General features: G+C 39.2%; 1 protein-coding gene and 1 pseudogene across 1 annotated transcript; one reads left to right on the top strand and one right to left on the bottom strand.

Annotated features, from left to right (window-relative positions):
- Positions 1-20,465: 20,465 nt before the first annotated feature.
- Positions 20,466-36,450, bottom strand: LOC137645249 (uncharacterized). The gene is made up of 9 exons (XM_068378070.1): positions 36,297-36,450; positions 35,064-35,892; positions 29,685-29,889; positions 29,316-29,510; positions 28,302-28,649; positions 27,848-27,986; positions 26,928-27,428; positions 23,108-23,204; positions 20,466-20,505 (listed from the first exon to the last, which is right to left on the bottom strand). Exons 1-9 carry the CDS (start codon positions 36,448-36,450, stop codon positions 20,466-20,468), a joined length of 2,508 nt encoding a protein of 835 aa, XP_068234171.1.
- A 5,328-nt stretch (positions 36,451-41,778) lies between these two features.
- LOC137645248 (piggyBac transposable element-derived protein 4-like) lies at positions 41,779-45,398 on the top strand (annotated as a pseudogene).
- Positions 45,399-72,089: the final 26,691 nt, after the last annotated feature.

Raw genomic sequence — 72,089 nt, 5'->3', positions numbered from 1 at the left:
TAGTAAGGTCGGTACCGGTCTCTGTAGATCTCTTAGACCGTTTGATGCGCATCTTCTCTAGACTCCTGGCGCATCTTTCTGCTGTGCTTTTAGCACTGGGTCTGTTACTGATGCAAACTGGAGAGGACCCAGTACTCTTTCCTGTTAGCATCTTGAGATCCTGTTGGATTTCAGTAGTCTTTTGACAGAACCCGCGATCTCTCTCCTCGCCTTTGGTGGAATGGAGAGACAGTGTGACTGCAAATTCCAATCGATTCCCAGCCATTGAAACTCTTGAGCTGGAGAGAGGTGAGACTTCTTGCAGTTGATCTTGAATCCCAGATGTTCCAGGAACTGGATCACTTTCTTGGTTTCCTGCCGACAAGCAGTCTTGGATGCTGCCCACACCAGCCAGTCGTCCAGGTATGCGGCTACCTGAACGTCTTCTAAGTGTAGCTGCTGTACGACTGCGTCCGCAAGTTTCGTGAAGATCCTTGGGGCTAGGTTTAGTCCCAAGGGCATGGCTCTGAAGACATACTTTGTCTTCTGTAACTTGAATCCTAGGTAGGAAGAGAGGGGGCAACTGACTGGAAGGTGCCAGTAAGCATCTGCCAGGTCTATTGAGACTGTACGTCCCTTTCGGTAACAGGGCCCTTATGTGTTGAAGGGTTAGCATCCGGAACTTGTTGTTCTCAATGAACTTGTTCAGTGGTGACAAGTCTAGAATGACTCAGAGTTTGTCTGAGTCCTTCTTGGGAACACAAAACAGCCTTCCCTGGAATTTGATGAACTGCTTTCCTTATAACCTTTTCGTTCAAGAGTCCTAAGGTATATTCTTCCAGTAAGAGGGTGGAGTGTTGGAAGAATTGAGGAAATGAAGGTGGAGATCTGTTCCATTTCCATCCTAGTCCATTCTTGATTAGGCTGTGGACCCAGGGATCGAAGGTCCAACAATCCTGAAAGCGGAGGAGTATCCCTCCTACCTGGAGCATCTCATTGCTTGGATGGTCCTGAGGGTTTGCCACCCTGACCACGTCCTCCCCTGCCTCGTGAGGGGTTTCTTGAGGAGCCCTGTCTAGATCCTCTTCCTTTCGAGCAAAAGGTAGTGGTGTGCCTCTCAAAGCCTGGGTTGGAGGCTGGTGACTGGGCTACCAGCTATTGAGGCCCCACTTAGAAGGTGGTTTATGGTTGAGCAACCACTTGGGGCATCGTGGTCATGGTGACCATAGGATGTTGTACAGTTCGAGAAGGTAGTCTTGGCTTCTTCGTCTTCCTCTTAGGCTGGGGACCAGCATCGGGGGAAGATTTTCTCTTAGAAGACATGCCCCACTTTGGAGAAGATTCCTATTCTCCATGGTGGCTTTTGCGACGACTTCTTGGAAGATTTCCTTTGGAAAGAGGTCCTTGCCACCGATACAGGAAGTGACCAGCTTCCTGGGTTCGTGTTTAACCGTTGCATTGGCAAACACAAACTCCCTGCAGGCCCTCATGGCTTTCACAAAAGCGTACAAGTCCTTGACTAGGGTGGCCAAGTGCATCTTGGCAAGGACTGTGTAGATATCTGGGGTGCTAGCAACGCCTGCACACATCTCCATGCAGTTCTAGAGGGAGAGAGAGGCGGCTAGTCTCTTCTTTGTCTCGTTTTTTCTTCTCAGGAGAAAGTCCGACAACTTCGGGAGGTTCTCACTGAACTGCTGTCTTGCGATGTCCGCATCGAGTTTCGAGACTGAGAAGGTTAGATGGACCTCCTTCCAATCCTTTTCATCTGTCGGTAAGGCCAGAGACAATGACCTACACTCCTCTAGCATAGGACATGGTTTGCCTGCATCATTTGCCTTCAGCACACTTTGGAGAGCTTTCGACGAGAAGGGGAAAGCTCTTGAAGAAGGAGCAAGAAAAGTAGGGTGTTTCTTGCTCAGTGCAGAAACTCTAGAGTTGGTTTACCCTGCCTTCTTCAGGCTACTCGTCAAGAGAGCCTGTGCCTTGTCGTGGTCGAAAACCATGACTTTCTTTGGTTCTATCTCTTCCTTAGACACCGGCTCACTCTTCAGCCAGATGAAACATTCCGGGTAAGCTGCAAAGTTTGGCCAGAATTGGATGTCGTCCAGGGGGATGGCCCCCATCTTCCCCGAAATGTAGTTCCCCATTTGTGATGGGCATAAACTCTGCATACCTCCAGGGATTGGTTTCGGAGCATGGTGGCAGTTCCGACACTTTAGGTCGCTTGAAAGACCCACCAGAAGTGACAATGTAGGTGGCTTCACGGAATTCCTTGCACACATCTAAGTTTTCCTTACGTAGAGTGTCCATTAGCATCGTAATCTGGGCCATAACTACTTGACCCAGCGGGTCTAGTGGAGGGGTAGGAGCCGAAGACGTTGACGGCACTGGCTAGAATGCCGACACAGACAGAAGGGGGTCCTCCGCTTCCGTCGACTCGAGATCTTCGTCTCCAGCAGGTGGTTGGGCCACCTCTTCTTGAAGGAGATCCTTTTTGGTGTCCGAGGACACTTCAGACATCCTCTCCTGATGGATGTCCATGCCTTTCATTGGTTCGTTGATGTCGACCTCAATTGTGAAGTGGATGCAAGGAGGCCCAGGTCGTGCCTAGGGTACGACGGCATCAGCTGTTACCTTCGGGAACAGCATGCCTCTCATAAGTTCACTGGGTAGGTACGGTCCCAGAGAATTCTTCTGGAACCCTCGTACCCATTTCGAAGCTTTTCCCTCGCAGCGTAACTGGACTCCGTCGACTTGGGATCACCGAAACCCTTGGTCATCAAGGCCAAGCAGACGTTGCAGTCCTTGGGATCCCAGTATCTCAAGGTTTCAGTTGTTATGGAGCAGGGGGCATGAGACATGCACATGGTGTGACCACAAAAGCTCTTACTCTTGTGGTTACAGTACATCACCTCACACTTCACCTTGGTCTCCTCGTGTAAAGAGAGGAAAGTGAAATGAGTATGGGGTAATTTATCACACTTGATAAATTTTTATATTTCTATATTCATGCATGAAATGGCACTACTATTATCATTATAGCTTAGGATAGTAAGCTAGAAAGAAAATAAGAAAGACACATATCTGTGTCTCCTATCCAGACAATTGCTGTGACCTCCCTCAATATTAATATTTAGAATGTCCTTATTAAGGAAAAGCTAGAGTGGAAGAGCTCTAATCTCTAGAGCTAAAATTAGTGTATACTAGCACTAACCCTTCCATAAAGGAATATTAATATTGTAGGGTAAGAATATTAAGTTCTGATGACCTATGGCTCATCAGGCTATGGAAAGAATACTTCACTTCAATATTATAATTGGTCTCAACAATGGACTGTGAAAGGACACACAGAATATGTTGGAAAATGTAAACTACTGCATATTATATACTATAGTTTTCTGCCTGCAGTATGGACTATACTGTAGAAATACTGGCTACTGTATAATCTTTTACTGTAGTTCTGACGGCATGCTGCCAGCTAGGCTAGTACCTGAGGGCACTAGCCGATAGAGAGAGAGAAAGCATGGAGAGCAGGGCTACCTTATTATTATAGTTTAGTACAATAAATAGGGTTATAGGGGCTACTGTCCCTACTGCCTTTTTCCAGAATGAGGGTTCAAATGGAAGGGGGGAATGTATCATTCTAGCTTCCATCCAGCCACAGAATATGTTGCCAGCTGCTCTGCTGGTTCCAGGGTTTGTGGATGGCAGTCCAAGAGAGGACTGTAGAACATTCAAAGTCATAAGGGTCTCCCAACGGAGCCTTGCGTTCGTTAGGGGGAAGGTCGACGTGGCAATCAAGCCGCCTTAGTAGGAGCCCAGCCGGCATCGCAATCCACCCGGCAAGCGGCGAGATTGTAGAATACCGGCCAAAGATATTGCGACGCCTAGACCATCGTCAAAGGACAGAGAGGGGAAGGGAAAAGGGTCTTGTGTTTCGTGTCGGAAGAAGGCGGCACAATTGCTACCCACTTTCGGTCACAAACTCAGAAACATCGTTTCTATACCGGCGTCATCTTGGGCGGCAGAAAATATCGATTCCTCAGCCCTAGACCTTACCGAAAACAAGACATGTCTTTTAGACCACAAGGGAGAAGGTGGCGGCAATGTACTACCACTTTCGGTTATGAACTAGGGAAGCCAGGCTTCCTATGTCTGCAACTGTAAACCGGCAGGGGAGTGACTATTCCCCTGGCAGCAGAGTTGCCGACATCAAGACTAAATACTCTGAGTTACTGTCGTAATTCAAAGCCGGGATACTCACTGGCAAAGAGGGAAGACAGAAAAACACTAGCCTAGTCTAGCCGGAGTACACTACTCTATGGCAAGACCATGATAGGGTTAGGGAAGGTAGGGTTTACCCTTAAGTCTCTAGAAGAGACGAGTATCGTATTATATAAATAATTCTAGGAGATAGGCCTATACTACCTCCTAATGAATTGATAAAACAATACGAGAGGGTAAACAGGGATAATGTACAAAAGTATACTAAAACGCATTTCATAGAAGAGGAAATATACGTGCATGGTCTTATCTTCACTAGTATAATTTTGCCTAAATAGCTATAATTCATTAAAGCTAATTACCGGGAACGTCGTTCTACTGACTAAATCTATTTTGGGATGAGATAGCCATGTCGTCTTGATGGAAGGTTCCTATTGGTAGCTTTCTAAGGGACATTTGGCTACAGTGATATTCCCAGAGAATTGACCTTTAGGTCTCCAGAATTCTAACTCCTGGCACGAATATACTTAAAATTTCTCTTAAGGATATCGCATAATATCAGGGGGCGTATATCTTGATATGACACATGGCAATCTTCACCCCAATTAGGGTTTTCGTTTCCAGGGGAAGAGTGGCGAAAAGAAGGGGAGCCGTTATCAAGGTTACCCTTCCTCCTGTACTACTATGAGTATCCAAGATGGCACTCATGCCTTGTAGCATTGAGCATGGTGCTACAGATCTTGTACTTTCGGGAAGGATGTTGCCTAAGCCTTTTCTATGGAAAAGGAGGGCGGGTCCATCAGGACGACATGGCTATCTCACTCAAAAATAGATTTTTCGCTTCGCTTCGAAATCCATTTTCTGGGCTCAACCCATGTCGTCCTGATGGAAGTTTACCAGAGAATTACTAGAAACTACTGTATCTGTCGATTTTTACAAGTGCCTTAACCTTAGGACAATTTTTCTATGGTCATCCTGACCATTGAGACATATGACGTTACCGTTATAAATCATTACCACTAATCATGGACAATGTTAAGGTTTCCTACCCCCTGCAGGGATGAGTCATACTAGACAGTAGAAAAGGGGTCTCAAGGTTTGCATATATTGTAGGAACAAACATAAGTATCAACTAGATATACAAAAGTCTCTCAGTTTTTATATATGTTTTCGGAACAATAAGTATCAACTATATTCAATGTTTGTAAGTATACAATAATATGATGTTTATTTACGTAAATAAGCAAGAGAATTCTGGCTACTTTTAATGTGCTAATTGTGGGACAAAATAAGACGCAATTACACTTTAATAAACATTTATTTACGATAAATGAGTAAAATTAGCATAACAAGTGTAATATATATTACAGGAATTATACATACAGTTTTAAACAGAAAATTTTTCTACCTAAAAGGAAAGGAATGATTAGTGCCACTATGAAATTTGAAAATTTGATAAAATATTCCAATATAATTTTCTGTAAACGTTGTATATTATCAACACTGTGTACAAGTACACACGGCACAAGTGTTATCTGTATAATTCCACACCTGAGATATTGAACAGTCTTTAGTGTCACCATGGTCAACACCTTTTCACCATACCTGATAGTCCCAATCAATTCACTGTTCATCGCAGTACTAGACGACAGGTTTTAATACACTACCTTCCGCCACCATATAATGCTTCATTTCATGCACTTGCTTCGCATAATGTTCGTGGAACATTGTGGATGACTTCCATCCAGTATATGAGCAAAAACGTCCAAGTCCATATATTGAAAAAAGTTCAGTGATGAAACAATTTTCCTTGGATCATGACCTGCGGGTGTACTGTCAGGATCCGCTCTGCGAATAAAGTAGGTGAGCTTCGCCCTCAGTTGTTTTAGGGATAAGTTTGATCCTGAAGTTTCTCCTTTAAAGAGCTGTCCTCCCGTGAAGTCTGAAGTTCTTTGAAGATAGACCTTTAGATATTTTACTGGACACAGAGAGACATCTTCCTTCAAAGGGCAGATTCTTCAGGGACTCCATCTCTTAGTGGGTAGCTGGTTTTTGGCGAGAGAGGTAGGATCAGGAAAAAGATTCAGTTCTCCCAATTCTGTGAACTGAATATGGCCCTCGTTTCAGGATAGGGCCGCTATTTCACTAACTCTAGCCCCTGAGGCTATAGCGAACAGGAAAATAAGGTTTGAGTTAGATCCTTAAGAGATCAATCTTCATTGTTCATGGTTGAAGCATAATGTAGGATCTTGTCCAAGGATCATGAAATGGGCTTCAGAGGAGCTGCAGGCCTAAGTCTAGCACATGCCTTCGGGATCTTGTTAAAGATTTTGTTCGTCAGGTCCACTTAGAGGGAGTATAGAAGAGGTCTAGCCAGGGCCGACTTACACGTAGTTATCGTGTTGGCTGCCAGACCTTGTACATGAAGGTGGATAAAGAAGGACAGACAAAAGTCTATTGAGATTTCTTTCGGTCCTTTTGCTTTAATGAAAGCAACCCACTTTTTCCAAGACGATTCATATTGTCTTCTGGTTGACTTGGACTTGTATTCTTCTAGGAAGTCTATACTGCCTTTTGAGATCCCAAATCATTTCTTAACCGCTAAGGTGAGAAAATCATGAGATGAAGTTTTTGGGTTCTCTGTGATGAAATGAAGACAGTCGACTTCTGAACCTGTTGAGAGAGTGCTGGGTTCAGAAGAGGGACCAGCCTCATCTTCAGTTCCATTATCAGAGGGAACCAGTTGCTCTTGGGCCACTTGGGAGCCACTAGATCTGCCGTTCCTCGGAAGGATCTCAGCCTGTTGAGGACGTCCAGCAGAGATTGGTCGGAGGGAATAGGTAAATCCGGGTCCATTTGTTCCAGTCGAGAGACATGGCGTCCGCCGCCTCCACTAGAGGGTCCTTGTATGGGGCTACATATCGAAGTAGTTTCTTGTTGTTGCTCTTCGCGAAGAGGTCGATCTGCAGTTCCGGGACTTGTTGTAAGATGAAGGAGAATGAGTCTGCGTCTAGGGAGCATTCTGACTCTATCGGCTTGAGCCTGGATAGAGCGTCCGCCGTCACATTGCGGAACCCTTGAAGGTGAACTGCTGATAAGTGCCATCTCTTCTTTCACGCCAGACGGAAGATGGCTAATATCACATGATTGATATGGGGCGATCTCGAGCCTTGTCGGTTCAGACATCTCATCATCACTTCGCTGTCCAAGATCAGCCTGATGTGGGCTGATCTGCCAGGGGGAGACTTTTTTCAACGTCAAGAGGACTGCCATGTCCTCAAAAATGTTGATGTCAAAGGTTTTTGAACAGAGAAGACCAAGTCCCTTGGACTTTCCTTTGATGGGAGTGACCTCTCCATCCTTCTGTCGAGGCATCCGTTTGGATGGTTATCGATGGTGGAGGTGGTTGTAAGGGTACAGTCCTCTTTAGGTTCTTGGCCTTCGACCATGGCTTGAGAAGTGATCGTAGTAAGGTCGGTATCGGTCTTTTTAGATCTCTTCGAGCATTTGATGCATATCTTCTCCAGGCTCCTGACGCATCTTTCAGCTGTGCTCTTACCACTGGGTCTGTCACTGCTGCGAACTGGAGAGAGCCCAGTACTCTTTCCTGTTGGCGTCTTGAGATCCTGTCAGATTTCAGTAGTCTCTTGACAGAACCCGCAATCTCTCTCTTCTTCCCTGGGGGGAATGGAGAGGCGGTGTGACTTCAAGTTCCAATGGATTCCCAGCCATTGAAACTTCTGAGCTGGAGAGAGTCAAAACATCTTGAAGTTGATCTTGAATCACAGATGTTCCAGGAACTGGATCACTTTCTTGGATTGTTGCAGACAAGCCGTCCTGGATGCTGCCCATACCAGCCAGTCATCCAGGTACGGTGCTACCTGAACACCCTCTGGGCGTAGTTATTGAACGACTGCGTCTGCAAGTTTCATGCAGATCCTTGGGGCTATGTTTAGTCCAAAGGGCATGGCTCTGAAGACATACTTTTTCTTCTGTAGCTTGAATCCTAGGTAGGAGGAGAGGGGACGGTTGACTGGAATATGCCAGTAAGCATCTGCCAGGTCTATTGAGACTGTGTACCCCCCTTTTGGTAACATGGTCCTTATGTGCTGAAGGGTTAACATCCTGAACTTGCTGTTCTCCATGAACTTGTTGAGTGGCAACAAGTCCAAAATGACTCTGAGTTTGTTCGAGTCCTTCTTGGGAACACAAAACAGCCTTCCCTGGAGTTTGATGGCCTTTGCCCTCCTTATTACCAGTCTGCTCAATAGTTCTAGGGTATATTCTTCCAATGAGGGGGTGGAGTGTTGGAAGAATTGAGGAAAAGATGGTGGAGGCTGGCTCCAGCTCCATCCAAGTCCGTTCTTGATTAGGCTGTGGCCCTAAGGATCGAAGGTTCAACGATCCTGAAATCATTGGAGCCTCCCTCCTACCTGGAGCATCTCATTGCTTTGGTTGTCCTGAGGATTTACCACCCTGACTGCGTCCTCCCTTACCTCATGAGGGGTGTCTTGAGGAGCCTCATCTGGAGCCTCTACCTTTGGGATGAAAGGTAGTGGTTTGCCTCTTGAACCCGGGGTTGAATGCTGGTGACAGGGCAACCAGCTGTTGAGGCACCACCTGGAATGTGGTTTGTGGTTGGGCAACCATTTGGGGCACAACGGTCATGGTGACAGTGGTATGTTGTTGGGCAGGCCGAGAGGGTAGTCTTGGCTTCTTGGTCTTCTTCTTAGATTTGGGACCCGCATCCGGGGAAGACTTTCGCTTAGACCAAATGCCCCACTTCTGGAGAAGATTCCTATTCTCCGTGGCGACTCTATCGACTACATCCTTGACCACTTTATTTGGGAAGAGATCTTTACCCCAGATATTGGAAGCTCCCTGTTGCCTGGGTTCGTGTTTCACTGTTGCTGTAGCGGATACGAACTCTCTACATGCTCCCCTGGCCTTCATAAAGGCGTACAGGTCCTTTACTAAGGTGGCCATGTTCATTTTGGCCATGGTCATATTCATGTCAGGAGTGCTCTTTAGGCCTGCACACATCTCCATGCAGTTCTGTAGGGATAGGGATGCCGCCAGTTTCTCCTTCGTGTCTTGCTCCCTACGCAAGAGAAAGTCTGACAGTTTCGGGAGATTCTCGCTGAACTGTCGTCCCGCGATATCTGCATCCAATTTCCCTACTGAGAAGGTTAGGTGGACTTCTTTCCATTCCTGATCCTCCATGGACAGGGCTAACGACAGAGGTCTACACTCCTCCAGTGTAGGACATGGTTTGCCTGTCTCCACTGCCTTGGCAATGGCTTTAAAAGCCTTCGATGTAAAGGGGAAGGCTATTGAAGCAGGAACAAGAAAGGTAGGATGCTTCTTGCTCAGGGCAGACACTTTAGAGTTCGTGTAGCCCACCTTCTTCAGGCTGCTCGACAAGAGAGCCTGTGCCTTGTCGTGGTCAAATACTATGACCTCCTTGGGTTCCGTCTCCTCTTTCGACGCTGGCTCTTGCTTCAGTCGGAGGAAGCATTCTGGGTAAGCATTAAAGCTTGGCCAGAACTGGATGTCATTTAAGGGGACGGCTCCCATCTTCTCCGATATGTAGAGTTTGCCGTTGGTGAATGGTATAAACTCCACATACCTCCAGGGATTGGTTTCAGAGCAGGATGGGAGGTCTTGGACTCTGGGTCATCTGTATGACCCTTGGGAGGCGGTGAGTCAAGCTTCACGGAGCTCTCTCTCAAGTTTCGTTTCCCTAGCTTCGCCTTGCTTGCGAATACTTCCCATTAGGGCCGTCAAATGGGCCAGTGCCTGGCTTATATCGCCTGAGGGAGGGGCAGAAGAGGAAGATGTTGAGGATAACGGCTCTGGTGCCGGCACAGATGGAAGGGACTCCGACTCGACATCATCATCTTCTTCCGGAGGTAGAGTAGACTCCTCCTCGGGATCATTCTTGAGTAGATCCTTTTCCATGTCCGTGGACACTTCAGACATCCTTTCCTCCGGGTGGATGTCCATGCCTTGCAACGCCTCACTGACATCCGTCTCGATGGCAATCTGGATGCAGGGAGTCCCGGGTCGTGCTTGGGGTACGACAGCTTCACTACCCGCTTTCAGAACTGCAAGTCGTGCATCCTTTCATTAGGCAGGTACGGTCCCATTGAGTTCTTTTTAACCATCGTAACCATCTGCGCAGCTTTGCTCGTACTGCATCCCTCGACTCCGTTGACTTGGGGTCGTCGAAACCTTCGGTCACCAAGGTCTGGCAGATATTGCAGTCTTGGGGCTCCCAGTACTGCAAGGTTTCGGTAGTCATGGTGCAGGGGGCATGAGACCTGCACGCTTTGTGACCACAGAAGTCCTTACTCCTGTGGTTGCAGAAGATCACATCGCACTTCATTTGGTCCTCCTGTAATGAAAGGAAAATTAAATGAGTATGCGGTTGTTTATCTCACATGATAAGAAAATTATGCAAAATATTAATATTAATATTTTAACCATTATAGCTTAGGATAGTTAAGCTAGAAGGGAAATAGGAAAGACACATACTTGTGTTTCCTGTCCAGCCAATTGCTGTGACCTCCCCCAAAATTAAAGTTATAGAGTTTCCATATCCAGGCAAACTCAAAGAGAAGGGTTCTAATCTCTAGGGATAGAATAAGTGTATACTAACACTGACCATTCTTAACCCTGGATAGGTACGGTCCTCGGACACCCATTTAAGGGTATACTCGGACGCGAACGACCCCGACGCCAAAAAAAATTCTTGAAAAATCAGTTTTTGCAGTAACCTCCTTTTTTCTTTTGCCAAAAAAAACTTCAATGAATGCTTAAAACAACTGTAAAGATAAATACTACTCATCTGCAGAAAAACTATTTATTATAAATATTTTAAAAAATTAAGTAGAAAAAAAAAGACCTGACAAAAATTCATAAAAAAAAGTTTATACATATATACACAAATCCTTTTAGGAATTGATTCTTGAATGTTTAGGACACATCTTGATGTATTTTGGATGAAGTCAGACCCATGGAGGTGAAGATCTGAAATGAGAAAAAAGGGTAACTTTTTTTGGCCAAAAAAAATTGTCCAAATTTCATGAATTTTTTTGGGTACCCAAATGAAATAGGAAGTGGCTAATTTTTTTAGGGAATAAACATATGTTATCCTAAAATAGAAATATGTAAAAAAATCTTCATTATTTTGTAAATTACATTTATATCAGGGGCCATATCTAAAGGTAATTTTTTGAGTACTTGGAAATTTCGTAAAAAAATACATATATTTAATATATAATATGATATTTATGCAGGTAAAAATATACCAAAATATCACAAATTCTATAGGGAACAAGAATATATATAGATAGGGCAGCTTACGCTTCGGATATGTCCACAAAATGGCCGCCAACCACACTGACTCAGACTCCCTAATCTGCCACTTGAAATGTAGGAAGGGTATGTCAATTTCAAGGTGTTATTTACTAATCTAATTATTATTGGATATGCATAAAAATTGTATGGTGGGTTGCTGGATAATTGTCGATTATTTTACGACTATAAAATTAAAATTCTGACCCAAAAAATTTTTTTTGAAGGGAAATAAAATCGAAAAAAAAATGTAAAACAATATTTTAGCTAAAAAAATTTGATGATATTCAATCAAAAAAAAAGTAAACAAAATTTTCCGACAAATAAACATCTAGAGGAATCATTACTCTGTGATAGTTCCTTAGTACGTAGTAATTTTGAAAGAATTGGGAAAAAACGAAAAAATGGCAATCACCGGAAAATCGAACACATACCTATATATACGCCATATCTGGCTAAAAAAAAGATAGGCATGGGTAGCCAGATCATCTAGAAACACTTTCCAACACTATAAAAATATAAGTTTTGCGACACTACTTGCCAATTCCTTACGGTAACATGACTAAGCAAAAAAATGCAAAACAAATAAAAAGGGGCACTCGTGGAAAAATGGCCATTCTAATATACGGCATTTCAGAAAAAAAAAATTTCAGCCACGTGCTAGGCAAACCATCAAGGCATATTTTCCGACAAATAAACATATAAATGAAATATTACTCTGTGATAGTTCCTTAGTACGTAGTAATTTTGAAAGAAATGGGAAAAAACGAAAAAATGGCAATCACAGGAAAATCGAACACATACTTATATATACGCCATATCTGGCTAAGAAAAAAATAGGCATGGGTAGCCAGATCATCTAGAAACACTTTCCAACACTATAAAAATATAAGTTTTGCAACACTACTTGCCAATTCCTTACGGTAACATGACTAAGCAAAAAAATGCAAAACAAATAAAAAGGGGCACTCGCGGAAAAATGCCCAACATTCTAATATACGGCATCTCAGATAAAAAAAAAAGACATGCACGTGTTAGCCCAACCATCAAGGCACACTTTCTAACACATAAACATGAAAAAAAATCAATAATATACGGCAATTCCTTACTACGTAGTAAATTTTTACAAATATTGAAAAAAAAACAGAAATTGGCAACCGCAGTTAAATACCCAATATACCAATAACTACGTCGTATCTGACAAAAACAAAATCACGCATGGGTAGCCAGATCATCTAGACACACTTTCCAACATTAAAAAAGCAAAAGTTTTACGACACTATTTCGCAATATCTTACGGAAAAATGACTTGGCAAAAAAATTTAAAAAAATTAAAAAGGGACACTCGCGGTAAAATGCCCGACATTCTAATATACGACATCTCAGATAAAAAAAAAAGACATGCACGTGTTAGCCCAACCATCAAGGCACACTTTCTAACACATAAACATGAAAAAAAAATGAATAATATACGGCAATTCCTTACTACGTAGTAATTTTTACAAATATTGAAAAAAAACAGAAATTTGTAACCGCAGTTAAATACCCAATATACCAATAACTACGTCGTATCTGACAAAAACAAAGTCATGCATGGGTAGCCAGATCATCTAGACACACTTTCCAACACTAAACAAGCAAAAGTTTTACGACACTATTTGGCAATATCTTACGGAAAAATGACTTGGCAAAAAAATGAAAAAAAATGAAAAAGGGGCACTCGCGGTAAAATGGTCCTCGTGGTGATGAACGACATTTTAACTAAAAAAAAAAACATGCACATGGTAGCCAAACAATCCACCAAGACTTTCCACAACTGATAACCTATACAAGTTGCACCATTCTACGACAATTTCATAATACGTAATAACTTTGATAATTATGCAAACTACCTCAGAAGGGTAAACTCGGACGCGAACGACCCCGACGCGTCTCAGAAATCGGGGAAGGAGTACAGCTACAGCAATGCACATCTGGACACTACTAGAGCGTGTAGGGGAGACACCTCCTGCAGGTCGATCACCCACAAATTCAGTCACAGGGGTGAGTCACGTGAGAAAAACCTGTTTTTTTTTGACGCTCGGGGTCGCAAACGACCCACCGTACCTATCCAGGGTTAAGTTTTTTAATATTGTGGGGTAAGTTGTTAACTGATTAACTATCGGTGTATTGAAGGAAATCTTTTCTTTCAATATAGGATTGGTCTCAACAATAGACTGTGCAAGATGCACAAGGTATGTTGGAAAATAACTGCTGTATAATATATACTATAGTTTTCTGTCTGCAGTATATACTATACTGCAAATATACTGGCTACTGTATAATCATATACTGTAGTTCAGCCGGCATGATGCCGGCTAGGCTAGCACCTGACGGCACAGTCTGGCCGGCATGACGCCGGCTGGGTAGTACCTAGCGGCACCGGTCCAGCCGGCGGCATACCTGACAGCACCGGTCCAGTAGTACCTGGCAGCACTAGCTGACAGAGAGAGAGAAAGCATGGAGCGAAGGGCTGCCTTATTGCAAGGTATGTTTACAATAAAATAAGGTTGTAAGTGCTTAGCCTTACTGCCTTCCTCCAGAATGAGGGTTCAAATGGAAGGGGAGAATACATCATTCAAGCTTCCACCTAGCCACAAGGTTCATTGCCGGTCACTGCCGGTTTCAGGGATGTGGATGTCAGTCCAAGGGAGGACTGAAGAATTTTCAACGGTAGAGGGGTCTCCCACCGGCAGTCGTCACAACCTTTCTGGGAGCCTTGCGTCCATAAGGGAAAGACTGAGTGACCATACAGCTGGTTATGTAAGAGCCCGGCCGGCAGCACAATCTACTCGGCAAGCAGTGAGATTGTAGAACGACGGCCACAGTATTGCGATAGCTCAGCCATCTCTAAAGTACAGAGAGGGGCAGGGTAAAGGGTCCTGTATTAAGTGTAGAAGAAGGCGGCAAGATTGCCGCCACCTCTACACGAGGGTGAAACCTTGTTTCAATATCAGCACCATCCTAGGCGGCAGAAGAATATCTATTCTTCAGCCTAGGGTCTGCCAAAACAGGACTAGTCTTCTAGACTGCAGGGGAGAAGGTGGCGGCATCATACTACCACTTCAAGTGCGGCCTAGGGAGGCTTAGCCTCCTATGTCGGCAGCTCTAAGCCGGCAGGGGAGTAACAACTCGCCCTACTGCTCGGCCGCCTGCAGAAAGACTGAAAACTCTGAGGTTTTGTTGAGAACCCAAGCCAGGGTACTCGCCGGCATGGGTGGGAGACAGAAAACCCTAGCATAGTCAAGCCGGAGTGAACTACTCTATGGCAAGACCAAGATAGGGTTGTCGCCTATGGCGGAGCTCAGAGGGAAGTAGGGATTACCCTTAAATCTCCACAGGAGACGAATATCGAGTTATATAACTAATTCTAGGAGATATACTATCTCCCGTTGAATTCATAAAACGATACACGAGGGTAAACGGGGATAATGTATGAAAGTATACTAAAGCGCATAGGCTAGGTAGCTTAGCGCGGGGCGATATCTCGGTTACCTAAATCGCCGAAACTCTAACGTATACGATCGACATAAGGAAGAGGAAATTTGTATGCATAAATATATCTTTATCAGTATAATTGGGCCTAAATAGCTTTCATAATTTATGAATGCTATTACAACTGGGAATGTCGTTCTGCTAACTAAATAACACATGTATATCGAACGACAGTGCCCAGGGCGCCTCCGGTGACCGGCCAAGCTCCATAACACATTAAATTACATTAATTTCACTGTGAAGCAGGAGCTAGAAATTATACACTGTAAAGAGTAAATACTCAACTTTCCAGAGGCAGAAGAAGCGGGAGATTGCATTATAATTCCTCTCAATAACGATAAAAAACGTTAGATATACAGGGAAAACCACCGTGTGAAATCGCTACAGAAATAGGAATAAGCGCCATCTTGGATACTCATAGTAGTATGGGAGGAAGGGTAACCTTGATAACAGCTCCCCTCCTGTTTCGCCACTCTTCCCCCTCGAAACAAAAATGCTATTCGGGGTTAAGATTGTCATGTGTCGTATCAAGATATACGTCCCCTGATATTATGCGATATCCTTAAGAGAAATTTTAAGGACATTCGCGCCATGAGTTAGAATTCTGGAGACCTAAAGGTCAATTCTCTTGGAATATCACTGTAGCCAAATATCCCTTAGAAAGCTACCAATAAGAACCTTCCATCAGGACGACATGGCATGAGCCCAAAAAAGGCATATATGGAGAATGACAGCGTCCAAAATGGTGCCTCCGGTGGACGGCTGAGCTCCGATAAACACATCTAAATTATGCTTATTTAACTGTGAGAAGGGAGCTAAAAATTATACGCAGGAAAGATTAAATACTCAACTTTTCAGAGGGTAAAGATGCTGGAAAATGTATGATAAATCCCAAAGATTAGTAACACAAACACCGAGAGCAAGCGGGAGATACACCGTGCTTAATTCGCTACTAACAAAGGAATGGGTCGCCATGTTTGGTGCTGTAGTAGTACGGGAAGGGGATCCAACGGGTAACCTTGATGACGCATCCCCTTCAATTTTGCCACTCTTCACCCTCAGAGTTAAAACTCTATTCGGGGTGAAGATTGCCATGTGTCGTATCAAGAAATACGCCCCCTGATATTATGCGATATCCTTAAGAATTTTTTTAAGGATACTCACGCCAGGAGTTAGAATTCTGGAGACCTATGGTCAATTCTCTGGAAGTATCACTGTAGCTAAATATCCCTTAGAAAGCTGCCTAAAGGAACCTTCCATAAGGACGACATGGCTGAGCCCAAAAATGACTCCATCATTAAAACTACAAAATCATACCATTCCAGTTGTGAAAAAATGTATGTTGTTCCGGGAAAGTCTCTCTACAACGTATATGTAGAGATCAGCAGGAGAGGAAAAGGAGCACTATCACTCAAGGCAAAAACACCCTGTTAATAACTTTGATGATGTAGTTCACATACCTTCACTCTAAATGCAAAAACCTATACTCTGTCAACAGGCCTAACAACTTCACACATGAAATAAAAGTAATTTGATGGCCTACTTTAGCCTTGTCAGGCCTAAAGCTATCCTACTCTTAGGCTCTGTTTTGGCTCCATCCCAGGGACCCAAGTGAGGGGTTGGCCGGGAATTTTATGTCCTAAAATTATTAAGACAATGACAATGGAGGGAGAAGTGGTGTATTTTAGTAGAGTAAAAGTTAAAGATAAGTATCTTTATCTTCAATGCATGGAATGAATACTAAGTCACTCGCTAACACACTATTACCTTCAAGTTATTTAGACTTACTCCTATCAATATAACGTTTATCCTATCCCTAGGGAAAATATTCATAATAGACATAATCATTCAAAAAAGGGAGTGGTAATACGAAAGGGTATAATTAACCAAATCAAGTTATTTTAGACACAAAATTTACATGGCTAAATTGGACATCTTAACAGCAGCAAAAGAAGTTAAACAAGCGCAAACCAAAATAAACAGATGCAACATAGCAAGATCAAAAGGCAATCAAAATATGACTCAAAGTCACTTGCAATGATAAATGATTATAATGAGGTCAAACACGTGGTCTTTTGACACGAGACTGTACTAGTCTCTAAAGCAAATGTTCTACAAAAAATTTGTACACCAAATTCCATGCACTCAGCCCGAAATATGTAAAAGCCAGTTAAACCTAAATCAAGTAAGAATGAATCTAAGCTAATATAAAATGGGGGAAATCTTTAAGTGCTCACATGATTTACCTGCACTCCTTACTTGAAAGACATACCTTGCTCTTAAATGGCTGTTATAGCTTGTTGCTTGCACCTTAGAATCCATCCATAGAATCCTCACTTCTTGGCAGATCGGGTATTGTTAGTACAGTTCCCAGTACTGTATCGTCTTCTTCCCTCTCTCCAGCCGATAGGATAGTGGTACTCCTATGTCCCGTCAACGTGAACGAATGGGCCTACCCTTAGGTCTTGTAGGCTCACCTGGGTTCATCTTCCAAACAGGTGAGGTTCATTGGGCATAGGATAACCCAGTTGAGGTGCCATAACAGGACTTTAGAGCAGGGTAATGTAACATTGTAAGGAGTGAGTAGGAGGCAGGATATTATGAAAAATACTTAGAGAAATCTTGCAGCTCTAATGGAATATGCATATATAATAATCCTACCTATTCTTGCTCACTAACAATTAATAATTTAAATGAGCAATTACAATGGGCTGTTGCGATGGGAATACATCTTAAAATCAATCAGACCTGAATAGGTACTGAGGGATAAAATAAGCTGCTTGTAAGTCAGCAGTACTAACGTTAGATTCAAAACCAGTGTAATGATTTATCTCGACACATATAGTTTAAGGAAAGAACTCTTGTACACAGCCGTAAGGCTTTTGTTGTGTTTTTTACACTATAACGTCATGAACATGGCGTGCGGTATCGTCACCAAGTTAAATTAGCTCAGTACTCTTGTGTTTCAGCAGAGAAAAAGTTAAGTATTGGAGTGAAAGTTTCAGGAGTGACTACAATACTGGGAGCAAGACCAAATTCAAGAGAAAAGAATGAGTGAAGAAAAATTCTTCACGTCTTTGGGATAACGAGAGAAAGAAAGGAGAGAGGAGTTAGTTCCAGCAAATGTGATTCATCTACTTGTTAGTATGTGCGAGACAAATCTACTAAATAAATAAAAAGTGAAGTAATTCTTCACACCAAGGTCTGTTTATAGTTAACAAGACGCTGTTAGGGTTAATCAAAATCAATCAAGTACAAGTTACATATGAATGTGAGTGTGGGGAAAGGTGAACTCACAGGTAATACTTCATGGAAGAGATAAATAAATGAGCAGTGTTAACTTTAAACGTACTATGCAAGGGTAATCAAATGATTAGAAATTAAAGTATACAATTCCCACGCAAATGGTAAGGATAGAGCAAACAAAACATGAACCAATAACAATCAAGTTCAGCATAAAGTTCAGCCAATGGCAAATTCAAAGTTCTGGGGTCGAATCCCAGTCCCAGTCTGACATCCAACGTTTAATATAAAAAGTTTTTACAAATAAAGGGACTAGTGTAATAAATATTTTGCATTCGACAAGTGAGAAAGGGAAAAAAGCTACTTCCTTCTCGATGTTAAAATGTAAACAATTATCTGACCATAGTTCCAATGATAAACAGAGACAAACTAGGTCCATGGCGACATAGTAATTCTGACCCCGATAGTCTTGGATGGCATCTTGAAGGGAAACATCAGAAAGTGAGGCATTGACAGTACACTTCAACAAAGCTATACTCTGTTTCAGAACGAGATGAAGGATGTCAGGGGGATTGTAGCAACAATGCGGTAACTTATCAAGGCAAAAATTAAATTAATGCTTTGAAACTAAAGCAATTGATTGACCGAAAAAATGCTGCTGAACGATTTGACAAAAACAATAAAAGATTAAAGAGGCTCCATATACAACTGAATGAAAATACTAAATTACAGCGTTCATTGTACTGTAGTCCTCCATAAAGGGTAATCATAAACCAGCCCTAATTGCTGCGCTAGTTCTACAGTGTGAACTTCGTTAATTCCGCTGTCAAGGCAAAGGGCGCCTTTCTGACTGCTAAAGTCTTAAGGTTAACCTTGCGTGGCTTGTCTTTTCTGACTGCTAAATTCTTAAGGTTAGGATTATGCGGCTAGTTCAGAGAGCGGGATTCAAATTCTGACGTGGATGGTATAGCGTCCCCGTGGGTTGGAGCTGTAGTTATGGGCATGAGAATGGGACAATCAGGCAAAGGGAACACAAGTCCGTGGGATGGTACGGGCTTAATGGAATAGTCTACTGGTACAAGCCTTTGTTGGCCTTCACGCACACAGTTAGGTTGGGTGGTATATGCGCTACCTCAGGGGGTCCACGTTGATACCGCAAATTGTATTTCCTCCCGGACACACTGTCAAAGGCGGTACAGTCAAAGGGGTTAGAGTTCGATCAAATGGCGACTTAAAGTTTGGAAATAGGACGGAGCAGCAGGAACTGACGTAAATTTACTAATCTTGTGCCGTGCTAGCAACATAGTATTGAAATGTGACGATTGAACCGTGGGTTAACTTATGAAAAATTATGAGCTTCATGCTTGACTGCCGAGACCTTAGGAATGTCAACTAAGGGACCGTTAATGACATTTACAATGGGGTACATCATTGAAAGTGTCACTGTCGAAAAACAAAACTGATTGGGTTTAATGAATAGATTAGGATGAGCCATTAGGCTAATAAAAGCAACTTAAATTTTCCTTGAATAGGCAGCAAGCACGTGATAATTTGCTTTAACAATAGGATAGTCCTAATGAAGTCTCCAAAATGCTTTGTAGTCATAAGTTCATCTCTCGCATTACCAATGAGAGTTTTAAAATGTCCCACGGCTTCAGGACCCATGCTCAGAAAATCCACCGAAGCAAGAGTGTGGAGAGCTAAGCCTGCGTTCTCACAAGCAGATTTAAATTTCAACTCCTGTTCCTTAAGCCAAACATTAATCTCCTCTGGTCTGGCCGTTTCAGCCTTAGGCGGTGGAGGGTTGTTTATGGTACGAGTGAAGTTATCCATCATTGATTGACCGCATGTTGAACGTAATCGACAAAAGCAAAACAAAGGGTAAACCTGAATTTTCAAAGTTCCATGGTAAATTGGAGGAACGGTAACATAAAACTTTATAAAGATACAGGCGCACTTGGGTAATAATTAAACCTCATAATTGTTCATAAAAAGAGTGATAGATAAACTTACTTAGAGATTCACACGCACCGGGCCAGAAAAGAAGACTATGCTCGGTCATGTGACATTAAACAATTTACTAAAGGGAATTATATTGGCACATAGCGATAACTTAATGAATTAAGCTACTCATGAGGAGCAAAAGCATATTGAAAAGTGCATGGGCTTATGAATATAAAATATACGTTAAAAGTTATAGCAACTAAAAAAGTTTGACACTTATTGTGTACAATTTCACAGTTGCGGAGGCACTGAGGCGACCGCCGAACAATTACAAAATAAATGGGTGCATGAAGCAACAACTTAACTATTTAAGTGCACTCTCGTAGAGGCTAAACAAATATAAAAATTTCCCTTACACGGAGGTAAAACAAAATCTTCTCGCTAAAAGGACAAAACAAAAATCTTCTTATGAAAAGAACAAAGGAAGTTACACTTACAAACGGACAAAGATTGATATATTCCCTCATGCGGAGGTAACAAAAAAATCTCCTCACACAAACAAACATTGCCTCTCGTAGAGGCTAAGCACAGTTTCTTTACGCAAAAGACACACCAATTTTTCCCACACAGGGGATGAAGTTAAATCTCCTCACACAGAGGATAAACGCAAATCTCCTCACGAAAAGGACAACACTATTTTCCTTGTAGAGAGGACGAACTACGTTTCCCAATGCGGGGGATTAAGTTAAATTTCCTCGCACAGAGGACAAACACCACACAGAGGATAAAAATTAAATCAATGTCGCACTTTTGAGTGTTAAATGATGAAGTTACAAATAAAACTACATAGTTAATTAATGGAACAACATGCAGTAAGTTACATATGGTAAACAGTAAATTGATACCCCTTATTATGGGTTCTAAATAAGATCAGCCATCTCAAGATAAACATGTGGAATGAAACGGACTTGGTAAAATTAAATTTCTATACTACTTGTAAGAAAACTTAAAATTGTGGTGAGCCAATTTGCTCTGTAGGACAATGACACGTATTAGGCATAACGGAAACAATAGCTAGAAAAGTCACGGAAGGTAAGTGACGCGAAGGAAGGTAAACCAAAGTACAAAGTGATACAAATAAAAGGATAATATAACAAAATTAGTTGACAGAACAAGTATGCCGGCACTCTCGTTGAGCAGTAAACACGGATGTCTGAACAACACAAAACCTTAGTTCAAGCAGCTTAGAGCTTTCTGGTTATGAGCAGAACCCTCCACAACTCGTGGATGAACAGATTCGAGACAATACCAACTTCCTACGTAAAGCTGTAGAGAAAATCCAAGGAAAAAAATAACCTGGTTACGCAGTTCTTTCCTCAAACTTGTAGTCGATACAAAAAGATCATAATAATTAAAAATCTCTTTTTTTTAATTCAAGTCTGGGCTTTATATATTCGACAAACTGGCTGATGTGTGTGAATTTAAGTGATTTAGCGAGGTACTGTATGCTTAATCAAACCGATTTACATTAATGCTTTTCAACACCAAGGTAAAGGATCCGGTTAGAAGGACCACTCATGTGGATAAATGTATTTTTATTCAATTGTTGAGTGGGAACTTGTTGTTCCAGGTAAGTCTCCCTACAACATATACAAAAAGATAGCAAGGGAGGAAAAGGACCACTATCAGTTAGGGCACAAACACCCTGTTAATAATTATAATGGGGTAGTTCACATACCTTCCCTCTAATTGCAAAAAACTGTACTCTGTCCAGAGGCCTGAAAACACCATACGTGAAATAAAAGTAATTTGATGCTCTACTTTAGTTTTGTCAGGTCTAAAGCTACCTCCCTCTTAGGCTCTATTTCAGCTCCGTCCCAGCGACCCAAGTGAGATGCTGGACAGGAATTTTATGTCATGAAATTATCAAGACAATAGCAATGGAGGGAGCAGTAATGTATTGTAGTTGAGTAAAAGTTAAAGATAAGGACCTTTACCTTCAAAGCATAGAATGAATACACTCGCTAACACTGTAATGCATTCAAGTTATTCAGACTTGCTTACTCCTTTCAATATAACGGGTATATTATCCCGAGGTTAAATATTCATGATAGACATAATCAATCAAAAAACGGGAGTAGTAATAAGAAAGAGTGTAATTAATCTAATCCAGTTATTTCATCACACAAAATTTACATGGCTATATCGGACATCTTAACATAAGCAAAAGAGGTTAAACAAGCACAAACTGAAATAAACAAATGCAACCTAGCAAAGTCAAAAACCAATCAACATATGCGTGACTCGAGGTCTCTTGCAATGATAAATGATTGTAATGAGGTCAGACACGTGGTCTTTTGACCCGAGACTTTATGTCTTTAAAGCAAATGTTATACACAAAATTTTTACACCAAATCCCACGCACTCAGCCCGAGATATGTAAAAGCCAGTTAAACCTAAATCCAGTAAAAATGAATCTGAGCTAAACAAAAATTGGGGAAAACTTCAAATGCCCACGTGATTTACCTGTACTCATTACTTGAAAAACAGCCCTTGTCCTTAAATGGTTGATATAGCTTGTTGATTGAACCTTTAGTTCTCTGGCCCACCCCTGGAATCCTTGCTTCTTGGCAGATCACGTATCACTGGCTCAATTCCAAGGATCGCCTTCTTCTCTCTCTCCAGCCGACAGGATACTAGTACTCCTATGTTGTCTGTCTGGTGGGAGTCGATAGGGGGTTAGCCAGAGCAATGCAAATTGCCCGTCAGGTCAGAACAGCAGTGCGTGAATGAATGGGCTGACCCTTAGGTCGCATGAGCTCACCTGGATTCAGCTTCCAATCCAAACATGGGAGGGTCATTGGGCGTAGGATAACCCAATTGAGGTGCCATATCGAGACTTAAGAGCAGAGCAGTGTAACCTTATAAGGAGTGAGTAGAAGACATGATTTTGTGCAAAATACTTAGCGAAATCTTGCAGCTCTAAGGGAATATGCATACATAATAATACTACCTATTCAGGCTTACTAAAAATTAATAATGGAAATGAGCAATTAGTAATGGGCTGGTGCAATGTGGCATATATCTTAAAATTAATCAGACCGAATAGATACTGAGAGATAAAACAAGCGGCTTATAAGTCAGCAGTACTAATGTTAGATTCAAAGCCAATGTAATGATTTATCTCAACACACGTAGTTTAAGGAAAGAACCATCATATGCGGGCATAAGGCTTTTGTTGCGTTTCTACGCTGTGACGTCATGAACATGGCATACGGTATTGTCAATGAGTTAAATTAGCACAGTCTACTCTTGTTTCAGCACTGAGAATGTAAAGTATACTAGCGAAGATTTTAGGAATGACTACAATACTGGAAGCGAGATCAAATACAAGAGAAAAGAAAGAGATTGAAGAAAAATTCTTCACACTAGTGATAAGGTTGGATCTAGGAGTGAAGAATTTCTCTTCACTCTTCTTTCCATTTGCATTTTGGTCTCGCTCCCAATATTGTAGTTACCTCTTAAACTTTCGCTCCCACATTTACTTTACGTTTTCTTTACCGGAAGCGTTGGGAGAACTACTCTAAATTAACTGAACTCGCTGACAATTGCGCACGCCATGTTCGTGACGTCACAGCATAGAAACGCAAAACAAAAGCCTTATTCCGGCGTACAATGGTTCTCTCCTCAAACTAAACATATCGTCATAAAGCATCACGCAGATTTTGAATATAATTTTCATACTGCTAACTTAAAAGCAACTTCTGTCTCTCAGTACCAATTCACGTCTATTAATTTTAAGATGTATGCCCATTGTACCAGCCCATTTAAATGATGAAACTCTAGTAAGCCAGAATAGGTAGGATTATTATGTATATATATTCCCTTAGAACTGCAAGATTTCTCTACGTATTTTGTACAAAACCCTGCCTCCTATTTACTCCTTACAACGTTACATTGCCCTGCCCTAAAGTCCCAGTATGGCACCTCCACTAGTTTACCCTACGCCCAACGACCCTCATCTATTTTGGAAGGTGAAGACAGGTGAGCCCACATGAGCTAAGGGTAGGCCCATTCGTGCATGAGCAGCTGCTATGCCTGGTTGACCGCTCTGGTCAGTCAATCTGTACATCTCTGGCTCACCCACCAACTGGACTCCCACCAACCAAAGGACCAGGGAGCTTTTGTTTCCTGACGGCTGGAGAAAGGGAAGAGGACGGGCCTGGGAACTGTTCCGGCAAGGCCCTATCTACCAAAAAGCGAGGATTCCAGGGGTGAGCCAGTCAACGGCAGATTACCAGCAACAAGCTGGAACAGCCATTTAAGGACAAGGGGTGTCTTTATACTAAGAAGTGCAGGTACTACGTGGCCACTCGTTTTCCCCATTTTAGCATAGATTAATTTTCACTTGATTTAGGTTTTACTGGATTTTACATATTTTGGGCTGAAAGTGTGTACAAATTTCGCTTATAATTTTTGCGTTAGAGACTACTAAAGTCTCGGGGTCACAAGACCGTGTGTCTGACCCCATTCCAATCATTAATCATTGCAGGAGACCTTTGAGTCATGCATATTTGGATTGCCTTTCGATTTTGCTAATAGCGTTTCTTTTATTTCTTTTTGTGCTTGTTTACTTTTGCTGCTGTTAAGATGCCCGTTTATTTCAATGAAAATTTTGTGTAATAAAATAATTTTAGGTTAATTATACCGCTTTGTATTTTTACTTCTTCATTCATTTGATTGTACCTATAATGAATATTTAATCTTGGGACAGTATACCGGATATACTGGAAGGAGTAAGTAAGTCTAAATACTTTAAGAGTAATAGTGTGTTATGGAGTGACTTAGTAATGAATTATGCTTTGAAGGTAAAGATCCTTATCTTTAACTTTTACTTAACAACAATACATCACTGCTCCCTCTATTGCCTTTGTCTGTTAACGTAAATGCCTGTCCAGCATCTCACTGAGGTTCCTGGGACCGGGCCGAAACGGAGCCTAAGAATGTAAATGATCTTAGATTGACAAAGCTAAGGTAGACCAATTAATTACATATTTACGTATGGAGTTTTTAGGTCTCTGGACGGAGAAGACTTAATCATTAGAGTGAAGGTTCGTGAACTACGTCATCAAAGTTATTAACAGGGTGCTTGTGCTTGAGTGATAGCACTCCTTTTCCTCCCCTGCTGATCTTTGTGCACATAACGTAAGGAGACTTTCCCGGAACCAGTTCACACTCATCAGTTGATCAACAAAAACACATTTTCCACGATAGGCTAATACCCTTGCAACTAATAATTTCTCTAATGGGGGCCACGATAGGTTAATATTATTGTTTAATTTTGCGACTCATCACAGTTCCAATGCAAGGCTAATATAAGAAAAAATTATCAATATTTCCATATCTAATATCTGGCAAGTATTCTGAGAAGCCTATTAGTCTAATATCAACCTTTCTAATGTAACATATCCTACAGTGAATTATCCTTTTTATTCCATTATTATGTATCGCTTTGATTTTCATTTTGAGGACTATAACAGGTGGGATTTTTTGCCATTATGGTCATATCAATATGCAACATATGCCCAATTTATATATCATACCAATATCTATTTGCATAATGCTTTGTGGTAATTTTTTGTTCTTTTACAAATGATTACTGTAGACAGTAGGTTTTTACTGAAAGATACATTTACATGTGTAGATTTACCTACCTTAACTCTTATTGTGGCAAATGGATTTGAATTGCTTGGCCTACTCAGTATTATAAGGTTTGCAAAAGAGACATTTGTTGTTTGCCCTACCCCTTTATACCAGTTGCCTAATAGAAATGCTACCCTTCACCTTATCCAAGTAACATTAAGAGATTTTAAATATTTGTTCAGTTTAAATTATCCAACTTTCCCTCATGTTGATTTTGGGCCAAAAGCCCCTCTTGGTGAGGCATAGCCTCCTCAATTACTCGTCACAAAACAAAAACAACTCGGGGAGAAAGGATGTGCATCTTCTCTAGGTTCCTCTTTATTCCTTTCTACTCTCACATACAAGATTCAAACAAAAGCCTGTTGGGGGGGGGGGGGGAGCGCGCAGATCCCATGGTTCTTTTTAGCAGAAAACTTCATAAGGAAAATAACATTGTGATACAAACAAGAAAAATACATTTAACAAGCAAATCATAAATTTCTCGCTTTTAATCTCTTTAGAGATTCCCAAAAGGGAAAAAATACATAAATACGTGGAGGAAAATGTGAGAGAAGTGCCAGATCCCAACCTCACGGGAATTAATACAGTTTTCACAATATGACTACAATTCACATTGATTACTCTTTATAATTCTAATGACCCAATAACAATAACATATCAACATTCCAAAATAAACATATATCGTTCAACAATTCATCTATTTCGATAATGTAAACAAAGAACTGGGTGCATTCTCATTTGACAGAACACTACACCTACCAGTGTTAACGAATATTGGGTGCGTTTTCATACGCCAATTAAAACAACATTTAAAATCCTCCCCACTATAGGAGTGTCTCCACACTCCTATCATCATCCGAGCCTCCCAAGGCTATCAATTACTCTAATCTACGAGTCAAGTTTAATAGGTACCTTGATAGGCCTTCCCTTTCGAGACTTACCAACATTAGACACTGAGGGTGATTCTGCAGGCTTCTGTCTAAGATTCTCATCCTCCTGGGAATTACGACCCATTCCTCCTTTCAAATCAGTTATTTCTAGATTATACAAATTTTGCACAGGTCTGGATATAAATCCACGTCTAGTTATAACTTCAACACTTAGAATAATCCCGTCCTTCCCATGGCACAACTTAGTAATAACTCCAAGAAGCCACATTAACCTTGACACCCATTCATTGTTTACTTGTACAACAGAACCTTCCTTAAGATTACAATTTGGCTTGAACCTCTTCACCATGCAAGGCAGGTTTCTAAGATACTCAGACTGCCATATTCTCCAAAATTTGTCTAACTGACATAGACATATAGCCTCTCTTACACACAAATCCTTTGAGGATACACCAGAGGCTGGATCATCTGCTAACTCTAACTGAAAACCTGCAGAACGGCCAATTAGGAAATGGGACGGGGTAAGAGGATTTGCTATGTCAGGTTCCTCACCTACAAAAGTCAATGGTCTAGAATTAATACAAGCTTCCATTTCATGAAGTGAAGTTTTTAATTCACTCTTGGACAAAGAATTAATGCCCAATGTTTTCCTCAGTGCAACCTTCACGGATCTAATGAGGCCTTCCCACCAGCCTCCCCACCAGGGAGCATTAGGTACAATAAACTTCCATTGTGGTGTCAACGAGCCATAGTGTTCTCTTAACAGGCTGGAGGCACTCACAAAGGTTTTAGCATTGTCAGAGTAGAACATGATGGAACACCACATCTAGCTATAAACTGTCGAATGGCCAAATTGCAGTCAACGACCGAAAGAGATTCAGTGAGCTCCAAATGAACAGCTCGAATGACAGCACAAGTAAAGAGAAGTATATACAATATCTTGGATGGAAAATGAACACAAAATAATGTACCAGCAAAATCCAGACCTTTAACCATGAACGGAGGGGCAGATTTAACTCCCAACTCAAGAAGTGGCCCCAAAGGCTGGGAACAAGCCATGGTATCACAACGCCGACAAGCCACACATTCTCTACAAATCTTCTTTGCAATCTGACGAAGGCGAATGATCCAATAACTGTTTCGTAAAGTGGATACAAGTGTAGCAACACCAGCATGCTTGAGCAACCTATGCTGGAAACGAACTAACAGTAAAGCAATGTGGGTACCAGGAATTATTATAGGATGCTTACTCTCAAAACTCAATTCTGCATTCTCTAAGCGCCACTTTATTTTCAGTAGGCCATCCTCATCTAGGTAAGGATCAAGTCTAATCAAGGAAGAAGACCTTGGGAGGGCTACAGATCTAGTCAGAGCATTTACTTCTTTTACAAAGGCCTCTCGTTATACAAAGCACAGCAGCTTTACCTTAGCCTTTGTCAGTTCTCCATAGGTTAAAGGTCCACCTAATTTGAGGGACGAAGGTCTGCAATTCCCAACAAATCTCAGTACCCAGCCTACTACATTGAGGGCCTTTGTAAAGGAACTCCATCGGGTGAATTCAAATAAGGGTGGGTCATTCTCAACTACAACACAAACTGTGTCAGTATCACATAGCTCTTCTGAAGGAATCTCTACCCTCCTGCCTTCCTGATTTGGGAGAGGGGAGGAACAGAGCCAAGGAGGGCCCCTTAGCCAAATATCTGATTGCAAAAGCTGCTCAGCAAAAACACCTCGAGATACAAGATCCGCTGGGTTGTCCTTGCCTGGACAATGCTGCCAACATGAAGGATATGGCAAATGTTGAATCTCAACAACCCTGTTAGCCACAAAGGTTTTCCATCTATTGGGGTTCCCTTTTATCCAAGATAGGGCTACTGTGGAATCCGTCCAACATTGAACCGAAACATCCCTACCCAGCTGCAAGGCGGACGTCACAAATACAACGAGTCTAGCACACAACAGGGCTCCCAGTAATTCAAGCCTAGGAAGGGGAACCATCTTTATAGGGGATACCTTGCCTCTTGCAACAACCAGCGATACCTTGAATTTATCCCCATCAGGCACTCTCACAAAAACACAAGCACCATAACCCCTTTCTGAAGCATCACTAAATGCATGCAATTGAACATTAGGAATTTCTTTAAAGGGTGTCTCAGAAAACAAGTACCAATCTATTCTTAATGACTCAAGCACAGAAAATCCTACAACCCATAATTTAACTCTACCTTGCATAGTGTCGGGTAATAGCTCATCCCAGTCTAAACCTAATCTCTAAATTTCTTGAAACAGTATTTTTGCTTGCATAACAAACGGACATATGAGCCGCAAGAAGTCAAAACATCGAGCTATGAGGTTTAACACATTTTTCTTGGTACAAACAATATCTCTAAAGGGGTCCAGGTTCTCAACCTTAAAGGTAAAACAGTCAGGGGAGGATACCCAATGGAGACCTAAGACCTTGACGCTCTCTTCACTAGAACCTTCAGTTCTAGTTAAAGTCTTACAATTAGAAGTACACTTTGACAATGACATACCAGCCTCCTGCAGGATATCATTGGCTTCTTTAAATCTTAAACCTGCTTCTGCGGGACTATCGGCCCCAGATAGCCAATCATCTACATATAGATTCTCATACTTTTCAGAAACCACATTTGTGAGAGGATATTTCATTAAATGAAATTTTAAGGTGGCATTTAATAGAAATGGACTACTCCTATTACCAAAGGGCATTCTTAAAAATCTATAATGTTTAACATTATTCCCATCTTTCAACAAAAACATACGAACATTGCGGTCCTCCCTTCTTACCTTTATTTGAAGGAGAGCCTTTGTAACATAAGCTGTTAAAGCCACCTTCCACCTTCTAAATCTTAACAACACTTCAACTAAATCAGAGTTAAGTGAAGGACCACTTTCTAAACAATCATTCAGAGATACTCCATTGCTGCCACGTGCAGACCCATCAAAAACAGGTCTCACCTTGGTGGTTAGGCTCCCTTCCCATACCACAGGCCTATGAGGCAAATAAAATAGAGGGTACCCACCTTCCCGTTGATGGGAGTAATTTCTTCAATTATACCCTATCTCTCGTACTCATTAAACACTTTATAATACTGTTCCTGCAGACAGGGTTTTCTACCTAACCTATTACAGAGGCTATCTAATCTTCTCAATGCAGGATGTTCATTATTAATTCATTCTAACTTCATAAACTCAGATTTCCATGGTAGGGCCACTTCATACCGACTATCTTTATAACTTACCAAATTCTCAAATGGAACAAAGACTGGTCAGGTTTCATTGCAGCAGAACGTAGTTTATTAGTTTTAATGCCAACAGACTCTAGATCCCAAAATTGACTTAAACTTTGCTCTTGTATATTATCAATTGCTAACAATTGCTAACAATTGTACATCTACACCACTATTACCTTCATACCTATTAAAGGATCCGGACAAAACTCAACCAAAAATTGTCTCCTGGGCCACAAACCCTTCATGATACAAAACATGGTTTGGGATCATCATCTTTCTATAAAAATCAAGGCCTTTTAACATATCAATTTGTAAATTTTGATTGGATCCATACTCATCAATTAAATTAAGGTGAGAAAATGGTTCTAAACACTTAAGGTCCACATTGGACGTAAATAATGGAGAACAAATTACATCAATCTCAGCAACCTTTCAACTATATAGGTGATCATTTGTCCCTAGACTCATTACTTCATATACACTACACAAAACTGCTTTTGAGGCCTTCCCTCCACTGAAGGCAGAAAATGATAAATACTCAGAAGTCAGCCACTTAGGCTTACTTACTTACTTTGATGGCTGGTTTTCCAGTCCCATGCTGCAGGGGAACCTCACTCTCTACAGGACCTCCACTGTCGTTTTACCTTATTCGTTCAGAGTATTTAACGTTTCATGTCTCATATTCTTCATTTACTGTTAAATCGTCACTGTCAAAAGACTCATGAAATAAGAAAGTCTTCAGTTTCCTCTTGAAAGCCTTAATATACTCAATCATTCGAATGTTCCGTGGGAACTTATTATATAGTCTCGGGGCCGCATATTTAAAGGCTCTAGAGCCTAAAGTAGACATATATCTAGGTTCTAACAGTTTGATCCCATCTGTAACTCTTCTCGTGTCGACACGATTTGTTGGCTGCGCAATATGTAGCAATTCTCTAAAGTATTTTGGACGCCCGGTTCTGATAACTTGGTGGGTTATTGTACATATTTTACATTCAATCCTCGCTTTAATAGGCAGCCAGTGTAAATCAATTAGTATAGGGATGATCCTTTCTCTAGGTGAGACGCCTGTTATCAGTCTTGCTCCTTTGTTTATTATGTTTTGTAATTTCTTAAGTTGCACTTTTGCTAAATTGTAATAGATAGAGTTGCAGTAGTCAATCCTGGTAATAACACTGTTTATCACAAGTTTCTTTACAGAATTTTTGTGTAGGTACTTTTTATAAACGCAATATTTCTTAGATGATAACCAGCAGTTTTTATTACATTATTTATTTGGGCATTTAGAGATAGGTTGCAGTTAAGAAATACACATAGATCTAGAACTTTACTAGATAACGGCACCGAGTCATTATTTATGCTCATTTGAATATCACCTAAGTTTCTCATGCTGTTTCTCTTGCCCACCACCATGAATTCAGTTTTGTTCTCATTTAATTTAAGTTGTTTAAATGTCATCCATTCTCTAACACCATCAAGGATTCGGTTTAGAGTTTCAGTAGTGTCATCTATATAATTTATGGAGAAGTAAAATTTTGTGTCATCTGCAAATAGTTTAAACTTCAAGCCATGCCTTTGTAGTATTTTCGATAAACCAATAGTATAGATGCAGAATAATATTGGGCCAAGTACGCTCCCCTGGGGTACCCCTCTGTTTAAGGGTTCATATATTGAATAGAGTTTCCAATTTGTACACAGTAATTTCTACCAACTAAGTAGTCTTTTAGGTATTCGAAGGCTTAGTCTTCAACGCTGATGGACCGTAGATAATTTAGTAGCAGTTCATGTACCACTGTATCAAAATCAGCACTAAGATCGAGCAGAATGAAGATACCCCATTTTTTTCATCCATCATTTCTAGCATATCATTCACAACAAAGCAGATAGCTGTCTCCATAGAGTATAGTTTTCTGTAAGCAGATTGGTTGTCAGGCAAAGCTTCTATTACTTCTAAATGGCTGACTAGTTGTTCAAGAATTACATATTCAAGCACTTTTGAGATAAAGGATTGGTTTGAAATAGGTCTATATGAGCTTAAATCCTGGTAGTCCAGCGCATTTTTCAGAACTTGTGTGACTATAGCCATTTTCTCAGATTTAGGAAACTTACATTCATCAATGCTTGCATTTACTATTCTCGTTATTATTTTGGCTAGACTAGAAAAGTCCCTCTCTCCAATTACTTTAGATATTGGCATAGGATCGATCGCGCAGTTTGTTTTCTTTGCTCTCTTGATTATTCTGTTGATGTAATCTGGTGTTATGTTGTTAAATCGTATTAATTTTGTCTGTGTGCCTAGGGTATCATTAATCTGATGTTGAGTATTTACGAATGACCTGGTTATATTTTCAATTTTGTTTCTAAAGAATAATAAAAATTATTTGCTAGTTCCTGATCACACTATCTATCAGGTAGCTTCTTTTCTTTTACATTCTCATTATACCATTCAGGAGAAGATATAACTTATTTATGTCTGTTGCTGCTTTCAGGATCTTTTTCTTATAATATACACCTTTTTTTTTTCTTCTTAATAGGTAGTTATATTGACACGCAGCAGTTTTGTATTCTACCCAAGTACTTTCAGTTTTTAACCTATTCCACTTTCTCTATGCCATTTTCCCTCTTTTTTTCCAAAGTCTCTCCATCAAACCAAGGAGATTGGTCTTTTACGGTTATAGTATTTTCCATCGGTGGGCACATAGTATCATATTCACTTTTACTCACTCTATTATAAGTGGTCATAAGACAGTTAGCACACTTATCTTGGTCATCATGATCACAGGGAATGTTGATAACATCATTTATTTTCTTTATAACTTTTTCAATAAATACAGTAAGAGAAAAATTTGATTTATGTCTAAAGTTTATTTTCTTTACTATTGTATGTTTCTGTAGAGGCAGACTAAACATAATGAGTTTGTGTATTTGGGCGATAGTACATTTCTCTTCGACTTTTACATCTGATACAATATTATTCATGTCATCATTTAGAACTAAGTCTAGCGTATGCCCAGTTAAAGTAGTTGTACAGTCGACATTATTCACTAGTCGATATGATTCTAGTAACTCACTAAATGCCAAAGCATCAGGATTTGATGCGTCATCCATCCAAAAATTGAAGTCTCCACAGATAACTAATTAGTTTTTCTCCATGGTAATCATCTCAATGAGAGCACCGAATTCTTCCAAAAAGATACTAGTGTTTGTTCTAGGAGGTTTGTAGATTTTTACAAAGGATATTCTTCCTTTTTTTGTCGTAAATTTTATTTCTATATATACAAAGCTTGTTACACTAATTCTTTTCAACGTTTTGAGGTTTGAGTAACTTTCATGAATAAAGAGTCCGACACCCCCACCAGACCTACTTTCTCTCGGTATATGAAAGAAGGCATGTGTGGGGGGCGTCATTTCAGTGATCATTACCTTGTCCAAGTTATTTGGTCATGTTTCAGATAATGCTAGTATATCTAGATATTTCTCGTTTATTAATTCTCAAATATGAACAGTCTTATTACCTACAGATTGTATATTTACATAGCCACAGTTTATGACATCCCTAGTAACCATGATCAGTATTTTCTGCTAGTCTTTTCAATTCCAAGTTAAAAGCATTGCAGTCACTAGAATTCACTGTGGTCACTTGGTCTGTTTAACTTTGTCCAGTTTATACACTTTGGCACTTATGAATTACACTCCCTGGTGGAGTGTCTCCCTTAACATTTCCCGCAGACTTTATCTTCATTCTTAGACTTGCAATCTTTTTCAAAATGTCCATACCTCTGACAGTGGTAGTAGGTGATCACGTGGTACCTATCACGTATGTTATAGATACCCCATCGTAACGAAACTTTGTCCCCATTATCATGAATAGCCTTCCGAACTTCAGGATCACATTTCAGCACATGGTGGGTGTTCCCCCCTCCCCCCCCCCCCCGACGCATTAATCTTCAGGACTATACTTATCTTACCTTCTATATTTTGGATTTGGTCCTGGCAGCAATTTCTTTGAATCAAAGCATTTACTATATCATCTTCATCATTGTACACATTGCATATCCTTATTTTGGGTTTTATTTTTTTTTATTTTTCTTGTTTGAGTGTCAGCCACCAATGTCTGAATTTTGTTTGCTGCCTTTTCTCTGATCATATTGTTTGCAAAGTTTACAACATTTCCATTCGCAGTTGACCTCGTGTTAAGTATAGGAATGTCTTTAAATGCTTGTTCAACCTCACTTTTTCTTTCAGTAATTTTAGTTGTTGTTGTCTTTCCGGTTTTGGGTTTATCGATGTTTGAAGTGTTGCTTTAATTGATTCCATATTCATGGCAAGAATGTCAACTTTCTCAGTGAGGTCAGTGGTCTGGGTGGAATTTGCTGCGTCTGTGCTAAGGTTAGCAAGTTAGTAAGTCATCTATTTTCGCATCTTGTTCGTTCAGGGCCAGATTTCTCATGTTTACATCTTCCTTTGATATTACTAAATTGTTTTGTCTGCGTTCACGTACGCAGTATGGGCATAACCAGTCTAGGTTAATCCGTTCATTCTCACTGATGGCTGTCACTATATAAACACATCTCTTAAGGTAGAGTCTTTTGCATTCATATACTATCCATTTGTTCTGATCTCCATCCGTTTCATTACATTTGAAGCAGATGTGGTGTACGGTTTCTTATCAATTAGATTTCTCCATAAGACTAACTAATATTTTTTCAATGATATTCTAAGCGAGAAACACAAAGCTAAAACATGACTCAGGCCATCAATAGCAGAGCTCGACACAACACGTCCACACTCTAGAACTGACCCGTTTTACCAGTTCCCTTGAAATGTAAGACCGATCTGACCCCGTATCAAACATTACAGTAGCAAATGTGATACCCTGATGGCCTACTACCCTGACTTGGGCCGTCTGCAATACGCAGCACCTTGAATTTACCTTGTTTTCACCTCACAAGGTGCTAACCCCACATGTGTCAAAGAATTACTCTCCTCCTGCACTCCTACTGCAGGGTTATTCTCACTAGCTGTTACAGAAGGTTTAGTTTCAGATTTCTGACATATAAGTGAGTTGTGACTCCCAATCTTGCAATTTGAACACTTAGCCCAACAGCCCTTTGCATAATGGACTGTCGATAAACACTTAAAACACAAAAGTCGGTTACGCACGGCTTCTTCTCTTTCTGAAAGGGGGAGCTTAGTTATACTAGTACACCTTTCACTGAGATGCAGCTTTCCACAGAGTGCACACAGCATCTTTGAAGCACTTTCCTCTGATGAAGGGTAGAAGGTGAACTGTGACTGTACCTTTTTTGTCCGTCGTTCTACACAGGGTTCCTCGGATTTTCCTAGGCCTAGCCTCTTGATAGCCTCTGCCCTCTCTCTCCCTTCTACTTCTTGTTGCAAGAACTTCAACAATCCTTCAAGATCTCCTCTTTTCCGTCCACTACACGACCATTCCAACCTTATGTCATGGGGTAGCAGAGCAAGGATCATAGGCACCAATATCCGCCAATACTGTCCACCTCCAACTCCAAGGGCCTCCAAACTGCACACGTGGTCCACTAAATAATTCTGTAATTTCCGCAAGGAGGACGTGTGAATTTCAGTCTTTGTGTTCCTAGACGAGCCAAGCTGCATTAAGGTCTGAAGGTGAGCTGATATAATGTTTTCTGGATCGCCATACCTTTCTTCTAACAACTCACAGGATATCTTGTAATTAGCTGTTGTTTGAGTGAGGCCCTGTACTACACCCCTAGCCTCACCCTCTAAAACAGATGGAAGATGCATAAATTTAGAAACAAGAGGCATAGGCTGGTCATCCACAAGAGCCTTAAATTGGTCCCAAAATGGTCGTCAAATTTCACTAGCTGAAGTTTAGACATTTGCACACTAAAACCCTCATTACAGGCTTCACTGCCTAAAGTAATATCTTCTCTGGACTTTTTAGCAACCATGTTTCTTTTCTTGCCTAGCCTATCTAGGGTAGCTGCTGCTTCATTACAGATTTTTTTTACCTCGTTCAGAAAACTGTGGTCCTCAAGTATTCTTCTCCGAAGCTCTTCACTATTCACAATAAAGTTATGCCTTCGTAGAATTATTTCATCTCAGTCGGCCTTCTTAGCGTCATACTCTTCTACTAGGCTAGTCATCTCGTTCCAAGTGGGAATACCTTGCATAGCAGCATTCAAATCATGTGAGGCACAATGCAGCCATATTGTGGCCCTCTGTTGCTGCAGGGATAATTTTCTAAGTTCATTATTCCTCGTCTGGGAATCCTGTAAATTCAACCTCTTTCTCACCTGATTCCCGGGTCTGGGCACCATGTTAATTTTGGGCCATAAGCCCCTCTTGGTGAGGCATGGTCTCCTAAATTACTCATCACAAAACAAAAACAACTCGGGGAGAAAGGATATGTGTCTTCTCTAGCTTTCTCTTTATTCCTTTCTACTCTCACATACAAGATTCAAACAAAAGCTTTGGGGGAGTGCGCAGTTCCCATGGTTCTTTTTTGTAGAAGACTTCATAAAAAAAATAACATTGTGATACAAACAAGACAAATCCATTTAACAAGCAAATCTTAAATTTCTCGATTCCAATCTCTTTGAAGCTTCCCCAAAAGGAAAAAATGCATAAATATGTGGAGGAAAATGTGAGAGGAGAAGTGCCAGATCCCAACCTCATGGGAAATTAATAGTTTTCACAACATAATTACAATTTACATTGATTACTCTTTATAATTGTAATGACCCAATACGAGTAACATATCAACATTCCAAAATAAACATATATCTTTCATCAATTCATCTATTTCGATAATGTAAACAGAGAACTGGGTGCATTCTCATTTGACAAAACACTGCACCTACCAGTGTTAACGAATATTGGGTGCGTTTTCATACGACAATTAAAACAACATTTAAAATCCTCCCCACTATAGGAGTGTCTCCACACTCCTATCATCATCCAAATCTCCCATTGGGTGCGTTTTCATACGACAATTAAAACATTTGGCACCCCATAACATGTTCCCTGCGATTGAGAGTGACTATCACCAAACTTTGCCGTTACGACGATTGCAACCTTTGATTGCAAATATGTGACTCGGGCATTATTGTTATGTGGGTGAATGTTCTAAGGGCTTAGAAGGAATACATGGAGGTGGAGGTCTTAGAAGAAAAAATGAAGAAGGGTAAAGATGAGTAGAATTATTAGAAGCTGTGCTACTGTCATAGACTTACACAGTTAGATATTCATATAATTTTGAGAAACATTACTTAAAATATAGTCCATCATATTGCATATGTTACTTCACGTTCCCCTGGGTAGAAATAAACACAATCAAAACAACTGCCGGCTCAGTCAGCTGGAAGAGAAATGCTGCCAGTAATGTGTTTCATTACTTTTTGTTTTAAGTGAATACAAGTCCCCAAAATCGTGCTAAGCTACATTAATTTATGAGAAATATAAATTTTTTACTTTGCTTTTTTTTTCTTTTGTTCTACCATATGGCATTTTATTAGTTTTACGTGATAGTATAGATCTAAGGGCATTTTTTTTCATTTCAATCAATTGCTAATTGTTTAGAATATATGATATCAAAGGTTATGGAATATTATTTATCCTAATTGGAGAATTCAACACAGAACGGGGCTGCAAATAACATAAATTTTAGAATGAGCCACCGTCTTAACAACACAATTTTGGGTAAGGAGTGATGACTCCAAAAATAGGAGACTAAGCTAACCTACATAGAAGACAGCGTGAAAAATATGCAAATAAAGAAAACGTTGAAAATCTACAAATGAAGACAAAATGGATCTCAGTGAACAAGAGAAATGTGAAGATCAACATCTAACCTAAGACGAAGAGCAAGACTTGCATTTTTCTAGACTAGCTCTTAGCATATTTCCCCCCACTGGTATGGGAGTGAGATTGCAATCAGAAAAAGGAAAGATTCATGATTTAGATCGTCAGGTTGAATGTGTTTAATGTAGGCCTTTTGAAGAATTTTTCCTCTCTTTTTAGTTTCTCTCGTAGTTTCTTCTCCCAATATTGTAGTTATCCCCTAAGCTACCGCTCCCATACTTTACGTTTTCTGTACCAAAAGATGGGAAGACTGCGCTGAATTCAATTGTTGTCAATACGCCATGTTCGTGATGTCACTGAGTAGAAAAGCAAGACAAATGCCTTACGCCTGCGTACGTTATTTTCTTAAACTAAGTATGTAAACATAAATTATTATCTTGGTTTTAAATGTAACTTTAGTACTGCTGACTTATAAGCCGCTTTTATCTCTCAATACCTATTCAGATCTGATTAATTGTAATAGGGATACCCATAGCATCAGCCCATTGCAACTTGCTCATTTTATTTAGCACTTTTAGTATGCAAGAATAGGTAGGATTACTATGTACTGTATGTATCTCCCCTTAGACATGCAAGCTTTCTCTTAGTATTTTGCACAAAATCCAGCCTCCTACCCACTCCTTACAACAATATATTGGCCTACCCAGAAATCCCGCTATCGTATCTCATCTGCGTTATCCTAAGCATTGTGATCCTCAACTACTTATTTAGAAACTGAATCCAGGTGATGGCCTTTGACCTGAGAGTCCTGCCATTCATGCATGCACCACTGTTATGACTGGCTGACCAACCTGATCAGTCAATCTTTGCATCTCTGGCTCACCCAAAGTCCCACAACAAGCAGAGGAAAACAAAGGATTTCTTGTGTCCTGTCGGCTGGAGAGAGGGAAGATATGAGCCTGGGAACTATTCCAGCTATATCCAATCTGCCAAGAAGCAAGGAAGACCAAAGGGTGGGCCAGACGAATGTCTTACTTGAAGTAAGGAGGGCAGGTAAATCACGGGGCTACTTAAAGTTTCCCCCATTTTTAGATAAGGTTAGAGTTTCATTTGTACTTGATTCAAGTGACTTGCTTTTACATATTTCGGGCTAAGTGCGTTGAATTGTGTGTGTAAGTTTTGTTTTTAGAGACTAATCCAGTCTCACATCACAGGACCATGCGTCTGACCCCACTTTAATCCTTTGCTATAGCAACATACCTCGAGTCATATATTTTGATTACCTTTTAATTTTACTAAGAGTTGCATTTATCTTATTACAATTTGCGTTTGTTTTAACCTCTTTTTCTGATGTGCTGGTGTCCGTCTTAATAATGAAAATTTTATAATAAAGTACCTAGATTAAGTTAATTATACCTTTTCGTATTACTACTTCCTTTATTGATTTATTTTGTTTATTAAGAATATTTAATCTTCGGACAGTATACCCTATATATTGAAAGGAGTAAGTCTAAATAACTTGAAGGTAATAGTGTGTTAGTGAGTGACTTAGTATTCATTCTATGCTTCGAAGGAAAAAATCTTTACCTTTAACTTGTACTTTACTACAACACATTACTGCTCCCATCCGTTGCCATCGTCTCCATTAATAAAGTAAAGTTACTGTTCAGCATCTCACTGGGATCCCAGGGACAGAGCCAAAACAAACTCTACAGTATAGAGGGCTTTAGTAATGACTAAGTTAAAGTAGGCCATCAGATTATTTTTACATCACATGTGGAGTTCTCAGGCCTCTGGACAGAATACACATTTCCCTTTTAGAGAGAAGGTATGTGAATTACGTCATCAAAGTTATTAACAGGGTGTTTGTGCCTTGAGTGTTAGGGCTCCTTTTCCACCCCCTGCTGATCTTTGCTGATATAATGTAGGGAGAATTTCCCAGAACAATAATTTCCCACTTAAAATATTAAATATTTCTCCACACGAGTGTTCCTATGAGACGGATCCTTTACCCTTGACTTGTGAAGCATTAACATAATTAATCCACTTGATTAAGCATACAGTACCTCGCTATATCACTTAAATTGACACTCACCAGCCAGTTTGTCAAATGTGTATAGCCCAGACGAGAGATTTGTAGTCATTATGATCTTCTTGTATCGACCATGAGTTTAAGGAAAGAAATGCGTAAACAAGTTAATTTGTCACTTTAAGGTTCGCTACAATTTGACGTAGGAACTTCGTATGTCTCAAAAACATTCACCCACATTTTGTGGTGGGTTCTATTCATAACCAAAAAATTCTAAGCTGCTTGAACTAAGGTTTTTGTGTTGTTAAGACGTCTGTGTTTACTGCTCAACGAGAGCGCCGGTGCACTTGTTCTGTCAACTAACTTTGTCATTTTAGCATTTAATTTTTATCATTTTGTACTTTGGTTTACTTTCCTTCGTGTCGTATACCATCCTTAATTTTCTAATCAACGTTCAATTCTCCGTATGCTTAGCAAGAGTCCTTGTCCTAAAGAGCAAATTGACACACAATGATTTAAGTTTTCCTACAAGTAATGTAGAAACTTGAATTCACGATGTCCGTTTCATTCCACGTATTTGTTCCGAGATGGTGGATCCTGTTTACAATCCAAACTAGATGGCTCTTATTTAATATTGAAATACTGTATGAAACTTACTGCATGTTTAGTTTCATTAACAAAATATTTTCACTGTAACTGTTATTTACCACTTATAAATGCGACATTGATTTAATATTTATCCTCTCTTTTTGAGGAGAACTTTGGTGTTTGTCCTTTGTGCAAGAAGATATAACTTCATCCCCTGAGTGGGGAAACTTATGTTTTCTTCGTAAGGACATTTGTGTTTATCCTCTGTGTGAGGAGATTTTGTGTTTGTCCTCTGTGCGTGGATTGGTGTCCCCTGCTGAGGGAAAATTGGTGTTTTCTTTGCATAAGGAAACTTTAAAACTAGCCTATACGAGAGACAACATTAATCCTTCGTATGCAGGGATTTGGTGTTTGTCCTTCGTGTGAGAAGATTTGGTGTATTCTCCGTGTGAGAATATTTTGTTTCGCCTCCGTGTGAGAGAATATATCTTTGTCAACTTTATACGTGTAAATTCATTCGTCTTTTTCATAAGATTTTGTTTTGTCCTCTTAGCGAGATTTCTTTTATTACCTCCCTGTAAGGGAAATTTTACGTTAGTTAACCTCTACGAGAGTGCATATTTGATAGTTAAGTTGTTGCCTCATGCACCCATTAATTTTTGAGTTGTTCGTAGGTCCCCTCAGCGTGCCCACAACAGTGAAACCGTTACAAACGTAAATTTTTTGTCTCAATGCCCATGTGCTTTTTTACACGTTTTTATGCTCTTCATGAGTAACTTAACTTATTCAGTTATAGCTGCCTATGTACTGTATATAATAGATTTTAGTAAAGTTTTTGTGTCACTTGACCAAACATTGTCCACTTTGCTGATACGTTCCGTTTTAATTTTAAAGTACTTTTGTTATTTACCTTTTGTTTTGTCACTAAACAATTTTTCTCTTATTCTAACTTTGCAAAGTTTTGTGTTAACTTTCCTCAATTTTGCCATGGGACTTTAAGATTTAAATTGAACTTGCTTTGCTTTCACCTATTCCATTCATTAAACGGGGTCAAACCAGGGTTGCAGACTTCACTTCTAACGTAAACGACCCTCCACAGTCAAAGGCTGAAACGTCAGCCCAAAGGGAGGTTAACGTTCGTCTTAAGGAACAGGAAATAAAGTTCTAATTTGCTTGTGAGGACACAGATTTACCCTTTCATGCTCTCGTTTCAGTTGATTTTCCGAGCATGGATCCCAGAATTGTGAAACATTTTGAAACTATCATTGGAAAAGTAAGAGAGGAATTTTGTTATTTCAAAACCTTTTGGAGACGTTATTACGACCATCCTATTGTTAAAGTAAACTATCCCATGCTTACTGCCTACTCAAGAAAGACTGAAATTGCTTTCAATAACCTCATGGCTCATGAACATTTAACTCTAAATTCTAGTTAGTTTTGTTCTCCTTTGTCTGCAACACCTTCAGTGATGCGCCCCATTATAAATGCCCCTATTGTCTCGCCAGTCCAGCATGAAGTTCATAATTTTGCATCAGTTCCCCCTCTGGTTTAATATTCACAATTCAATACTATGTTGCCAGCATGGTGCAAAATTAGTAATTTTCCAACAGTCCCTCCTGTTCACTCCTCATTTTCACACCTCAAGTTGGCACATGATCAACCCCAAGCCCCTTTGGCTGTACCGCCTTTGACAGCGCTTCTCAGAGGAAATGCTGTTTATAGTCTCAATATAGACCACCCTAGTGGTAGCGACGATGCTACCCAGCCCATCCATGTGTTTGAAGGCCAACAAAGGCCTGTAACATTAAATTCACACATTAACCCCTTGCCAGTTAGAAACGAGCTAACTCATTTTGACTGAAACTGTTTTTTCAGTTACTGCCGAGTTAATTTGTCAAAATAGGCCTCAAATGAGTTATCTTGTCAGCCTAGGGTGTTATTGAGTCTTCCTGAACGTAGCTAACGGTTGGTGTCAATCAATAATTTTTTCATAAATTTTGTACTTTATAATCCTATTTATGTCAATCTCAAAATAGATTAGTGATTATGAAGTTCCACTGGGAGGCATAGTTTGGAGAAATGTATTTTTACTTAATTGTTAAGTGGGAACTTGTTGTTCTAGGAAAGTCCCCCAACATCAGTTCCTAAAAGATCAACAGGGGAGGAAAAGGAACAATATCGCTCAAGGCACAAACACCCTGTTAATAACTTTGATGACGTAGTTCACTAACCATCACTCTTAAATGTAAAAAAAAAGAAATTGTACAAGTCCAGAGGCCTGAAAACTCCACACGTGAAATAAAGGTAATTTGATGGCCTACTCTAGCTTTTTCAGGTCTAAGGTCATCTATACTCTTAGGCTCTGTTTTGGCTCCGTCCCAGGGACCCCAGTGAGAGGCTGGACAGGAATTTCATGTTAAGTAATTATTGACACAATAACAAAAAATGGGAGCAGTGATGTAAAAGTTAAAGATATGGATCTTTACCTTCGAAGCAGATAGAATCAATACTAAGTCACACGCTAACACACTTATTTTAAGTTACTTATTTCAAAATATCGGGTATACTGTCCAGAGATTTAATATTCATGATAGGCATAATAAAATAAATAAAGGAGTAAAAATAAGATGACGTTTTATTAACCGATTCTTGATTTACTACATAAATTTACATTAAAAGAAATGGACATCTGAACATCACACAAACACAAAATATAATGAAAGAAATGCTAAATAATAAAAATATGGTTGCTTAGACTCGTGGTCTTGTGCAATGGTTAATAGTTGAAATTGGGTCGGGCACGTAGCCCTGTGACCCAGAGACTGTGCTAGTCTCGAAAGCAAGAATGATATGTAAAAATCTGTACACGCAGTGCCACTGCACACAACCCTAAATATGTAACAGCCAGTTAAACCTAAATTAAGTAAAAATTAATCTAAGCTAAAAAAGGGGGAACAACTAAGTGGCCACGTATTTTTACCTGCACTCCTTACAGAAGCCAGCCCTTGTCCTCAAATGGCTGTTGACCAAATAGTTGCACAGTTTGCCTAATGCACCCTTGACTGACCCACCCCTGGAATTCTCGCTTGTGATAGATAGGGACTCCCAGGCTCGTGTCCTGCCCTACATTCAGCCGGCAGGTCCCTATGTGAGTCGAGTTTTGGTAGTGGGGGGGGGGGGGGGGTGGTGTGAGCCAGAGGTCCACAGATTCACTAACCAGATAGGTCCGCTGGTCACTACTGCTTCTGGATGAATGGGCGAATGGGCAGACGTTTGGGTCGAGAGGGTTCACCTGGCTTCACCTTCCAAAACAGGTGTCGGTCGTTGGGCACAGGGTAACCCCGGTTGAGGTGCCATATCGAAACTTTAAGGTAGGGCAATGTATTGTTGTAAGGAGTGCAAAGGAGGCAGGATTTTGCACAAAATACTTAGATAAATCTTGCTGCTCTAAGGGAATATACATACAATTGCTAAAAAATTGATAGTTTAAAGATCAGTTAGTAATAGGATGGTGCGATGGGCACACATCTTAAAATTAACAGACTTGAATTAGTACTGAGAAATAAAAGCTGCATTTAAGTCAGAAGTATTAAAATTATATTCAAAACCAGTATGATAATTTATCTCGACCCACGTAGTTTAAAGAAAGAGCCATCATATGCCGGAGTAAGGCTTTTGCTGTGTGTATCTACTCTTTGACGTACGCCGTGTACGCTATTGTCAACCATTTTAGTTGATTTAAAATAGGTCTCCCGACCTAAAATACAAAAGGAAGAAAAAGCGTGAAGAAAAATTCTTCACACATAGATACTTCTGATGATAGTGAAAATTCGTCAGATGAATATTCTTAAAGTGAAGAAACCGATGTTGAAGAAGAGATAGCCGGAGGAGACTGGTATCGGCTTCAGTTATTTGATGATATAACTCCGTCACACGCACGTTTTCCTTCTGAGGAAGAATCAGGAGTATTTCTGGATGATAGTGATCCAAAGTCCATGACTCTTTTTTATTTTTTCAGTTTGTTTGTTGATGAAAGAATTATTAAACATATATTCATGGAAACTAATAGATTTTTTTAACAAACTGGAAGAAATGATTCATCTAGGCAACCTGTCACGGAAGCTGAACTTTATTTTATTTATCTTTTTTTTTCACTCTTCAAATGCTCATAGGAATAGTAAAAATGCCTGATCAAGAAATGAATTGGTCTAGTGATGAATTGCTTGAAAGACCAATTTTTCGTAAACTTATGACAGTGATGCGTTACAGGAAGATCAAACAGTATCTTCTTTTTGTGAGTAACGAGATTTATGATGAACAAACACACCCAAACCACAAATTATATAACATTTATGATATATATGTAATACTGAGCGAGAACCTAGTGAAATGTTATATGCCTAAGCAAAACCTATCAGTAGATTAGAGCCTCATGCTACTTAAGGGTAGGTTAGGATGGATACAATATATTTCAATGAAAAGGAGGAGGTTTGGAGAGAAATGTTTTTTACTCTGTGAGGCTAAAAGTGGCTATGTATGGAATTCCATTATTTATGTTGGAAAAATAACCCAGTTTCACCCGGAATATAATGGATTGCCAGCAAGTTCGCAAATTGTACTTACTCTGGTGAAACCTTTGCTTGGAAAAGGTTACTGTGTGACCACAGATAATTATTTTAATTCCCCACAATTAGCTGATATTTTGGTCAGCAAGAAAACTGACATATATGGAACTCTACGCATGGATAGACGGGAAGTTTCTGCTCAACTAAAAACAGAAAACCTAAAAAAAGTAGAAAGAGTCGCATTCCAAAGAGGCAAGGTTATGTTTCTTCGGTAGAAAGATAAAAATGGTGGCACATTGCATTCCACTATTCACATACGACGATAATTTTACTATGGGTGGTGATGATAAGGTGGACCAACAGATTGTAGACTATCCTATTACAAGGATAATGGGGAAAAAGTATTATAAAAAAAAGTTTTCTTTTATTTGATGGATATTGCTTTAAGCAATGCATTTATGATTTATATGTTAGTTTGCCAGGCAGGACAAAAACACTTCCCTCATCTGAAATTTCGTCTGACAAAGTATGCATCAGAATTACCACCAAGAAAGTCACCTGGTAGACCCATAACGTCTATTACATCTACAAGGTATACACCTGGACATTTTGCAAAGAAAAATCCACCAACAGAGAAAAAAGCAAATCCTACTAGCAAATGTGTAGTATGTTCTCAGAAATGTGACCATAAATGGAAACCAATCAGGAAAAAATCATGGCATACGTGTAAGCTGTGTCCTGTACCACTATGTGTAGTACCCTGTTTTGAAAACTATCATGCAAAATAATTCTGATCAGTAAAATGAAAAGAAAAGGAAATAAAGGAGTAAACAATTCCTGTATCAATTATTTTTTTTTTCTTTTTGTAACTGGTGACACATTCTTTTTTCAAGAAAATATTTCTTTATTATATGAACTTCGTTAACTTTTTATTTTTTTATTTATTTGTCTATCTCCTTTTTTTTGTGAAAAGAAAAACACATCTCCCGTTATTTTTGAAAATCTTGTTATTCGTTACTCTATTTTGGGAAGAAAAAATATATTTTTATTTTTTCAACGTCTATAACTTGAATTTCTTTAGACAAATTTATTGCATTTTTTTCTTGAAATCCTACAATTTGTGAATTATTGTCTATTTTATAAAGTGAATAATAAATTTAAAGTAATAAATTCAAGAGGCAAAAAAAAAAAAAAACAATGTTTCAGTGTTTCAGTATTCCTACTTATTATTGGCCAATATAATAGACAAGAAATAATTTTTACTTACTTTTGAAATTTGATTTTTTTTTCTTTGACTGTATAACAGACATGCATAATAACATATATTATGTATTCATATGTCAACCCTTCTGTAAATACATTTGAGTGCTTGTGTATGCTTCTATATGCATAATATATGAAAAAAGAACGTGATTTATGGAGATAAGTTAACTCGTTTTTGTCAAAAACCGTATTTTCAAATTAAAACTCCAAGATCAAAATAAAAATGAATGTAAAACAAAGAAAATATCACGACTGACATTCAAAACAAAACAATAAAAAATCATGAAAAATATAATTTGAAATGAAACTTTTTTCTTAAATTGATTATTGAGGAAGGAGTTAAGCCCGTATCGCCTGAGACTTGTAGTGACAAGGCAATGCACATCTCGTTTGATCGTCCCATCAACAAACATTTAATCACCACACCAATATGTCAGGCTGTTACCGTACTCTCCTTGCCTGATTGTCCTATCCCCAAGCCCGTACCTACAACTCCAACCCGCATTGTCGCTAAAACATCCAAGCCAGAATTTGAAACCTGCTCTCTGAACGAGCCACATAGTAGTAATCTTAAGACTTTAGCAGCCAAAAAGGACGAGCCACGCAAGGTTAACCTTAAGACTTTAGCAGTCAGAAAGGAGCCCTTTTCTGTGACAGCGGATTTAGCGACATTCACATGAGTAGAACTACCGCCATAACTACTAATTTAAATGAGAAAGTAGCAATGAACTGGTGCTATGGGTATTCATATATGATTAATCTTAAGATATATGCCTATAGCACCAGCCCATTGGTACTTGCTCATTTAAATTAGCATTTTGGTATGGCAGAATAGGTAGGATTTCTATGTATGTATAGTCAGCAGTATTAAAGTTATATTCAAAACCACTGTAATGATTTATCTCGACACATGTAGTTTAAGAAAAGAATGTACGCAGGTGTATGGCTACGTAGTAACATCATGAACATGGCATATTGATAACAAGTTAAATTCAGCGTAGTCTTCCCTTTTTTTTTTTTTTTTTTTTTTGTTATAGAAAACATAGTGTGTGGGAGCGAAAACTTCAGGGGTTACTACAATATTGGAAGAAAGACCAAAGTACAAGAGATAAGAAAGAGAGGAGAGTGAAGAAAAATTCTACATAGGCCTACTACAGGAAGTTGCAAATAAGGTTCAAATGAAATTAAATAATATTAGCAGGGCTTTCACTAATTAGAAGATTCAGAAAGGCAAGAAGTTGACATTGTAAAGAGTTTAGAGTATAATTACCGGGATATATCAAATGAGAATCTGACCAGGTTATTAGTGTTAAAAGAAAAAGTTAAACATGAAAATTTAGATATAATGTTAAATTTCTCTAAAAAAAAAAACTTAAAATCTTCATCTAGGAGGTCATATTGTACAAGTGTAGGTAAATTCTTACGTGTTTCTACTAAGAGAATAGAACTAAGCCCAAACTGACTAGGTTACGCACAGAAAAATCTTACCTCGAAATAATGGAAAGGGCTCGAGCATATTAAAGAAATTAGAAATTGATAAAGAATTGAAGCCACTAATGCTGATATAGGTGCAGTTAATAAAATCTTAGGTTAAGATAATGCAATAGTTCTATAGTCATGCTTGAGTTTCCCCGTTGGTTGAAAGTAACCGACCCAAAGAAGGTCTCTTGAGGATAGCAGAGCTGCAAAATATTCTTTGTCAAGTTCCAGTGTACAGAAATCTTTTCCTTTAGCAGAAGGTTTGGATAATATTGACAAAGATTTATATAAAAAGAAGGCACAAATAAAAGCATTGAATGATTTAAACCAAATGTGCAGGTGTTTAAATTTAAAAGCAATTTCATACCAATATGGAATTCAAAGCTAGACCATACTTATAATTACCAGCCCATAGGAAGTTCACATCCAAATAAACTTAGGCTAGGCCAAGAACGAAATCTGAACTTGGATTTCTGATTACCAAAATGAGATCAAAACGATTAAAAGGTATTGAATATGTATCCTTGTATCTTTCATACTTCACAAGATATAAACTATTAATTTTGCTTCCTATTATAGATATTCTTATATATCTGCATTGCCATCAATAACTCGTTCCAGGGTGGTCCTATGAAAATTGTTTTTTAGTACTTATTTGTTCTACATAAAAACATAAAAAAAAAATATATATATGAGGAGCTAGAAAGTGTTTGTATTTTCTTTAGCAATCGAAAAACTGTAAATAAGCCGCACCGAGTTTCACTTAGAAGGCCAATTGAAGCAGAATGACTTGAAGAAATTGCAAAGAACATGAGAACTTTTCCTAAAGTTGCCAGGATCCTACGGAGACTGATTCTAAGGAATGAAAAATGGGAATTCACAGGAAATTTTGAGGACTTAATGTGGCAAAAGTCATTCTGAGAAATGCCTGTCCTCTATTAATGTGGTGCAGCCAAGCACAGATGGATATGAGCATTACTTCAGCAAAACAAGATTTATAAAGCCTGCAGAAGGCTCACAGATTGTCACAGACAGTTTTTTATTTATGAAATGCTATCACCACGTCAGGCTTCCAATGTTAATACTACAAGTACCTACACTAATACACCCACAGTAAAGTCATAATTAAATTTTTGCATAGTTTTTGAGCTGCCATAGGCTATGACCGAGTTCATTGCTTAGAGATAACAACAAAGGTAGTGAAATCTATGGATGAATGTGGTGTAGCTTATGTTCCCTCATAGTTATTGAAAGGGAGACTTCTTTTATGTAGATGTAATATCCATTTTCTAAAGGATATCCCATACAGAAAAGGAACATTGCATAGCTCAGTTATGATGGTGTATCAAGATAAAGACGAATCGTATGTCCTCACTGCAATCAAGATATAAGGACCGTCATCTCTTTGCTCACTGCGTAATGCTCCTTTTCTGACGCCATTCCTTGTGAGACTCCGAAAGGAAGCAGACCAGAAATTCCATTTTTATGTGAAACATTGGTAACACATGCAAGAATGTCTTAGATTACTACTGGTCAGAGGATCTAATTTAGATGATGGTAGTAGTCCTGTCATTGAAAAGTAACCCAGATGTCTTAGAAAAGGTTTTGGCAGATACAAGGCTTAAAGCTCTGCATAAAGCCAAAAGTGATGAAAACACCAAAATATTCTGTGAATTAGCCAAGGCTGTTCCATCTTGGTCATCTTGTAATTCAGTCATGAATGAAGCAGGAAAAGGAACAAGTTTGTGTGTTACCACTTATAGAATCTGCATCCGCAATTCATCAGCATGTTTTTCAGGGTATACAATGAAATTATTCCAAAGAAATGAAATTTGTGTATAAGGAGCTTTAAAAATGCTGACATATTTGACCGTACTGACAAATGTGGAAGCATTCGAGACAAAAGAATCAGAGAACAAATCACCATCCAAAGTGACCCTTCTTTATAGTCCATGAGCTAGAACTCAAAATTTGGCATTTGACTACCAAATTAGTGAACAGATCCAATCAGGATTTTTGGTTACCTTGATGTCTGAAGTATCCAAAAACAGGGCTTGGACATTTCAGTTCGGTAGCTTAGTGCCCCAATGGCGGCCATCTTTAAAAATGGCCGCCGTTTTCGAGCTCTATGGTCTATGTTCAGATATTTGGCCATAAATTCACCCTATATCAACCAATTTTCATGGAATTTCTCTGATTTTACTCAGAATCAAATTCTCCAGATATTCATGTATAATTCACGTAATTTCATTGCTATGCTCTGTTCCAAAATGTACCTTTTTATGTCAAATAATGTGTTTTTTGACAATGTTTATCACACGCATCCCAGGAAGTTTGCCTCAGATTAGGAAATTGCCACCAAATGATGATATTTTCTTGCTTGAAATATCTAGAGAAATTAGAATTTACCAATGACTATATTATAAAGAGTTTCTTTCGTGAGGGAGGAGGTATTCCACCCTGATATCCACACCCTCACATTTTCAGAATTTCACTGAAAATAAATATCTTGGGCATCTTAAATGAAACGTTGTCTTGTCTTGTCCTATAATATATTGTTTGTTGTTAGGCTATCTACATGTATTCATGGAAAACAGTTTTATAGCAGTTTTATACCTCACTAACCTGACAAGTTTTATAACAGTTTTATACCTCACTAACATGACAAGGTAAGCCTGACATTTTTATCCCTCATACACCTGTGAACTAGTACTACATGTCACTGATAGGTGTCACTACATCATTAATTTTCAGTGCAATTTTGGTCGTAAAACAATGGAAAATCAGAAGGAAGGTCCATTGTAAAATCATCAAGTAAGTATGGTAGTGTCCAGTGTGTGTATCAGACACTAAAAGATGTATGCATTTCCTTGAAACATGCACATGTTAGGGCTTCAGAGAGGGAAGTTTGTAGGGCCTACAATTACGCCTTCAGTGCCACCAATCTCCTCATTTTGTTACAGGAAATTCTCTTCAATCAATGATACAGCACCACAATGACTGTACTAAAAAAGAAAAATACTAAAATCTGAGAAGGTTCCTTGCATTACATGCGGAAAGCTAGCTATGCCTGAGGAACTTGTTCGATTGACAATTGCTTCCTCTTGGAAAACACTATGAAGCAGCAAAAATTCGACAGTTTGAACCAATAATGAAACTTGCCAGTCATGATATGACTGAATTGCCTAATATTCTGTACCATAGTGGCTGCAGATCAGACTTCACACATCAAAAAGCGCTTGCAAAGCTTGAAACTTACCCTGACACAAACTAACAAAAAGGCAAAGAATCAAGACAGTTAAAACGCAAAAGGACATTCGACACATCACGTGTATATGAAAAGATTTGTATATTTTGTGAAAAGAAATCAAAATATATAAAAGGTTTAAAAACTCGTGAAAAATTAATTCAGGCTGTGGATTTGCGTACTGATGTACGAATTCGCGATGCTACAACTCTTAAATCAGATGTAAGGATTTTGTCAGTTACTTTAAGGGATATAGTGGCAGCTGAGGCCCATTACCATGCCTCTTGCTATAAAGTGTACGGGAAAGAACACCCTGTCGTGGACAAAAACAATGAACAAACTGAAAAAACCTACAAAAGTTAAGTTTATGCTACCATGGTTAACTTGTACAAGTACATCCACAGTCATCGGTTTTTAAAACCACGCATCATTCCGCTTACAGAGCTTACTTCAAAACTAGGGTCTCTCTTAAGTGGAAAGAGTGTAGAAGTCCGCGATTCAACAAAGAATCATTTCAGCCGTAATCTCAAGACAGAATTTAGCGAGAGCTTGCCTTTTTTTACACATAAGAGAAGGGTTTACGTTCGTCCCCATACACTTACTACAGACACTATTGCTTGTGACTATCTAGACTTGAAATATGACTTGGCAGAGCTAAGTCGAGGGCAAAAATGTGAACTGATGATTATTCAAACAGCTCTCATATTACGTGACCAGGTGAGAAATGAGATGAAGGAGCAGACTTGGCCTCCAAAACCAGATGAACTGACAGAGAAATACATTGATCTACCGGCATGCCTCACTCACCTTTTGCAGATCCTCATTGGTGGCCAACAGGCTTTGCCCTCTGATAGAATCAACAGACTGGCATGGTCTTTAGGTCAGGACATTCTGTATACTGTAACCAATGGCCAGGTCATCACGCCAAAACATGTCCTGCTACCTTGGGTAATCAAGACTCTATCTGGTAATGTTGAACTCATTCACATTTTAAATCGACTTGGTCATGGTTGCTCTTACACTCGCCTAGAGGAGATTGATACAGCACTTTGCATCGAGAAGCTGAGCAATGTGGATCAAGGGGCACCACTTATCCCTCTAGGTACATATCCTTTAACCCCTACAGTACTTGCATATGATAATATTCACTCACTGGAAGAAACCCCGAGTGGTACAGGAACTTCATATTGTGTGAATGGCATCATTGTTCAACCAGCAGTTTCATCTTGTGCACCAGAGAGAGTACCAGTACCATTTTTTAACAAGAAGGATAAACGATGCACGGTCTGAAGAAAGGAACCGTGATTAAAGGAACAGACAAGGAAATAATACTGAAGGCGGACAATCGTGTGTTTGGTCACATGCTACTTATAGCGCAAAGTAGGAAACTGGACATGAAAGAGGTCTTATGTTACCCTCTAGGTCCCAAACCTTGGGCTTTGGTTAATGCTGATGGAACTCATAAGAAAACTGCAAAAGCAAACCTAAGCTCACATCTTGAAAAGCAAGTTGCTTTTATTGACTTACCAAGTGGTCCAAGGGCAGCAATCAATGATGCTATGGGAATAGTTCAGAAAATTCATGGAGAAAATTCTACATTTGGAGAACTTTCTGAGCAGATCCTTAAAAGCATTCTGAATCATAGCTCCAAAAGCCAACGAGTTGATGTGGTATTCGATGTGTACACTGAACATTCTATTAATAATGCTGAAAGGGTTAGTCAAGGGGCCAAAGACAGTCTGCTTTTCCATGATATGAAGTTGGGACACCAGATTAAGAATTGGAAACGCCTTCTTGCGAATACAGAGAGCAAGAACAGACTGACCAGGTTGCTGGCAGAAAGCTGGAAGGAGGAGGAGGTGAGACAACGCCTTGGTGAAATTACGTTATTCGTAACTGTTACAGAATAGTGTTTTGAAACTACAAAGGATGGCACCAGGGAGGTTCCAGAGCTGACATCCTCTCATGAAGAAGTGGATACGAGACTTGCACTCCATGCAAAGCATGCAGCAGGCACACACAACCATGTGCTGGTCCTTTTGGAAGATACTGACGTGTTTGTGATGCTTTTACCTCTCGAAGCTAAGATAGGTGAACACTTATTCCTGGGACGAGGAAAGAAGAACAAAATCAGAATAATTGATATCTCCAGAATGGCAACTATCATTGGCAGGGATGTGTGCACTGCTTTGTTGGGTGTGCCTGCTTGGACTGGCTGCGATTCTGTAAGTGCTTTTTCTGGCCAGGGGAAGATCAAAGCAGTTAACTTGATTCGTTCAAATGATAGATTTAAAGAAGCATTCTTTCTTCTAGGGAGAGAATAGAGTGTTGTAGATTAACTGTTTTTAACTCTATAAAAATTCGCCTGCAGCATGTATTCGTGCAGTGCAAAGAGCACATCTGTAAATGATCTGAGATATGAAATATTCAGCTCCAGAAATGATGTGTCTTCAGGACAATTGCCTCCTTGTAAGGATGCTCTTCAACAGCACTCCAAAAGGGCCAATTATCAAGCAGCCATATGGAGACGAAGCCTTGAAAACTCACCAACAATCCCAGATCCTACAGACGGACATGGATAGAAAGTTGATGGGGATGAGCAAATTGGCATTGAATGGATTGCTGGAGCACCAGCACCTGATGTAGTGCTTTCACTGATGTCATGCAAATATGTTTGATCATGCAAATCTGGCAATTGTGCATGCATTGACAATGGATTACCCAGCACACCAGCCTGTAAATTGCACGAATGTGACAAGGTGAAAGATGATGAGGAGTTGGAAATAGTTCCAGACATGGATGAAAGTGACTCTGATGATGAGTAGAATCCCCATAGGAAACATCGGCAGTTACAAGATTACAAATGTTTAAGGACATTTTGACTGTTTAATTTCAATATAAATTGTGGCTCATTGTGTTCAGGTGACATATTAAGTAGTCGGTGCATTTGCTTGTCTCCAAAGTACTTCTTTTAAAAATACAGATTTCAGGATACACAGTGCGATAGGTGTTGCCTCACGTGCATCCCTGAGTCACGTGAGTGGTAACTTGATCAGTTTCTATTGTTTATTGGTGCTGTATAATTCCTTCTAGGTATTTCAAAAACAAAATTCATCATGTGGTAATTCCCTAAGCTTAGGTAAACTTTCTCTGACGAGTGAGAAAAAATTGTCAAAAAACGCTTAATTTGGCATAAAACGTACCTTTTAGAAAGGAATATAGCAATAAAGTTACATAAATTATACATGAGTATCTGTAGAATTTAATTCTGACTAAAATAAGAGTAATTTCATGGAAATTAGTTGATGTGGTGCAGAGTTATGGACAGATTTTATAACACCTACCATAGAGCTCGAAAACGGCGGCCATTTTTAAAGATGGCCGCCACTGGGGCACAGAGCTACCGAACTGAAATGTCCAAGCCCTGTTTTTGGATACTTCAGACATCAAGCTAACCAAAAATCATGATTGGATCTATTCACTAATTTGGTAGTTAAATTTGGTCTGGCTCATGGACTATTATGGCCATTTGACTGCTACAATGCTCATATTCATTATATCTGTTCGGACTGTAAACTGGGAGGTACATCTGGCAGCACTGGAAGAGATTGTGAACTATCTATTTACTCTTGATATGACAAACTACTCCAGTGTGATAGCTTGGTATACAACATATTAAATAGTCAGAAAGCATGCAGCCAGACCTGAGGAATGAGTTAAAGAAACGAAACTAGGTAGTTGAAAAAAAAAATAAGTTCTAGAAAGGAAACTAGATAGTTGAAAAAGAATGAAAGTAGCCTACCCTTTTGCTCCTTAGGTGCAGATGAAGCTCTTGAACATGAAAACAGGGCAATGAAAGTACTTGGAGTGTTGATGAACCTAACACAAAAGAAACAGGCTCTGATGAGATTATTTCTGACCTCTCCTAAGTTATCAAAGGTATGCTTCAGAAGCAAAGAATATACTTGTCATCACAAGCCATGAATGGTTGAAACATCAGGATCTAACAGGTTCCAAAGAAAAATGGCAACAGTAAGATATTACCTGTGTGTACACTAGTCTCACCGCATTTACTATACCAGTAACTTATGATGGAAATGAACTCGTTCATAAAAGGTGTGTTTTTCTAATGAGATAACAGAAAGAGACAGCAGAGATGACAAAAAAGAAAAATAGAGCCATTTGTAGAATTCAAGAGAAATCAGATCAAATCATGCAGCTGTAGCTTGTCAGCGTCCATGAAAAAGAAGGTCTTCATCTAGGTAAGAATGGACGCAAGACTGTGAAGACTAGGCCAGCTGAAGGCAGAGCAATACACTTTTCACAAGGTAGGTATGAATTCACTGCAATGCCTCTGTCTAGGTTTAACTTGGATGACGCAATCACTCTTCCGACAAACAAGAGCTATTGAGTGAACATTCTGAAAGAACAACACTCCCTGTCCCATACAGATCTGATAGATGGGCAATGTTCTGTATATTGCAAATGTAGAAACTAGCCATTGATATGTGCAGAATTATGTTCTGTAGATGTGGTAATGAACAGGAAATATGCAAGAACAGTGACAGTGAAAATGATGATTATCTATGGTACTCAGATGATGAGCTGCTTTAAACCATTAATATTTTCTTTTAATTCAATAAATCTGTTGAAATTTTTATACAGTGAATATCAATGTTCATTGTAAATCCTGCTGATTAATATTTCAAGAATTTAGAGTTAATGTTGACTATTCTTGTCGAAGATGTGATATGAAAAATAAGTTTTGTTCTTTGTAAATGTTAAGCAAACTTCTTTTTATTAAAATTTTTCATATGTTAACTTAGGACTTAAGTATTGATGCAAATCTAAAAATATATGATGATTATGTATTATGGAAAACTAAAATAATTGTTTATATCTTGTAAACTATGAAAGATACAAAAATATATATTCAATACTTTTTTTTTTTTTTTTTTTTTTTTTTTTTTTTTTTTTTTTTTTTTTTGTATTTACAACAAATAAGGATTAAGGAAACCTTTTCATAGGATCACTCTGGAACGTGTTATTGATGGAAATGCAAACATATATGATGATTTTATTTATTGTGGAAAACTAAAATAATTGCTCGTATCTTATAAATTTGGCAGATAGAAAAATCACATTCAATACATTTAGTTTGCTTTTGTATATAAAACAAACAAGTATTAATGAAATTTTTTAATAGAACTACTCTGGAACGAGTTATATATTGATGTAAATGCAACAATGTGTGGTGATTATCTACTATGGGAATCTAAAATAATTGCTCATATCTTGTGAAGTATGAGATACAACAATACATATTCAATATTTTTTAATTCATTTTTATGCAAAACAAATAAATATTGGGGAAATATTTTCAAAAGCCCTGGAACGAATTATTGAAGAAAAACTGCTTGCATCTTCTTAGCGGTGGCCATCTTGGACTAGTGACGTCACACAGGGCATCTGCCACATATTGAGTGAAAACACATGGTACTGCAAGATTGTAGCCTATATTAGCAGTGTATTCCAGAAAGTCATTACTTTCCTTTATTCAAAATCCCAGGGAGAGCAATATTGCTACACTTGCCCGTGGACTATAGGCTAGATCATCATCATCATCATCATCATCATCATCATTATTATTATTATTATTATTATTATTATTATTATTATTATTATTATTATTATTATTATTATTATTATTATTAGCTAAGCTACAATCCTAGTTGGAAAAGCAAGCTGATATAAGCCCAAGGGTTCCAACAGTTGACAGGTATATATTACGCACACGCGAACTTAAGGCCTATTAGGCAATTACTAGTTTAAGTAATTTAATTTATAAGTTTAATTTCATTATTCATATTACTTATCATTAACGCTAGTAGCATTAAGTTATTTATTTTCAATTTATTAAGCAAAATAGACAATGCTTTGAGTCAAGCTAACGACCGAACGGCTATTCCACACAGTCGGACACAAATATCAATCCTTTCTCATTTCTAACACACTCCCCACAAACGATTGCGATTATAGAATTGCAATGAATAACTTCATTAATCATACATTATTTATTAAGGCCACCTTAAATCTGGCTACTGTGTTAAACAATTCTTTCCAACAACGCTAAATAAAACGTATGCTTAAGTTACATTAGTAACATCCTCACGTTACTAAAAGTGTAGCAATTTAACTTTAGTCTTCATTTTATTTTAAGTGTATCCTTTTATTTAAACATTTGCACTAATTATAACTTAACTTAGTTTACTATAGGCTATCTCCTAATTTTTCTTTTTATTTACGTATTTATTAGTTTTATTTATTTATTACCTAAAAAGGAATTATTTGCAATGCCCTTAATCCTTGTTTAAAGTTGAAGAATAAAGCATTTAATAAAGTATATCCTCACACTGAAAAAGCTTCGAATGTGTAGCATTTTTATCAATATAAAAAACTTGATTATTAGTAATTACAGTAAATAATATACTGAAAAGCAGTATTTACAAAGTATCTAAATTTTCCCTTAGTATTCTTTCAAATCGTTCGGTAGCCTTTCTTTTAGGTCTTACAGGCCTTTCGCCTTGTTCAACCTGAATAGATTCAGGTTTATTTATACTGCCAGTTTCTACCTCAATTTCCATTGAATTGTCTCTGGTTGGCCTATCTCTTATATCATGTGTCACTGACAGTTCCATAGGATAAAGATTACAAATAGAATGATATTCTATAGCCCCATTGCCTTGCTTTAGTTTCACTGACGTAATATTATTGTTAAATCCTAATATTAATTCTAATACCTTACCCATCATCCAAAATGGTTTGGGCTTATTAATTGCTTTAATTAGGACAATGTCACCAACTTTAATTCTATTTTCCCACTTACTTTGATACAAATTTCTACTATGTTCTCTCAAGCTTAAGAGATAATTTTCATACTACAATTTCTTGAAATTTTCAATAATTTCTTCCTGTATTTCTTCAGTTCTCTCTAAGAAGGTTGACTGGAATCGTCCAACCAAACATCACTATAATTTTTTCTCAAAATGAGGGATGAATTACCATGCAATTTGATAAAGGAAATTGGAGTTATAAACTCCAAATTTCCTGAGCTTGATCTCTATGTTAAAGGCCTGGAATTATCGCTAATTGAATATTAGAAAGGGTAGTTAATAATTCAGAGTAAGTTAGTTTAGACCTTCCTATTACTTTATAAAGACAATTCTTTAATACTCTAATCAAGCTCTCCCAAGCAGAACCAACCCATGCTGCATTTAAATGTATTTTAGTGTTTTTATATTACATTTACTTACTTCAGATTGAAATTCATGCGACTCCAAAGACCTCTCAAGAATACTTCCACCCTTGAGAAAAGATTTAGCGTTGTCATTGTACAGGTATTGTGGTATTGTGTATATTACTTAATCTTTGGAAAGCGAGAATAAAATATTTAGTGGACATGTCTGGTAACAATTCAAAGTGCACTGAACGCACGTTAAGACAAGCGAAAACTAATATGAACATTTTGTGGTCTTACCACCCAACTCATCCCTAACCCGAAGGTGTCCTGTGAAATCAATACCTACATGCTGAAAAGGCTTGACTAAATTAATGTGGTGTTTAGGCATATCTGTAAACTTCGGGTATCTGTAAGCTAAGTCATTATATTTCCTACATATATTACAACTACTCAACTCAGTCTTTACTGCTGCCCTACCCTTGGGAATCCAAAATCCCTGCTCCCTAAGGTAGTTTAATGAAGAGCCTATTCCTAAATGCTGTACCTTCAAATGACAATGCTTTATTAACAATCAGGTGAACTTTTGCTCTTTAGGAAGCAATACTGGGTTATGAACATCAAAGTCAAAGTAAAAACATTTAGATATTCTTCCCCTAGACCTAATTATACCCTTTAAATCTAAAAATAAATTTGAATTGGACACTAGAGGAGGTATATTATTAGTAATATTGGCACTGCCTTGTAAAAAATCTAATTCTACTGAAAAGTATTCTTTCTGTGCAATTTTCACCCAATACTCTGAGGCTTTTTTTTTAGGATTACCATCTTTTAATCTACTACAAAATTTGAACAAGTAACTGGTAATTATCAACAATTGTTCATAATTTAACATTTTATTTATATTGAGAATATCAGGTTTACTTTGGTGCTCATAGTAAGGCAATATGCTCAATAAAGGGTAAAAATCCCACTTGTCAAAATCATTACTCAACCATTCTGGACCTTCTAGCCAATAAGTTGATTTACTTAAATATTTAATATAGGATAAACCTCTGCTGATCATGTCAGCAGGATTTTCTGCTGTATTTACATAGTGATATGAAACAGGTAGTTTACATATATTAGACATTTCAACTTTGAGACCATCTGCCTTTAGTTCTCTATTCCTAAGAAATTTAGATTTTATTTTAGTTTCTCTGGTCAACAGCCAATTTAAAACCACTTCAGCATCAACACAAATATTGATGAATTGAAAACTTATATTATTGTAGGCTTCTAGTAAGGAAGGAAAACATTTAAAAGATAGAGTTACTCCCATTAGTTCTAAAGTGGGGACACTATGCTCATTTCTCTTATTCAGTGGAGTCAATTTTGATTTGCAGAACAAATAAGAACTTTTATAATTTTGATTAACCGCATAGGCCACAAACCCATAGGCCTTCACAGAGCTATCACAAAAAATGTGAAGACCATATGAGTCTAGTTCATTAAGGGACTCTCTAGGAAATCTAAGTTCAGAAAACATTTCAAAATCTCTACTAATAATTTTCATTTCCCCACAAATGTCTTTAGGTAAATTTTGATCCCAATCAACATCTAATTTCCTTATTTTTTCCCATTAAAATTTTGCCTCTTATTGTTATAGGAAGGACCATATTCAAAGGATCAAATATTTTAGAAGTTTGTGACAATACTTTTCTTTTTGTGTCTCCTCCTGGGTCTATTTTACAAGGCGCAAGACTAAAAGAATCATTATTCACGTTGAATCTATAACCCAATACTTTACCTTCTTCGCAAGAATGTTCAACAAGTCTATTATCAGACGCTATTTCTTCTCTCAACTCTACACAATTGGAGTTCCAAGACCTTAAAATAAAGCCCCTTTGTTCCATCCTATCCTTAGCTTGCTTATACAAATTTTTCATTTCATCAATGTTATTACCAGTTATAAGAAGATTGTCTACATAAAAGTTATTAGTCAATATTTCTTTACACTTATCATCAGGATAACTTTCTGCGTGATGTTTCATAACAAAATTTAGTATAAAAGGTGAAGAAGTGTAACCAAAAACTATTGTTTTGTAGCGATAAGACACTAGTTTATTTCCCCCTTTCCAGAAGAAACAAAATCTATTTTTATCCTCTTCATTTCTTAATTTAATCGTCACGAAAGCTTGTTTAACGTCACTCAACATTACATATTTATTAGTTCTAAAGTAAAAGAGCAATTTCAGTATTGAACCCTTTAAATCTATCCCAGGATAAGCGGCTTCATTAAGTGAGGGCAATTTCCTGCAAGTTTTTAAAGAACAGTTATATACTGGCCTGATTTTTGTCGTAACTTGCTCTTTTAATTTTATAACTGGTCTATGGGTAATCCATATATACTTATGATAGTCAGAAGGACTTACTTTAATCTCCTCGATTATACCATCTTCCAGTTGTTTATCAAAAACTTCCTGGTATTTGTCAATGAGACCCTTTTTACCAAGATACTCTACTGTTCTGTCTAATACCTCAAGTTAAATAAAATGATTAGATGGGACGCTGTTAATTTTATCAGTATACCAGGGCAATTCTACATAATAAAATCCATTATCAAAAGAGATCCCCTCTGTAAATCTGTTAATTTGTTCTTTATCAAAGGAGACTAATTCTTTTTCATTCTTTTTTTATTCACAAAGATTCAAGACTGAAAATATGTTCAAGTCATTATCTGCCTTACTGTTTTCTAATATATGCTCTAATGGATTAAAATAAGATTTGAGAGAATCCAGTACTAAATTTACCATGATTTTTGTCTTAACATTCAGTGTTTTCTTATTAACTATGGAGTCCATAACTGCTTTACTTTCTGCCTCATCCAAAAAGCTGAACACATTACTGACTGGAGCTACTCTATTATTTAGGACTAAACAAGCTCCACCCAATATTTTAGTCCAAGTTACCGAAGGTAAGAATATAATCATATCTATTCCCAATAACATGTCATCCTTCATACTTTCATGGTTTCTGTGGTCACAAAAAGTCTCATCCAATAAAACAATATTATTTTCTTTAAATTTATTTATTATTTGATTCATGCCGAGCACTTCAAAGTTTATATGAAGCGATTTGTCAACTAATAAAGGTATGAATATTAGATTATTGTTTATATTTATTCTTGTGGACATTTGCTTGAAGCCCTTAGTTTCTTGCCCTACATATGTGCTTGCATCACATTCCAAAGCATACAACGCCTCTACAACTTGACAAAGATCTTTAGCGGCAGATTCGGAAATATATGACCGCTGACTGCTAGTGCCAAACAGAAACCTGACTCTCCTAGCCTTTTTGCTATTTCTTAGATACAAAGTTATAGTAGGTAAAATGTGAGACGCATCAAAACTTCTTTGAGCAAAACATAAGCTCACGTTAGTTTTAGTAGTTAGTTCAGCTTTACTCAAAGAAGGGCACAAAGGAGTTATGTGTTCCCTCTTTCTACACAACAGACATTCAAGCCTTAACTTATTTTGTTTCCCGTAACATTCATTGTCTTCGTGCCCTGAACCAGCACATCTAGTGTACAGCGAAAGTTCCCCAAGTCTGTCCAATTTATCATTATAATTGTTAAAGTTAACACATTTTCCCAAAGTATGGCCTTCAGCTGCACACAATTTACAAATTAATTTAGTTACTTTATTTGCAAATTTAAAATTTTGAATCGTACTTACACCTACCTTATTTTCTTTAGGTTTAAATGAACTGCTAGGACTAGGTCTACTAGAGGTTTTAGTGAAAGTCTTTTTCCTATTGGACACGGTTTTATATAAAGTTTTGACAATTTCATTATAATTAGAAATAATGTCTGATATATTAGGATAATTGGTATTTAATGTATGGGGAGTATATTAAATACTGTATGACTCACAAATTTATGTCCATAGTACCCCACTTCCAATAAATAAATATTATGTGCTTTCAATTCATGCAGATAGGATTTGATTTCGTTGAGGTAAACTTTCACCGACGAAAATTCTTGATCATATTCAGCACTTGGTGCAACACTCAAAATGTTCTTAAAAGTCTCGTCAACAATATAATTTACGTCAAGGAATTCTTCTTTTAACATTTCAATTGCCAAGTGGTAGTTACGGTCAGAAATAGTCAAATACTTAACTACCTTCAAGGCATAGCCTCTAAGGTACCCATGTAAATATATTTGTTTGGCATAATCGGACAGATTTTTTTTCTGAACCCAGTGATATTATTAAATTGATTAATAAATGAATTGAAAGCAAATTTATCTTTCTCCTCACCACTAAAGATTCCACATTCTAGAGGAGGGGGTTTCCCATCAGACATACTCATTCTAGACATCATATCTAAAACTTTATCGGCAGATAAGTTGCCAGAAGCCTCACTTGACTCACTTATGCATTGTTCATACTGGTCGAGCTCTATACTAACCTGAATGCTTTATTCTGCCTGACTATCTAACTCCTCATAATAATATTGTTCATTACTGTTCATTATTTCATGCGTCTCCAAAAGATTATTATTTTTTTTTCTTCCAAGTGTTTAACCTGCTTGATCTCTTTTTCGATTTCAGTTATTTTGGTCTTACAAAAGGAAGAAGTTAATCTATTATCATCATGAAGCTCCATTAGCTTCTTTAAGTAAATATAGTTATCTTCCGTTTGTGGATTCCCCGCATCCTCCTCAAGGATGATATAGTATTCATAGGGTCAACCAACTCTCCCTGTTCATCTGACATGATTAACAAATTATACTGAATTGATTTATTATCAATAGCCTGCAAATATTTAAAAGATAACAGCCCACCTAAAGTTATCGATGCTTACCGGTTACCGAGTACATTATATATGAATATGAAATAGATTATAATACATAACTTATCTTACTAATTACGTCGCACTTGAGTTACATATTGGTTACCATTCGAAATTCCGAGTGACAGTTAGCCGTTTCTGAAAAATAACTTGTTTTACCAAACAATAAACACATCGAATTCACCTACGAAATATTATATGGAATATATAAAAATTTTGGAATTATATTGGAATTTATTTCAATTTCAACCTTACTTATATCCAATAAACAAACAAAATATTTAACAACGAAAACAACTTACATTATAGAGTAGATCCACTAATAAACAAACTTTGTGACATTGCCGTACATTACCTTTTTCCCTAGACATGCCCAAAGATACATAATTATGTAAAGCACTTATCACAAATTATGAAGTTGAAGTTGACGTATTCCAAAATTGTTGTTGTCTTGGAGTTGGAACGTTCAGTTTTGTTCAAAGTTAATTTGTTATTACTAATGTAAATGCTGGCTTGCCTCTAAGTAACTCTTACTGTAACTGTTCGCCCTGGCTGTGGTAACCTCCGAGGTAATTTACTTCTTACCTTTGACAGGTACATATTAGGCACGCGCAAACTTGAGGCCTATTAGGCAATTAATAGTTTAAGTAATTTGTTTGGGTTGGGCCATGTCGTCCTGATGGAAGGGTTCCTTTAGGTAGCCTTCTAAAGGATATTTACTACAGTGATACTCACAGAGAAATAAACCGATGGTCTCCAGGATTCTAACTCCTGGCGCGAGTATCCGGTCAAGGATATCCCATAATATCAGGGGACGTATATTTTAGATACGACACATAGCATTCTTCACCCCAAATGGATTTAATTCTTTGATGTAAAGGGGAAGAGTGGCAAAAGAAGGGGGTGCCCTTCTAGGTACTCGGTGGACCTCCCATTCGTACTACTACCGGCCGTCATTCCTTTACTTGTAGCGCTAAAAGCTAGGTGTTCTCACAACGTTTTCCCAGTGTTTTGTTGAAAGTTTTCGGAATAATTATCAGGCAATCTCCAGCATCTTCATCTTCTGGAAAGTTGAGTATTAACTCTTTCCTGTGAATAATTTTAGGCTCCCTTCTCACAGTTAAATTCCAATAATTTAAGTGTGTTTGGTTGAGCATTGCCACGAACCGGAGGCAGCCATTTTACGACCGCAGTAGCCCTTTACTATTGCATTTTATTTAGTCAGTAGGGCGACATTTCCCAGTATTAAGCTATAATATTAGCTAGTTAGGCAAATTATACAGTGAAGATTTTGCATACATATATATTATTCCTGTTCCTATTATGTAACTTTACTTTTCGTATGTGGCAGGAACCCCAGCAGTACCAACCTTGGCCGTGGATCCTGCCAGAGCTACGCTAGCCTCGCTCATATATACGTTAGTAAAGTAATTCCCCATGTTTAGCCTCACCCTATCGTTCCTTATCGATTCGGATGAGAACTTACATTCTCTAGAATCTATGGATAAGGTTCGATATAAATTCTCTCTCAGAGAAAAGAGGCTGAACCACTGTCTTTCTTCATTGCCATCGAGTAGAACAGAGATCTTGCCACCTCAGGCTTTGGGTTAGATAGTAATTAACTCAGGGTGCCTTTGTCTTGCCGCCGACGATGTCGCCAGAAAAGGAACCATGTTTCCTCTGCCGCCGCTGATGTCGACAGCACAGGAAGCCACGCTTCCTGTAGCCACCTCTCTTCTCAGTGAACTACAAGACCTTTACCCTTCCCCCTTCTGACCACGTAGGTGGTCTGATAGTCCTCCTACACTTCCAATTGTTGTGCTAAACCATAATAATAGGAAACTCTCCTTCCTTAATGCTTTCTTTCTCTCTATCAGTTAGTGCCGCCAGGTACTAACTTAACCCCGGCAGTGCCGCCAGTTGAACTACAGTATACAAATATACAGTAGTATACTTTTTTTCTAACATACTCTGTGTTTCCTATCACATTCTATTGTTGGGACCACGATATCATGTTAAGGTCTGAGTACTCCCTCAACACCCAGATGGTTTTTTCGATCATCGGGACCCTAAAAATCACTGATCAGTATTAATATGTACTACAAGTGGATAATGTTAGTATAGACACTTACTTACCCTAACTCTGGTTCCTAGAGTTTCTTCTACCTTGTATTCTCCCTACCAGAGAAACCAAATATTATTACTGACGGAAGTCTCAGCAATGGCCTGGGAGAGGAATCATAGATATGTGTCTTTTCTACTTCTTTTCAAGCTTACTATCCTAAGCTATTATATACAATAGTGATTACCATTGTTAATAAAAATGTATGTTTTTATATAAATGATATAAAAACCATGATACTCTTCGGATCCTTTTCCTTTACAGGAGGAGCCAATGAAAAAGTGTGCAGCCTTGTTCTGCAACCACAAGGGTAAAGACTTTTGTGGACACACGATATGCAGGACTCATGCCCCCTGCTGTATCGTGTCGGGAGTCCTAAGGTATTGGGACCCGAAGGGTTGCCCCACCTGCTCAAACCTGTTAGCCAACGGCTTCGGAGAAGCCCTCTCAGTCAACTTAGAGATTAGGGACACAGCAAGGGAGACCCTTTCCAAGTGGGTAAGAGGGTTCCAAACTCTCCGGGACCATACCTACCCAGCGACTCCTTAAGGTGCCTTCTGTTCCCGAAGGCTCTACCAAACGCGGTAGTACCCCAGGAACAGGTCTAGCCTCTGCTCGTACAACTGAAGATTGACGGGGACATACACAAGGCACTGGAAGGCATGGACATCCACCAAGAAAGGATGTCAGAAGTGTCTACTGACACGGAACAGGACCTACTGCAAGGAGGCCCTGAAGACGTTGAACGACCACGAACGAAGGAAGAAGGATCCATTTCGACAGTAACTGAAGACTCTCAGTTCACCGTGATGGCATACCAACCTATGCCATCAACCTCTTCAGCCCCAACTCCTCAACCAGCTACACAGGTCAACAAGAGCGAAGCGATCCTCACGTCGATCCAGCAGATGCTGGAATCATTCCAGAAGGAACAGGAGACGATGAAGCAGTCTATCCAGCATTAGCAGAGACTGATACAGGAAAGGGACCGCCCTGGACCTTCCAGGGGCTCCACTAAGAAGCTACTTAGAGTATTGGATCTCCCTCACTGCTCTGAAACCAACCCCTGGAGGTATGCGGAGCATATGCCCATGATGAATGGGAAACTATTCGTCTCAGAGAAGCTAGGAGCTAAACTATTTTAAGATCTTGAGTTCTGACCAAGCTTTTCGGTTTACCCAGACTATTACGTGAGACTGCGGGATGAACATGCATCCCGTGAGGAAACGGTACCTAAGGAAGTCATTGTCTTCGAGCATGACAAGGCACTAGCCATTCTCCTAAAAGCCTTGAAGGGAGCCGGGTACACCAACTCCAAAGTCTCAGCACTGAGCAGGAGGCACCCCACCTTTACTGCTCCTTCCTCCATCTCTTTCCCCTTTTCGGAGAGAGCTCTAGACTTTTCCATCAAGGCAGTCGAAGAGGGCAAACCCTGGCCAACTCTAGAGGAATGCAAACCCTTCTCTCTAGCAATGCCTACCTGAGAGGAGAAGTGGAAAGATGTCCACGTAACCTTCTCTGTCTCGAAATTAGATCCAGAGATAGCAGGCCAGCAGTTCAATGACAACCTTCCAAAGTTGCCAGACCATCTTCTGAGGAGGGAACAGGAGACGAAGGAGAGACTTGCTGCCTCCCTTTCTCATCAGAACTACCTGGAAATGAACACAGGCCTACATAACGCCCCAGAAATTTATATTTATCTGGCTAAGTCTCACATGGGAACCCTTGTGAAAGACTTGTATGCTTTCATCAGAGTAAGGAGAGCCTGCAGAGAGCATGTGTTTGCCTCAGCGACAGTAAAACACGAACCCAGGAAGCTGATTTCACCATGCATCTGGGGTAAGGACCTTTTCCCACAGGAAATGGTCCGAGAGGTCATAGCCGGAGCAGCCACGGAGAATAGGAACCTTCTCCAGAAGTGGGGCTTGACCTTAAAGAGGAAATCTTCCTCAGACGGAGGTCCCCAGCCTAATAATAAAAAGGTAAGGAGACCATGCAGACCTGAGCAACTTCCTGCCGTGACCATGACCACGATGCCTCAACTGGTAGCCCAGCCTCAGACCACCTTCCAGATGGTCCCTCAACAACTGGTAGCCCAGTCACCAGCATTTAACCCTGGCTTTGAGAGGCAGTCAACTACTTTTCGCCCTTACAAAGGAAAAGGCCTAAGGAGAGGTTCCTCTGGAAACCCCTCGCGGGGCCGAGGAGGACGTGGTCACGGAAACAAGTCCTCAGGACCACCCAAGCAATGAGGGGTTCCAGACTGTACCACTTTCGGGATTGCTGGACCTTCGATCCCTGGGCCCACAGCCTAATCATGAATGGAACAGAACTCCACCCCGTTTTCCAGAATTCTTCCAACACTCCACCCCCTCGTTAGAAGAATATACCTCAGAACTCTTGGACAAGAAGGTAATAAGGAAAGCGAAGTCCAACAAATTCCAGGGAAGGCTGTTTTGTGTTCCCAAGAAAGACTCAGACAAACTCAGAGTCATTTTAGACTTGTCTCCACTCAGCAAGTTCATCGAGAACAACAAGTTCCGAATGCTTACTTTGCAACACATAAGGACCCTTCTACCGAAAGGGGCGTACACAGTCTCAATAGACCTGGCAGACGCTTACTGGCATCTGTCAGTCAGCCGCCCCTTTTCCTCCTACCTAGGATTCAAGCTACGGAAGAAGAAATTTGTCTTCAGAGCAATGCCCTTTGGACTGAACACAGCCCAAGGATATTCATGAAGCTAGCAGACACAATCGTCCAGAAGCTACGCTCCAAAGGAGTTCAAGTGGTAGCATATCTAGACGATTGGCTGGTGTGGGCAGCATCCAAGACTACTTGTCTGCAAGCAGCCAAAAAGGTGATCCAGTTACTGGAACACCTGGGCTTCAACATCAATCGCAAGAAGTCTCGCCTTTCTCCAGCTCAGAAGTTCCATTGGTTAGGAATCCAATGGGACTTAAAGTCACACCACCTCTCCATTCCATCCAAGAAGAGGAGAGAGATAGCGGGAGCTGTCAAGAGACTAATCCGTTACAAGAGGATTTCAAGACGCCAACAGGAAAGAGTATTTGGGCTTTCTCCAGTTTGCAGCAGTGACAGACCCGGTGCTAAAAGCACACCTAAAAGATGAATCAGGAGTCTGGAGAAGATACGCATCAAACGCTCGAAGAGATCAAGTAAGACCCCGACCCTATTGCGCACGCAGTTAAGGCCATGGTCAACAGCCAAGATCCTAGCATGGACAATTCCCCTGCAACCCCCACAACCATCAGTGGTGATACACATGGACGCCTCCTTAGAAGGATGGGGAGGCCATTCTCACGAGAAGAAAAGTACAAGGGAATTGGTTGCACCAATTCAAAACCTTTCACCTCAACAACTTGGAAGCTATTGCAGTTTTCCTGACATTGAGGAAACTATCCCCTCGCAGGGCAATCCACATCAGATTGGTCCTGTACAACGAAGTGATCACCTCACATCAACCATGTGATATTAGCCATCTTCTACCTGGAAAGGAAGAGGGGATGGCACTCATCAGCAGTTCACCTACAAGGGTTCCGCAATGTGACGGCGAATGCTCTATCCAGGCAAAAGCCGATAGAGACAGAATGGTCATTCTCCTTCATCTCGGAAAAAGTAACAGCAGATCGACCTCTTTGCAACGAGCGACAACAAGAAACTTCCTCGTTACGTAGCCCCTTATATGGACCCTCAAGCAGAAGCGATGGACGCCATGTCACTCGACTGGAATAGGTAGAATCACATCAACCTGTTTCCACCAACCAATCTCCTGCTAAGAGTCCTCGACAAGCTAAGATCATTCAGAGGGACAGCAGCAAAGTGGCCCCCAAACGGCCAAAAAGCAATTGGTTCCCTCTAGTTCTAGAATTGAAACTGAAGCTGTTTCATCTGCTGGACCAAGTTTTATACCAACTGGTCCAGAAGTCGACTGTTTACGCTTCATCCTCGAGAACCAACAACCTACATCTCAGGATATTCTCGCCCTAGCGGCGAACAAAACATTTGGAATCTCGAAGGATAAAGTTGACTTCATCGAAGAGTATAAGTCAAGTTCAACTAGGAGACAATATTAATCGTCATGGAAGAAATGGGTGTCCTTTGTGAAAACAAGGAAACCGGCACAATTATCGATAGATTTCTGTTTCGCATTTTTCACATACCTACACGAACAAGGCCTGGCTTCTACAATGATTACCACATGTAAGTCGAACCTGACTAGACCACTTCTGTATGCCTTTGAGGTGGACCTCTCTAGTGAAATCTTCTATAAGATCCCAAAAGCATGCTCTAGACTCAAGCCAGCAACCCCTCCAAAGCCCATCACGTGGTCTTTGGACATAGTCTTGCACTATGCTTCGAACCTAAACAATGAGGATTGTACTCTAAAGGATCTAACAAAGAAAGTCCTATTTCTGTTTGCAATAGCCTCAGGGGCTAGAGTTAGTGAAATAGTGGCCTTATCCAGAAACAAAGGCCATATTCAGTTCCTAGACACAGAAGAACTGAACCTTTTTCCTGATCCTGCCTTTCTTGCCAAGAATGAGCTACCCACTAAGAGGTGCGGTCCTTGAGAATCTGTCCACTGAAGGAAGATGTCTCTCTATGCCCAGTAGAGTGTCTTAAGGTCTATCTTCGAAGAACTTCAGACTTCAAGGGAGGACAGCTCTTCACAGGCGAAACCTCGGGATCAAAAATATTCCTAAGACAACTGAGAGCGAAGCTCACCTACTTTGTTCACAGAGCGGATCCTGACAGTACACCCGTAGGTCACGATCGAGAAAAGTGGCTTCTTCATTGAATTTCTTTCATCACATGGAGTTTGAGAGGCTCTGCTCATACACTGGGTGGAGATCATCCAGGGTCTCCTACAAACACTGCGAAGCAAGTACATGAAATAAAACCTTTTGTGTTGGCGGCGGGTAGTGTCATAAAACCCGTCGTCTAGTGCTGCTATGAACAGTGGACTGTTTTCAGACTCAACAGTGTATCGGGTGCATGGGTATACGTACCTTCTAGTGCAAATCATTATGATGATTAACAGACTGTTCTATATAAGTGCATAATCTGACCAATAACACCAGTGCTGTGTGAATGTTTGCATCACAGTGTTTACTCATGTCCAAAATCTGAGCAAGTCAGACAGATTTGGTTTCACATCTCCATTGAGTGGCATTATACCGATAATAAATTATATGTATTTTTCCTTTACTGGTGAAAATATGAACCCTGATGCGTATTAATGCTGGATCAGATTCTTACCTTGTAACTACTTTTGATAATATAGTTGTAAAATAGATATAAAAACGTGTCTGCGTCTTATTTTTGACACCTCATTTGCATTAAAATAAAAAATACCAGAGTTTTATTTTATCCCTATAAATAGAGATAACTTTAAATCAGTACAGATTTCCATGGTAATTAAAGGTAACCTCTAAAAAGTTTCCCTTTTGTTCCTATGGAAAGACAAACCTTGAATCCTTATTGTTGAAGTCAACACTTTCCCTGCAGGGGGTAGGAAGCACTAAGCCAGTTCCAGGCTTATTGGAAATGACAGTTAACTGGAATTTCATATACAGGTCTAGGAGACCAGATAAGGAATTCACTCAAGGTAAAAGGCACATACACAAACCCACAGATATAATACTTTCAAGTTGATTATCTGGTATGCTTCCATCAGGACGACATGGCCCGAGCCCAAAAAACGGATTTTGACCAAAGTGAAAAATCTACTTTTGGGTGAGAGTGCCATGTCGTCCTGATGGACCCACCCTTTTGCTGACCCCACCCGGAACTACTCTATCTGCAGCTATTCCTGCTTAACGACAAGTAAAGGAATGGCGGCCGGTAGTAGTACGAATAGGAGGTCCACCAGGTACCTAGAATGGCACCCTCTTCTTTTGCCACTCTTCCCCCTTACATCAAAGAGTTGAATCTATTCGGGGTGAAGATTGCTATGTGTCGTATCTAAAAAATACGTCCCTTGATATTATGCGATATCCTTAACCGGATGCTCGCGCCAGGAGTTAGAATCCTGGAGACCTTCAGTTTATTTCTCTGTATCACTGTAGCAAATATCCCTTAAAGGGCTACCTAAAGGAATCCTTCCATCAGGACGACATGGCACTCTCACCCAAAAATTGATTTTTCACTTTGCTCAAAATCTGTTTAATTTATAAGTTTAATTATTCATTTTACTTATCATCAACGGTAATAGTTATTATACTAAGTAGCATTAAGTTATTTATTTTCAATTTATTGAGCAAAATAGATAATGCTTCTAGTCAAGCTAATGACTGAACGGCTATTCCACACAGTCGGTCACAAATATCAATCCTTTCAAATTTCTAACAGATTTTCTATTAAATTCTAGAGTGCATATGGAAGTGGTAGGACCATTTCCTACTGGTTTAAACAACATAAGTACTGTATATATGTGTATTTGTGGATGCATTTACGCAATGTTGCATAAATCAGCAAATTCATTAGCCCAGGCACTGAGCTCTTTCATTACTAGGTTTGATTGCCCAAAAATTTTGATAAGTGATAATGGTCTCGAGTTTATAAATAAGGTGGTGAAATTGGTCATGGACTTGATGAAAATATAACACTTTTTCAGTGACCGCATATAGGCCTTCAGCAAATGGCTTAGTGGAATCACATATTAGGGAAGTAATGCGAATTTTACGTTTCTTAGTGGCTGATAACCCCCTTCATTGGCACACCATGCTTCCTACAGCTGATCTAGCTTTGAACATTGCCTATAATGCTT

This window comes from Palaemon carinicauda, chromosome 8, assembly GCF_036898095.1.
Source record: "Palaemon carinicauda isolate YSFRI2023 chromosome 8, ASM3689809v2, whole genome shotgun sequence".
Lineage (NCBI taxonomy): Eukaryota > Metazoa > Arthropoda > Malacostraca > Decapoda > Palaemonidae > Palaemon > Palaemon carinicauda.
Note: the sequence above shows the minus strand (reverse complement) of the source record. Positions and strands in the feature narration are given on the sequence as shown.

Bases quoted from the DNA above. Each gene is read 5' to 3' on its own strand.
- LOC137645249 (XM_068378070.1), bottom strand. From the start codon at position 36,450: ATGGTGCCCAGACCCGGGAATCAGGTGAGAAAGAGGTTGAATTTACAG. The intron at 29,511-29,684 runs GTAAGAAGGGAG...GTTTCTGAAAAG, and splicing joins AGGCTCTCCTTCAAATAAAG to TATGAGAATCTATATGTAGA. The intron at 27,987-28,301 runs GTAAAGCTGCTG...CGCCTTCGTCAG, and splicing joins GAGAACTGACAAAGGCTAAG to ATTGCAAAGAAGATTTGTAG.